This window comes from Ictidomys tridecemlineatus, chromosome 4 (assembly GCF_052094955.1).
Source record: "Ictidomys tridecemlineatus isolate mIctTri1 chromosome 4, mIctTri1.hap1, whole genome shotgun sequence".
Taxonomy (NCBI): Eukaryota; Metazoa; Chordata; class Mammalia; order Rodentia; family Sciuridae; genus Ictidomys; species Ictidomys tridecemlineatus.
In genome coordinates, this window is record NC_135480.1 from 171,887,943 (window position 1) to 171,948,890 (window position 60,948).

General features: G+C 38.0%; 1 protein-coding gene across 3 annotated transcripts; it reads left to right on the forward strand.

Annotated features, from left to right (window-relative positions):
- Window positions 1-8,428: 8,428 nt before the first annotated feature.
- Aco1 (aconitase 1) lies at window positions 8,429-59,919 on the forward strand. 3 transcript variants are annotated; one of them, XM_013359055.4, is made up of 22 exons: window positions 8,439-8,588; window positions 10,133-10,204; window positions 25,349-25,467; window positions 26,533-26,701; window positions 27,722-27,859; window positions 33,128-33,197; window positions 33,320-33,503; window positions 34,403-34,542; window positions 36,068-36,239; window positions 38,686-38,786; window positions 38,965-39,081; window positions 40,501-40,660; window positions 41,908-42,043; window positions 42,779-42,863; window positions 43,571-43,727; window positions 45,194-45,318; window positions 46,844-46,948; window positions 47,853-47,995; window positions 49,655-49,802; window positions 53,623-53,745; window positions 56,683-56,868; window positions 57,771-59,919. In XM_013359055.4, the coding sequence occupies exons 3-22, from the start codon at window positions 25,371-25,373 to the stop codon at window positions 57,897-57,899; spliced, it is 2,685 nt and encodes an 894-aa protein (XP_013214509.1). In that variant the 5' UTR covers window positions 8,439-8,588; window positions 10,133-10,204; window positions 25,349-25,370; the 3' UTR covers window positions 57,900-59,919. The 3 variants fall into 3 exon arrangements, with proteins under 3 accessions (XP_005326228.1, XP_013214509.1, XP_013214508.1); XM_013359054.4 differs by having other exon boundaries at window positions 10,133-10,200; XM_005326171.5 differs by lacking the exon at window positions 10,133-10,204 and having other exon boundaries at window positions 8,429-8,588.
- The last annotated feature ends 1,029 nt before the right edge of the window (window positions 59,920-60,948 follow it).

The window sequence follows — 60,948 nt, forward strand, 5'->3', positions numbered from 1 at the left end:
GATGTATCTCCTAGTAATTTTCCCTAGCAGGAAGTATATCTAGATATTCAGCACGGACTCAAATTAGCTTATGCTCCCCAGACTCTCTGGCAGGGAGCCATATAAATTGGGGTCATTCTGATAAGGGGGGTTCTGAACTGGAAATCCATGATGTGGTCCTATAGGCCTCTCCCTGCTCAGTTTGGGGATTGAAACAGGCCCTGAAGGGCCATAGGCCTCCTCCTAGATGGTGTTACTAGGAGGGGATACTGAGCTAATATTTAACTTAGGGCAAAGTTGGGAAGAATGTTTTGGTTTCCTCATCTAAAAATGAGAAAAGCAATGTAGTCTAAAAAGAATATCATATTGAGGAGACTGTAGATAAATCAAGAAAAACAATTATTTAATTAGTAAAGTATAAAAAAAAATTGGCAGTACTGAAGATTGAACCCAGGGCTGCTCTACTACTGAGTTACAACCAGGGCCTTTTTAATTTTTTTTTAATTTTGAGAGACGGTCTATCTAGGTTACGCATGCTGGCCTCAAACTTGCAATCCTCCTGCCTCAACCTCTCCAGTTGAGCTACTGGATGGAATTATAGGTGTGAATCACCATGGCTATGTTTTAAAGGTAAAAAAAAATATTAAGTGACAAATTTGCTTTCATAAAAAAATGTATGAATGTCAAAAATACATATGAAATGAAAACAACCTATGGAGAATTTTCTAGGTGTTCCCTTTTATATCTATTATCTCAAAATAAGCAAATAAGAACTTTTAACAGTGAAGTTTATTTTATAGCAAAAGCTATTCTGGACTCAAATCTGAGTATAATAAACTGTAAAATTTGAAAAGATTAAAAAAAAAACAAGATTTCTCTAAGTGTTGAGAAAGCGTATTGCTTTTGCCAACAAATAGTTTAGGGCATTTTGCACAGTTACTTTATCCTTGGACACAGAATTTTTTTATTTATCTGTGTCAGTCTTGTTTCTGTGCAGTTTCAAAGTATTGCATAAGCATTATTAATACCATTATACAAGTGTGAAAAAGGGAAAACTATCATAATTTCAATATTTTTCTATACTATGAAACAGTGTATAAAACATAATAATTATCTATTACTTAGTGGAGCCATCTAATGACAAAAAATCTAAATGTTTAACAAAGCATTCTGTTGGAAAGTCCCACTGGTGTGGGAATTTTATTGTTTTGGTTTGGTTTAAAGTGTTAGGGATCAAATTCAGGGCCTCAAACATGCTAGGCAAGCTACATCCCCAGCCCCTGTTGATGAAAATGTAAATTATATAGTAATAATGGAAATAATATGTAGATTTCTCAAAAAATTAAAAATAGAACTACCTTATAATCTCTGGGACACTCTGAAGGCAGTAGTAGGAGGAAAGTTCATTGCATGGAGTTCATCCTTAAAAGAATAAGAAATCAACAAATAAATGACCTAACTTTACCTCTCAAAGCCCTAAAAAAAAGAAGAGCAAATCAGCACCAAAAGTAGTAGAAGACAGGAAATAATTAAAGTCAGAACTGACATCAATGAAATTAAAACAAAAGAAACAATTGAAAAAATTGACAAAACAAAAAGTTGGTTCTTTAAAAACTAAATACAGTTGGTAAACTCTTAGCCACCCTAACAAGAGAAGGAGAGACAAAGTTCAAATTACTAAAACTCATGATGAAAAAGTAAATATCACAACAGAAACTATTGAAATACAGAAGATAATTAGAAATTATTTTGGAAGTTTATACTCCAATAAAATAGAAAATCTTGAAGACATCAACAAATTTCTAGAGTCATATGATCTACCCAAACTAAATCAGGAGTATAAACACAATTTAAGTAGAGTAATTTCAAGCAATGAAAAAGAAGATACCATCAAAAGCCTACCACCAAGAAAAGTCCAGGATTCACAATGAGTTCTACAAGACCTTCAAAGAACTAATACCAATACTCTTCAAATTATTCCATGAAATGTAAAAGAGGGAACCCTTCCAAACTCATGCTGTGAGGCCAATATCACCCTGATACCAAAATCAGACAAAGATACATCAAAAAAAAAAAAAAACTTCAGGCCAATATCTCTAATGAACATAGATGCAAAAATTCTGTCAAACTAAATACAAAAACATATTAAAAAGATAGTGCACCACAATCAAGTGGGGCTCATCCCAGGGATGCAAGGTTGGTTTAACATATGGAAATCAATAAATGTAATTCATCACATCAATAGACTTAAAGATAAGAATCACATGATCATCTCAATAGATGCAGAAAAAGCTTTTGACAAAATACAGCACCGTTTCATGTTCAAAACACTAAAAAAAACTAGGGATAACAGGAACATATCTCAACATTGTAAAAGCTATCTATGCTGCCCAAGGCCAACATCATTCTAAGTGGAGAAAAACTGAAAGGGTTCCCCCTAAAAACTGGAACAAGACAGGGATGCTCTCTTTCACCACTTCTATTCAACGTAGTCCTGGAAACTCTAGCCAGAGCAATTGGACAGATGAAAGAAATTAAAAGGATATAAATAGGAAAAGAAGAACTCAAACTATCATTATTTGCTGACCAGTAACTTTTTGGTAATTTGTTATACCTATAATGGGAAACTACTATACAAAAAGGGAGTCATAAAATTTGCAGAGACTCAGTCTCCTTCCTTGGCCTACAGGGGCCATGTAGGGAAACTCAGCAAGCAGTGTACCCTACCAGTTGACCATTGTTTTCATATCACAAAGATTCAATAAGTCCAATGAATACCAAGCAGAAAAAAATAATAAAATATGTTTATGGAAAATTCAAACTAGTGTAAACCAAAGACTACAGAAGATTATAAAGGTAGCCAGAGAAGAAGACCTCTTACCTTCAGAGGAGTAGGTTTTAGGTGGGCAGTGTACTTCTCCATGAAAACGTATGGAAGCCAGCAGATGTGAATATTTTTTAAAAAACACTGAAAGAAAATCACTCCCAGCCTAGAATTTAATATCCAGAAAAAAATACCCTTCAGGAACAATAGTAAAAGAAACCTGAGAAAAACTGCCCTCAACAGACTCACACTTCTGAAAATATTAAGAGAATTAGTAATTAAATAGGAGAAAATAATTCCAGAAGGAAAGCCAGAGAGTAAGGAATGAAGAACAACAAAAATGGCAAGTGTGTGCTTAAATCTTGATAAATAAATCTTAACTACATAAAACAATACTAATGTCTTGAAGAGTTAGTACATATGTGTATGAAATAAAATATTAAAATGGCATAAAAATTTAAAGAAGGGTCAAAATTGAATATTATAAGAGTCTGGCATTATTCAGGAAAAAGTAAACAACATTAGATTTTGATATGCCAAGGATGAATGCTTTACTGTGTGCACACCTGTAATCCCAGAGGCTTGGAAGGCTGATGCAGGAGAATTGTGAGTTCATAACCAGCCTCAGCCACTCAGGTCCTAAGCAACTCAGTGAGACCCTGTCTCTAAATAATATACAAAAAAGTTTGGGGATGTGGCTTAGTGATTGAGTTCCCCTGAGTTCAATCCCAAGTACCCCACACCAGAAAAGCTGTAATGTCTTGGATAAATATTAAAACAATATTGAAGGAGTTCCTGGAAAATAATAACAATAAATCCTCAGGGTCCTCAGAGAAGGAATTGATTTAATCATGTTTGATTTTGCACCCTTCACACCAAGCGAAGCCAGTTTGTTGACCGAATAAGTTTCTTCTCTTTAATTTCTAGGGTGTGCAGCAACTATGAAATTAAGACACAAGTAAATTTCTTAGTCCATTAGTGTTTTCTTAACATTCACTCTCTTAACCCTAACCATCCTCTCTGCTCTTTGAAATTGGCAATGTGTTTACTGCAAATTCACACTGTATCAACAGAGGGCAGTAGCTGACCATCATCTTCTTTATTTAGTCTTTCAGATACTTTGAAGGTTTAACAGGGAATAGACATATATGTACCTTGATATTTTTTGTTGTTTCCTACCACCAAGAATGGAGGAAAATGGTGCAAAGCTAGGATTTTCCATTTTAAAAATGATTTAAACTGATATATGAAAGCAAGCTCTTCAAAAACTGGCAAAAGAAATGAGCCAAATTATGGATGAAATAGCAAAATTTTCCCCGATTCTCATATGTCAAAGTTATCAATCATTTTCTTGAAATAAAATTAAAAAATCAGTATCAGTAACCTCATAAAATTACATTTTCTGTACATAAAAAAATTAATAGATCAATCCTGCAGATTCCCCCTCTCTGGAAAAAAAAATAATATATTTGCATGCACACACACACACACACACATATACATATATATTATAAATAACACATTCAAAACTTATACAGCAATATAACATGTGAAAGATAGTGCTAGATATCTAATTTTTATGTGCAAATCCTGAAATTCATACTTTAGTTGTCTCCTGATTTCCAACATCTTCATCCCCAGAGTATTTTACCTGGGTGCTCCCAAATTATAAGGCTGCAACAGGGATGCCCTTACTATCACTAGGGAAAATAGGCCCTGAAAATAAGTGAGGAATTCTAGTCTAGACTATATGGTGACTGGTGTTCTCTCCTAGTACATTTAAGTCTTCTTTTCTACAAATTATATATATATATATATATATATACACACATACATACACACACACACACACACACACACATATTCTAAATTCCAGCTCTTTTGTTGCTTAAAAGTCAAAAGTATAGGGTGAGAGGAGTCTAAAAGTTAAAAAGTATAGGGTGAGGGTGAAATCAGCCTCCATTCAGACCCCAGGATTATAAGTCAGGAATTTTCGACCTGAAGCAAATGATGTAACTACTGTGAACCTCAATTTTATTATCTATGTATGAACAGTAATGTTCCCAGCCTCAAATGATTGTTGTGAAGATTTAGTGGGACATTTAATAAGGTTTGGGTTTTATTATTGGCTATTTGGAGAGAAATGGTGCCTAACTAGAAGCAGCTGGCCAGAAGACTCTAGGAAACCACCCAGGGATATTTTAATGCTTAAACATTAAGAAAGAGAAGGGAAATTAAGTATGTGGAAATGTGGCTGAGTTGGGGCCAAGAGGAGACTGAGACTTGCCTTTTCTTATATAAATACAGCTTTCTGGTTTTTAGAGGAACAGAAAGTATTCATTTCAAACTTTCTCTGGTATGAAAAAGATATACATTATTGAAAATGTCAGAGATCCTAGAGTCCCTTCAAGCAAGAAGTTCAGGATGACATTATACTTCTCCATTCCTTGTCAAACAAATGTCATCCCTTTGTGATCCCTGAACCACATGGAGGAACCCTGAACCACATGTAGGCCAACAGAGAGCCAAAGAATACACAAAACAAAGAAGCCCACAGTGAGTCAGAATTGATAAAACTGCATTGAGCACCTACTACGTGCCAGGCTCTGTGTTGGGGGTGATGAACAAACTGACATGATCCTCTGACCTTCATGGAGTTTATATTTTTAGGTATCAGGTCCCTGATGACAATCTACAGATATTCTAAAGCAGAATCTCCTGTAGTAAAATTTTAACTTTCTCAGAATCTGAGCATAGATCCTGCCCCTACTCTAACAAATCAGACATCCTAGGATATAAGGAATACAGGTAGCTGTATTTTTAATAAGTGTCCTCTAATGATTCTGGGAAACATCTAAAATCTGAGAAGTACCACCAGTATTTCTCATACAGTGTGTCTCTGATTGATTCCATCAAACTCAGCCTAAAGAGTAAAGTATGTATGTTTTCAGTGCACTCCAAAGTTTGAGTCATTATGCTAGATTTGTCTTTCTCTTATACCACTTCTTTTCTATTAAGTCCATGTGTATGAAAGTGTACCATCAATTGCAAATCATGATATAAAGTCAGTTGGGATATAGTTCTTCAGACCTTTTAATCAACTAAGTCCAGTTTGTAAAAGTACAGTCATGTACCACATATGTCTCAGTCAATAACAGGCTGATGGTCACAAAAGATTACATCACCTAGTGACATTTGTAGACATCTTAGTTCATGTAAATACACTCTATGATGTTTGCACAACAAAAGTGTCTAAGGATGCATTTTGAGAATGTATTCCCAATGTTTAACCACACAGGACTACAACTAAAATCAGTGTGGAATACAATGAGGCACTCCTCAGCTTAACAATCTCCAACGGAATCTTTGTTGTTTTTGTAGTTATCACGTTTGAGTGGCTTCCTCTCAGAAGGTCCATAAAGTATATGCACTCTGTTGAGCCACTAGTAGAACCTTTGATACCATGTCAGAAATACTTAGGCCCTGTGTGAGCACAGTGATGTGTTTCTCAATCCATGTATTTAGCTTTCTGAACAAACTATGGGATCCAACTCTAGATGTAGGATTCAGAATGAGGAAGAAACTGGATGGCTAGGAGAAGACGGACAGATGGTTAGAGGATAATAACTTTCCATTTTAGATGTGATGAATGACAGACGCCTTTGGAATGTCCAAGTGGTGATACTACAAATGGCTAGAAATAGAGTGTGAGGATCAGAAGAAGTAAGACCAATGAAGGACAGCAGGCTTCAGCTGGAAGTGATAGGAGTTTGCATGGTGAGAAAATAGACAAAGGAAAACTCATCAGTGTGCAGAGTGGCAGGAAAAGCAAGAGAAGATAGATAATACTGAAAGAGCCTAAAGAAAGAGGGATTAAAAAGGGAAGAGGTGAATTATAAAAATAGAGAGCTGAAAATTTAAAAGGAGTTTAAAATTTCAAGGATTAATCACTGCTGCCAAATACTACAGAGCAGAAGGAAGAACAAGAACAGAAGGGAGGCCACTGGATTCTCAACCAGCATGTCATTGATAACATGTCAAAGAGTGGAGACATGTGAAAAATATTCCCTTCATGGTTTGGCTAAGGTGCTTACTAATCTCCGTGCCTTTTATGGCCCTGTTTTAATTACTTTGGGTCAAGATTATCAGTTATATGTAAGTTGGTGTTGAACATTAAAACATTCTGCTTTCTGAAGGGCTGCCTCAGTACAAATCAAAATTTAGCTGGACATGTTCTGGCCCTACTCCACAGCCTACTATCCACTCTCACCTTCCCTATACTCTCCTTAACTTTTGAGGAGACACTAGCATTATTATTTTTCAGGTTTTATGGTAAACCTCTAGCATATGGTGAACATTTAAGGAAAATTTGTTCAATGAATATGAAAGGATGGGATTTGGGAAATGGGTGAAAGAAACTGTCTTCTCCTATTGGAAATACAGTAACACCACCCGCATCCTTTCAAAATTGAATATCACCAGGTAGGTGTGCCCTGCAGGGTAGCTTGTTTGGGGAGATGCTGCTGTGGAAGTCAGAGGACTGAATCCAGCTGTGCCACATTTCAGAGCTCTGAAGTCTTCACTTCCTAGGTGGTTGGAAGCATGAAATGAATTGAATAGACATTAGTAAAGATCCAACCACAGGGCTTTGGGCCAAGTGGAGGCAGTAAATGATTGCTGATAGTGGTTGGCATTATTAATAGTATTGGCTATTAGTTGTTCATTCAGATAGAAAACTACAATGATTTTCCCAAATAATTTGGGCAAGAAAACATCACCACCTTTCACCTACAAAGATATAATCGCTTTTCTGACTCACAGTTACCTACAGGTCACAACTCCAACCAGTACCTAAAGTATGTCTGGAGAAGGCCCAAGCTATTTCCTACAGATCTGAGAACACCATGAATTACGGAGTGAAGTGTGGTCACAAGTTGAAAAGAATACATTCATACTAGAAACGTTGCATTCCTAAACCAGAGTCCCACTTGGCATACTTTGAGCAAAGAATCAAGGCGCGGGTAGGGATGGGAGGTGAAGGATGAAATGGGGAGAAGGGCAAGGAGACAAGAAGAGCAAGATAATCAGATGCAGGAGCAGCCAGATAGTGAAGCCTCTACAGTTACGGCAAAATATTTTATTATCATTTTTTTTAAGCTGCATTTCTTTGCCAGGCGTGACGCCCAAAACCTGTAATCCCAGCGGCTCCGGAGGCTGAGGCAGGAGGAACGCAAACTCAAAGCAGCCTCAGCAATTTAGCGAGGCCCTAAGCAACCTAACGAGACTCTATTTTAAAAATAAAAACGTTAAAAGGGCAGAAGATGTGGCTCAGTGATTAAGCACCCCTGAGTTCAATCTCCAGTACAAAAAAAAAAAAAAAAACTGCATTTCTTTCCGGCCCTAGCGCGAGCTGAGCAGTCACACCCTACGAGAGCGACCAAAGAGAGCGACCGTCACCCTAGCCCCGGGACCAGGGCCGGCACGAGCGAGCCCTGCGGAAAGACGCATCTCCCCACTTTCTGCGGCCAACCTCTAGCAACCAGAGTCCCGCCCGGGGCGAAGTTCCCGGGCCGCTGGGGGGCGGGGCGGGGCCCTGTGGAAGCCCCGCCCCGTCCGCGGCCGGGCTGGTTCCGGCCGGCGTCCGCCCCGCCCCTGCTCCTCCCGGCGGCCAGCGGCCGGGGGCGGCGGGGGAGGATCGCGGAGGCGGAGGCAGGGACCGCCTGCGAGTGCGCCCGCTGCTCTGTCCCGGCTCGCTAGTCGCCGGAGCCCCGCCGTGCTGTCCCTGGTGAGTACCAATTCGTCCCGATTGACGTCCCCCCGGCGGGGACGCTGGCCACAGGGTCCTCCCGGGAGTTGGCGAGGGCCTTTCCCCGGCGCGCGAGGCAGAGCGGCCCGGGGGAGTCGGGCAGAGCTCGGGGGAGGCCGAGGGGACGTGTTCCTGGGGACGTGGTCTCTCTGCCATCCCTCAGTTTCTGTCGCGACGGAGACTGGAGTGCCTCTCCTTGCGGTCCTTAGCTTTGGCTGCGCGTGCTGCCCGGGAGCCCTCCGCGAGGCAGTGCGGGCCGCGCAGAGTCCTGACCCCAGGGTGTTTGGGCCTCACCCGGGAGTCCGTCCCGAGCCTGGACGGCGGGTCATTGTCCCTGAGCTTGTGTGGCAGGTCTGGGAATCCCCATCAAGAGGAAATGGGGTGAGGGAGGAAGACCTCTGGAAGGGGTGGGACACAAAGCCCACCCTAATGGACCCCAAATTCTAAGGAGACCGGCTGCCTTCCCTACTTGATCAGCATACCGGAATGGCACGTCTTCCTACGTGCAGAACACACAACTCTTCTTACAGGGGACAATCTCTAGGACAGAAGTTTCCAAACTTTTTTTGGACTCGATATCCTTTACCCTCTTAAAAATTAGTATCATAAGGAACCTTTGTTTATGTGGGTTGTATAGGTTGATATTTGCCATATATAATTAAAACCGAGAACCTTTTACAGTATTTAATAACATTTGAAAATAATAGATCAGTTATATCTTAACATTTTTTTATGAAAAAAAAACCCTGTATTTTCCAGAACAGAAACTTATCAAGAATAATGGCATTGTTTTACATTTCTGCAAACCTCTTTTAATGTCTGGCTTAATAAAAGAAAACTGGATTCTTGTATCTGCTTTATTCAGTCTCTTGCACTATCACATGTCATGTAACTTCTGGAGACCTCCACAGTGGACTTCTGAGAATGTGAAAATGAAAAGCAAATAACATCTTAGTGTTATTATGAAAGTGGTTTTGAACTTGCAGACCTTGCAACATTTTTAGAACCAGAGGGGAGGAAATGCTTTAAAGACTTAATTCATTGGGCCTGCTTCTTGTTTGGGGGTTCTTCTTAAATGGGAGCACAACCCACCACATGCCATGGATAGGGTTAACCTCTGATTTGTGGGATCAAGCTTGACCTCTCTTTGAAACCAAGTACTAGGTCCTCTCATTTTATGATGTATCTTGGAGGCCTCCTGAAAAACTCTGCAAGATTCACAGGTGCCTTTGGTTGCTTCCATGCTTGCAGACCTGACCTGTGTGTGCATCAGGATTACAGCTGTGTTGTGGCAAACAGGATCAGTGGGTTCAGAGAAGTGCCAATGAGGTGACCATGCCAAGTGTGTAGAGGTTAGAGTGAGAATTACCAAGTAGTTGAGAAGTTATTTCCAAAGTAATAGAGACATGCTCTTGCCTCCTTTCCTTGTGTTCATTTCTATTTGCACTTGGGTAGTTATTAATCTTGAATTTGTTGGAATATGCTTACCAATCTTGGTGTTCTTTCACTTTTCACTTTTAAAGGTGAGTCACTGTGTACGGTCCTTCCTTGGCCTCTACTGGAAAACAATTGTCCAGCATTTTGGTGTGTGGTAGGTGAGATCCTTCACTGAATTCTTTCCTTGATTTCATCCTCTGACAACACATATTTAAAATAGAAAATATATACTATATATAGTATACAGATATAATATATGTATATATACTATATACATATATGACTATATAATGTATAATCAAAGGAAAAAATTCTCTAACTCAGGTATCTTTTACCCAAAGAGCTTATACTGCTTCAATGGACACTGCAGTTTGGACACTGCAGCCAGTACTTTAGAAATGCACAGTCCTCAGATGGGAGAAAAGAATGTGATCTAAACTTGGAGCACATGTTGGGTTCTTTGAATAAGACTCCACTTTGATTGTGGAGTGTCTGTCCTTCATCCTTTCAGTAGATACTTGTTGACCACCTATTTACCACATTTCCAGTTCTGTACCAGCTAGAAAAGTAATGAGTGCAAAAGATGCAGTCTCTATCTTTCTAATAACTTAGGAAGCTGCTGGTTAATTGGGATAATCATTTGTCAGAGTATTAATAAAACATGGCCCTATGTGAAGAGCAATATTTCTATCAGAAGTGTGCTTCAAAAACATGAGCTAAAGCAACCAGAGTCCCACACTGTGAAGGTGATGATAAAAACCAACATTTATGAACTTGTACCTGGCAACAACTTCTTTGCCTTTTCCCCTTTTATTGAAGAGGTAACTCCCTTTGAGGTAGCCAGACTCTATATTATAGAGAAATTACTTCCAACTTAATGCTACTCACTGAGCCAGATTTGTGGAAGATACTTCTCTGGGCCTTAGTGCCTTTGACTTTAAAATAAGGAATTGGACCATTGATAGCAGGTGTCCCAGATAACCAGTGGTTTACTGCAGCTAGTTATTTGTGCATATTCTTCATTTTATGATGTATCTTGCTGGCCTCCTGAAAAATTCAGTGAGACTCACAGGTTGGCTTTGGTTGCTTCTAATGTTAGTTTTTTTGTTGTTTTTTTGTTTGTTTGTTTTGTTTTGTTTTTAGTTTTTTTAGCTTAAAATAAGCCACAATAGTAACACTTACATCATGGAAATAGGCCAGTGCTGCAAATCTGGGCTCTTTTCCCCTGGAGAGCAGATTGTTCAAAGTTTACCTGCACACCACTACTACTGTCAAAGCCAAGTTGCTTTTGATTTGTTTTTAATAGAAAACAGACTCTTTAGCCTGGACCAACACACTGGTTATGGTGTGGGTGATTCAAGTCCTTTGCAATTTTTGATAGAGAAAACACAGTGTGTTTTGAACTTATCTTGGAATATGGATCAGCAAACTTTTTGTGCAAAGGGGCAGATAGTAAAACTTTTAGGCTTTGTGGGATATACAGTCTCTATTGCAGTTACTCAGCTCTACTGCTGTTCTATGAAAGCAGCCATAGACAGTATGGAAACAAAGGAGCGTGACTGTGTTCCAGTTAAACTTTGTTTGCAAAAACAGGCATTAAGCTGTAGTTTGCAGATTTTTTTCCTAGAATTTGAGAACAGGAGTCATGTTTTAAGGAGGTATTTTCATAGAACAAGAATTCTTCAGGACTTTATGTATGAATACCAGGGACCTGAGTCTCCAAGATGGATTCAGCTGGCAGTCAGAACTGGAAAGTATTTGGAGTCAATCATAGAAGAATCCATAGTAGATTGTTTAAAGAAAGCCCAGGTATTTTCAAGTTTTGAGGACACAGCCATGGATAGTGAGGAAGTCTTTACTCCTAACTCCTTTTCTGGAGCCATCTCCCATATATTATGCTCAAGTGGGTGGACCTGTAGTCTGATCTAGTGTGTCACGCAAAAAACAGTATCATCTCTTAACAGTTGTCTTTATTTCACAGGCAGGGAAAAAGGAAATATTCAAAAAAAAGAAAAATCTTCCTGATATTTGTGTATCTTATACATTGTGTGTGATGTGTGTATACTGTGTTTACATGTATATACATGCACAGTTGTATATCTTTATATGTACATAAATTGTACATGTGATTATACATTTTATGTATTTTAAAGTAGCCTCACAATTGTTTGATAAACAGATGTACAACTGCTAACAATAGCCAGTTCTGAGAAGTGGAATGGAAGGAAGGCAGGGAAATTTTACTTTTATTTTTTGTAATACTAGATGTCTGGAACAAAATTCATACATAGTTTTTACAACTTAAAAACAAAACAAAAAACTAAAATCTCAACACCTATATTTTTAAAAGGAAGGTGGTATTATTTCTCTGGTAAGAATACTGCCACCACCCTTCTCCCCCAGTACGACAAACTACTTCCATTGTCACATCACATTTCCTAACTGGAGTATATAATAGTAGTATATATCGACTCAAATAGCATTGAGACTGAGCTGTCTCAAGTCAAAACAATATTAATGTTTGGCTTAAACTCCTGTGCAAAGTTGGAAGCACTAGATCAAAGCGTCTTTTAATGGGCCGTTATAACCCTTATACTGGTGTTATAAAATTGCTATTATACAGTTTTTAAACTAATAAGCAGATTACATGGGACTATTTCCCAGCAATCCTCTGTATCTGAGGAGAAAACGCATGTACATAAATATATGAGTGGGCATCTGTCTGGACATAGGCATTGGATTTGCCAAAATGTTGAGTGGTTTTCTCTTGGTGGTGGGATACAGTTGACTTTTAGATTTTCTTACAAGTTTTCCAACATGAACAAATACTAGATTTTATGTCTAAAATCAACCCCTGTGGATATTTTTACACAAGATACATTGAGATCACATTGTCTCCACTTTTCTTAGACTGACACCAACGTGCCTGGTAGTAGAATTCTGCTGCTTTCTCCCAATAGGAAGTGGAAGAACAGGTGAAGAGAGTAAGGCATTGGAAACCCAGAACAGGCACACTTGTAACTGTAATCACATTGTGCTGTTTGGACTTCTCTGTGGAGTCTATTCCAATCCTTCCCCTACAGTGGACCAGGAGGTTAGAAAGCTCTTTAGCACCATCACTTCAGAAGCCATCAGCTGACCAGCTCCCTAGATTGACTGGTCTTCATTTTTTTTTTTTTTAACTTTTTTGGGGTTAAGGGTGCTGGGGTTTGAACTGTGTGGAGCTTTACTGCTGAGCTACATTCACAGCCCTTTTTATTTTCTTTTTTTTCATTATTGGTTATTCAAAACATTACAAAGCTCTTGACATATCATATTTCATACATTAGATTCAAGTGGGTTATGAACTCCCATTTATACCCCAATTACAGATTGCAGAATCACATCTCATTCAGTTGCTGAGGTTGGCCTTGAACTTGCCATCCTCCTGCCTCAGCCTGCTCAGGTCACTGGGATTGCAAGTGTGAGTCACTGTGCCTGGCATTTAAACAAATTTTTAATGGGGGATTTCAGATATACAAGTAGGTGGAGAAGAGAGTATAAGCCCTCAGCCTTACAAGGATGACCATTAATAATTGGCCCATCTTGTTTTCACCTGTACCTTTCCTTGACTTCACTTCTTTTCCTCCTGCCAGGAGTTGGCATCTTCATTTTCAACTATTTAACAAAAAAACTATTCTTTGCTGCATCTCTTTGGTAGTGTAAATGTACCAGCACCGTAGAAGTCTTTCTAATGTCAGCCAAATTGAAATTCTGAATGGTCCTTGAGTACTTGCTCATTTTCACCCCCTTGCATGGGTTTTTAAACATTTTTATAAATGATGAAAAACATCTTTAATGAATCTACTTTTGCATTTGCTTTTCCCTCTGCCTGTGAATCTAAACCCATCTTTTCTTTTTCCCAGTTCTCTGTAAAGTCTTTCATGAATCTCAGTTGTAGTTCTCTTTCCTTTGACCTTTCTTCTGACCCTTATCTTATTGTAATTAATTATATGCTTATCTTAGTCTTCTTGTTAAATTGTAATCTTTGTATAAAAGGAGTGTTTTCCTTATCTTCCTTTCTCCTGTAGTACTTAGCAATGCTTAATTCAAAGAAGATACTCAAGAAATACATGCTAAATTAATTTGAATTGTTCAAGGTCAATGGAGTAAAATTTTGAAAATAAAAGAAATTCATCACATTAAAAGAAAAATTCTCAGGCATTACCTAGGACCAAGAACATTTTCTCCTACTTTCAAGGATTTTTAAACATTTTAAATAATGATGAAAAACATCTTTAATTTGAACCAGCATTTTAAAAAATGGCTTCTTTTTTAAAAAATTTTTTTCCCAAATATATATATATATATATATATATAATCTGGAGCCTTTAGGTGTTTTCTGATCTTTATATGCTTTGCCCCTTAGGAATAATACCTCAGAAGAGGTGCTAAATAGTATTGGATCATTTTTATTGGATAAGAGTGATTCTTGACTATATTTTAAATATTTATTGTTTTAAAGTGATTTTAAGTCTTCAGCAAAGAAATAGGCTACATTTAGAGCTCACTGAGTCCCATGAAGTAAGTCAATAGCAATCTCATAAATTACGATAGCTCACAGAGATGGAGTTCCTGGTGTACACCATGCTTCGTGTATTTGCCTCATTTAATTATCCCAGCAGCCCTTGTCATTTGGGCAGAGCAAGTGAAGATGGGCATTGTTATCTTAGAACTACAAAGAAGTAAACTGAGGTTTAACAGGCAAGAGGGAATTTTGTCCACAGCAGCTAAGTGACAGAGTCTGATATTAAGTGCAGATTAGAAACAAGATTTAAGAATTAGATATTGCAATTATGCAAAGACATGAAACCATCTTGCTAAACAGTGTGACTTTGAGACTCAGAACAGATTCTTGTGCCCCTTAATGCCTTGGAACTACTAAAATGATATCACACTATCTGTAGCCATTTCTTTCTCAGATTCCTGAAGTTCTGCTTTTAGTCTTTGTTGTCAAGAGTTAATCCACTTTCAATGAATTAGCCTCTCTGTACCTGAGTGTGGATGTGGTTCTATCCATTCTCTCTTGTCCTAAGGAGAACTCCAGGCCAGCCCATCTTTGGATAATGTGGCTTGCCTTGGGCCATTGCTCCAACAGACAGATATGGACCACTTAATTATTCATTATTTTCATAATCCTTTCTGTGAATGTTATTGTAGAATTACAAAGAAGGTACAAGTTGTGGCATGGCTCATGAAGAAGGTGCATCACTGTAAGATAAAGTGTCCTCCTACATGATTCACCAGTTTTGAATTTTTATTGAGAAGGGGAATGGTGAATTGCCAAGAATTTTTTATGCATTGAGAACTGTGCTAGGGCAGATGTATGAAAGGTGGAACTGTGTGATAAGGTGGGACCAAGTCTAGGCTGGGTAGAAGGATATCATGTTTCACTAGACCCTTATTTACTTAGGTAAGGAATCAGTCACTGTCTAAGAGCCCATGATGCCTTTATTATTTATATAAATACATCCTTTCAAAATTATTTATCGTACAAATTTTGCCAAAATTAAGGACATTTTAGGGAGCTTGATGTTGACTATTTAGTCCTTACTAGGTACTTTAGAGTTTGAAGATTATTTTAAAGTAGTTTTAATTATTTAATTCACTTAATTTGGATCTTCCTATGTGAATTGACCTTAAAAAGATAGTTTGTGCTGCTGGTTGGGAGGCTCTGGCATCAGGACACTTGATCACTTAACAGGCACAAGACCTTGACAAGTAACCTAATCCCTCTGATGCCATCTTCACCCCCATAAGACAGGGTGTGGTGCCTTTGTCATAGAGTTGCTGTGTTAGACCTGGTGGGTGAGGGAGCTTGCACCCCAGAGGCTCTCAGTTTGTCTCCAGGCTACTGTGCTTCTGGAACCACATAGCACCTTCTGCATAATGCACCATGTTGCTGCCATTCTCCCCTACCTCTGTCTTATCCTACCTCTTGAGTGCCAGCTGTCTGCTGGCCTCTTTGCCTCAAATTCTCTGTCTAAAACCAACATCCTGGTTCCCATTTGGGTCACTGGTTCTGACAGTTTGCCCAAATGAAACAGGAGCAATCCTAGACCTCTCTTTCTGCCTCAGCTGCCCTCAGTCCACTCTGCTGTCATAACTGTCCCTGGGATCTTTGCCTTCTGCTTCTCCTCATTGCTGCTTCTCCCCCAGGCCCTTTCTGATTGGATGACTGCAATAGTACTGTAACCTGCTTTTCTGACACTAGTCTAGTCGCCTCATAGTAAGTCAGTCCATACCAATGCCAGAGTGACCTGAAAAATCAAATCAGGTCTTATCGATTACAACCTGGAATCCTTGTTTGGGGCCTCTTTATCTTCATTGTAAATCCAGATCTGTCAGTGAACATCTGATGATCTGGATCCTGCCCGCCCCTGTTCTCTTAGCCCTCCCCTGTGTGCACCCTGTACTTCATCCACATGGAACAACTTCATGATTCTCACAGTATCATTCAATTGTGCTTGACACATATCATTTTCTCCGCCAGACTATTCTTTCATCAGACTCCCACTTCATTGTTATTCTGGAAGATGTGTGGTGTTTCCTGAGCCTAGAGACCCTCCCTCTCTGGACTAAGTGCTCATCTGGCTGCTTCCTTACTGCCCTTGGTCCACCACTGCTGCAGCATGGACTGTCCAATGCTGTGATTATCTCACCAGCTTCCCTTCTCAGGCTATGAGTGAAGGAAGAGGGCACTTTGGTCCCTTCATCTTAGTGGTCCACAGATACCAAATGCATTAATGAATTCCCATCAGTTCCTTTTCTTAGAGTCCAGAGAAGCCCAGGTATCAGATAACTTAGATTTTCAGTGCCTAACTATGTTGTTATCCTGCTGTGGATAAACAATGCTTGTCAAAAACAAACAGCCCAGGAGCATGAGGTCCTCCTGGTTGCTGTCATTCTTAACAGAAAATCAGTAAGATTAGGATTTATATATTAAGCTTCTGGGAACTTCATTAGCATGAGTCATCATGCCTTAATCCAAACATGTATGAGACTGTGATGAAACCATAAAGACCTCAGAAACTTGATGAGTTCACAGAGATGAAGGTAGCTCTGGGAGACATTTGGCAGCTGGACATGTAGACTTTTGAATCCCTTTCTTTCTCATTCCTGAATTTTAAGTTAAAAGATTATCACAGTTTAGAAAATGAATTCAGGAAATTAAGGAAATCATGCAGTGTTCTTAAAGAATGAGTCTCATCTAGGCCTTCTCTGGAGTGCTTTTAAAATCTGCCTACCTTTCCTCCAAAAGATAGATACAGTAGAACATCGTTGTGTTCTTTGCAGGTGTCATTTACTAAGCTCCACTGGTGATATGGGAGTTGCAAGGCAAAGACTTGCCTTCTAGGAAGAAGCTGAGGGTGACCTCTCCAAGGAGAAAATGAGATCAGGCTGGGTCTGGACCCATCTGAAGAGTGCTGCCCCCACTTCTTCCTCTGCTTTCAGGACAAATGTTTCATGACTACGTGGCCTGGTTTTCTCAGCCTGTCTCTGGAATGTATAAAAGGCAAAGTTCACCAAGATTTTTGTGATATTCTGCTTTTATTAGCCCACAGTGAAACTAAAAAAGTAAAATTGAAGTCTCTTGAGTTGTTACAACTAATTTGAAGTGAGCTTAGAGGATATGTTGGATTAGATCTTTCTCTTTGGGGCTATGTATGACATTGCTTCCACTTGGAAAGTGAGCTCAGATTTGGGGATATTTAAGAGACAGAGGAGCTCAATCAGGCATTGCTGTGGCAGGGCCCTAGTCCCCTGATTCCCAACCATTATTTTTGGTGGTGGCTAGGCATATCTGCCAGTGACTCACTATCATTTCTGTGGCACATCCTGAGAATTTCCAGTGTTACTTAATAATGAAGTTCAGAGAAGCAAAAGGTTAGGTCAGATTTCAGGAAATAGCCACTTCTTATGGTTACTATGAGTTCATTTCTTATCAAACATTAACAAATTTTGATGTTGGGAATCTACTGTTAAATTAGGTGTGGAGCCTGGAGTGTGTAGTTTGTCTTTATCAGACTCCTTATAGTGGCCAACAAAGCCCTGTGAAGTCTGGCCTCTGCTGTCTCCCCAGTTTTTCTGTCTTTTGCACTCACTCTGGCCTCTATGCTTTTCCTTGGACCCCCTGCCCCAGCATGCCCCTGCCTCAGGGCCTTTGCATGAGATCTTATCTTCACCCAAACTGCACATAGTTTATCCCCTCACTTCCTTCAGGGCTCTGCTCAGGTGAAACTGACCCTGGACTTCACACTCCCTACGTCTTCACCCTGCCTTACCCACAGAATGGGTCACCTTCTGACATTGTTTGTGTATTTATTTATTTGTTTGTTTAGTCTGTTTCCTTCCACAAAAATGGAAGTATGATAAGAGAAGAGAAATTATCTCTTTGTTCACTCATATATCCCCAGGACCTAAAACAGACCCTGCACATATTGAACAATTAATATAAACATAGATTAAATGAGTGAATCATGAACTTTTTTCCTTAGAAAGAACTTTTTTAGATCATTAGCCAACTTTATTTTAGATCACTGACCAACTTGATTTTAGACATTGGGAAACTGAAGCACTGAAAAGTTACGGCTGATTAAAAGTGAAAATTATTTAATCACCATTATAGCTTTTTAAAAAAATCTAGAAATGTATGTGGAACATTCTGGTCAGTTATCCAGATGGGACAGAAAACAGAAAAAATAGGCTGATAATCTACAAAGTTAGCAAGAAAAGACAAATTACTGTGTGATGGCTGAGCTCTCTAACATAGAAGGCAGTGTGTTCATCTCTGTAGCACATTGTGTGCCTTGCATATAATTAGTGCTCAAGAAAGAAATATGCTTCTGGATTTGATTATTTTGTGATAGAACCATTCATTTCTGTAGGATGCTTCTTCTGCACCAGTGTTTTTTTGTATTCTCTTTCAAAATAATTCTTCCAGCTTCTTCTCCTTGGAAGTTCTTTTAGTTACAAGTATAGAGATAGCTTATGTTAGTTACAAATTAGGAGGTTTTTGTTTTATTGAAATAACTTTCATTGAATAGCTGAAAGGATCAGAGAGGTGACCTGTTGTCTGGTATAGTTCGGAGATATTTAGTGGATACAATTTCCCTCATGCATCCCCATCAATTAAAGGAAAGAATAAACGTTTCTAGCTCTCTGCTTGGGAAAGAATCAAGTTGACAAGCCATGGTGATGTTGCTGGCTTGGGAAGTGCTGACCTCAGTATTGCTTTCGCTTATATAGACATCCTTGGAATCTTTCATTTGACCAAAAAAAAAAAAAATTGTTTATAAGTAGCACAAAGTTCAGATACACAATATTCAGTTTGGGAGCAGGACCAATTAATTTCTTTTAAACAGAAAAAAAGAACATAGCTAATCTTCCTTGTGAACTGAAGTAAACCCTAAAAAATACAGTAACGTTACTTAAGAGTTGGAAGTTGTGAAAATACAGGATGAGTACATTTAGGAAAACAGGAAGAGAGAAAGGAGGTAGGGCACATCACATGAAATATAAAAGAGATCTTACTGTTGTTTACATGCATTTTGAAAACCTCCTCTTGCATATCTTTAGATATCCTAAATAAACAATGCAGAGGATATGTGTTCTATATACACCATAGAAAACAGATGATCCCCAACTGATTACCTTAATGGTTTTTAAACTACACAAGTCCCTTGGAAACTAACATTTATCCTCAAAACAAAAACCCCTCTGTCCTCCCTCTACTACTTACAGGAGCTCTGCTGCACAGGGTCACTCCTCACCTGTGCTCCTTCCTACTGGTATGTGTTTGGTTTTAGGGCCCATTAATATCCTTTCCTCTTTTTCATAAGGCAGCCTAAGAGGATTCACCTCTGACAGCAGAGGCAGTTAAATGTACTCCATAGACTGGATAGAGACCCCCAGTCAATATTTGGTACTTACCTAATGTAAGTCATCTATTTCAAACAACTCTAAAAATCCAGCTGTGACAGATAAACATCATAGCATGACACTTCTCTTGAATGCTGATGCTAATGTTGAACTGTTCGCTGTTGGCTGATGTGGTCCAATGTGATTTTCTTTTCCAACATGATTTTCTTAATGAGTGATAGCATAGCATTCATCCATATGTTGTACTCAAAAAAACCCATTTGCTAGATTGCTTACCCTGCTTGGAAGTTTAGTCTGGGGTCACACATAGCAAAACTCACTGACCTAAATGGGGATTTTTGCCTGTTATTTTAACTAATCACCTTTGTATCTTGCTGTAACTAGTTAGTCTCGCATGTATACAAGCATAAAGTCAAGTTATACAAATATTTTAGGGCTGCTGTTCATGTAAGGGGAAGTCTTGTGGATTGTAAGTCTTGAGTCTAGGTAGAGGCCAAGGATAGTATCAAGCTCTCCAGGTTACAGAACTGAGTCTCATCCAGGTTAGTATGTCAGTAAAATCTCTTGGAGATGAGAACATTTGGTCACTAAAGGCCATGATAGTGCCTCTCAGTTTGATCAGTCTTGACAGACAGTTGATATATAAATGAAGAAATTCAGATGTCTAACATAGGTGGGAAATCATTTAATTTAGCTATTAAAGAGATGCCAAGATTAGCCTTTTAATCACTTGTTTGGGCAGAAGATAAAAATGAATTGTGTTGCCTGGTTTGGGCACCTGCATTCACTATTTCAGAAAAGGGTCATTAAATTAAGACAGCCTTTCCTGGGTATCTTGGTGCTTTGTAACAAGATGAAGAAATGTAAATCCTTTAACCCTGCTGCCCTACTTCTAGAAACTAAAAGCTAGGAATTTATTTAACTTAATGGATTAAGGACATTCCAACATTTGTATGCAAGAGTTGCAGCATTGTTTGAATGGTAATACTTGAAAATAACCTAAGTATTTTAATGAAAAGGATTGAAGCAAATTATTATCTTATTAAGATTTTTATGGTGTAGTTAAAAAAGATGTGAAATATCATGACTGCCATATTAAGATATTTGTTGTCTACTGATAAGTGGAAAAAAATAATTTTCTAAACAATTGTAAGGTCTGAAATTTTTTTTAAGAAAACTCAAATGCATTAAAAGGTCATTGTAAGGGAGTTTAAGGGGGTCATTTTAAGGTTATCAAGGGGGTTTCTCAGGGGGTTACTAACCCATAGAGACCTCCAGATTTGCCACAAGGGTGATAGTATAGATGGAACCTTAGAGTAGTTCTGAATTCCTGTGTCCTGCCAACTTCTGTGGAGGGGCTTTTCCCCAGCTTCCAAGCAAAGCCTTTTTTTTTTTTTTTTTTTTTTTTTGCTGCCTTAATATAGCTGTTACTGTTTCCTATTGACCTATAGCTCAGTAAAAAGTGGAAGGGACAAGTGACAATTCCTGGTCTGACTAGGTGCCAGGGGACCAGTGGAGAGAAGTAAAGACAGCACCAGCTTTCAAACCTGAATCTCTAGAAGATTTCTTGTGGCTATCTTCAGCTCTAGGGGCCTGGTAGTGACCTTCAGAGCAGGAGCTGCCACATCTATTGAGGTATAGTGGGGCAATAGAAAGAGCCAGGTTCAAAATCTAGCTCTTCCTCTTACTAGATATATTCCCATGGGCAAGTTTTTCCATCCCTTTGAGCTGCAGTTTCCACAGTTATAAAATGGGAATAATGATATGTTTTCATTTATGAAGCTGTTGCCAGGATTAGAGAAGACAGTTTAAAGAATTTGGCACATGCTCCTATTTAGCAAGTGGTAATTGCTTCCTCTTTCCCCTAACCTCTACAAGTCAAATTTTCTTCATGACTAATGAATGTAGACAGCTAGTTTTGAAAGGAAACAGGAGGCAGACAGTAGAGCTCTTCACACAAACCGCTTTCTGTAAGAGTCAATATTGGTCTTGTATCCATCTGAAATATGGGCTTTGTAGGATGGTGGGACTATCAGGAATCATGTGAGTCTTCCAGTGTTAATAACGTCAAGGCTGTTTGTAAGCTACCAAGAAAGTAAATAGACACATCTGGTCCCCAGTGTATGGCGGCAAATATGGGTATAGCTTAGCAACTGGTTTAGCCGTAGAATCGTAGCAGACTTTGGGCCCTTGACCCTTTAGAATCTAACACAGAGATTGCACGTTTCAGAACCCTAAGTTCTGGACAGAGGAATGACCTATCTTGATCTGTTCCCCAAGGGTTTCCCACCACTTTGTCTAGCTTCAGAAACACTAAAAAGCCCCACAGCCTTTGTAGAGATGTTCTTCTATTGATCCTTTTCTCCAGTCAGGTAAAAACTAGTTTTACTATTGAAGTTACTGCTGTTTGGAGTAAGAAAGTTAAGTTGGGGTTGTGGCATGGATAACAGAGAGAGTAGCAGTATGGTCTTTTTAAATGTATGCTTTCATAATTCCAGTCATTGGAATGATTAGTCTCATTTCTGAGCCCACAGATTTGTAAACTTCTGCAGGCAGGTAAGTAGTATGTTTCTTATTAAACAGAGTATTGGGCTGGGGTTGTGTCTCAATGGTAGAGTGCTTGCACTAGCATGTATGAGGCACTGGGTTTGATTCTCAGCACTGCATATAAATAAACAAATAAAATAAAGATTCATTAAAAACTAATAAAAAAATAAAAAAAAACAGTATTGACAGGTTTTGTTGTTTTTTTTTCCCCTCCTGGCTAGCTTCTAACTTAGTGGCAGTTACTAACAAATCTTTTGCCTTTGTGTGGCACTTTATCTTATATGCACTGTCACCTCCAAAACTAAGGCCACCATGCCAGTGCAGCCTGCTTTACTTGCACAGATTCCTTGGCTGTGCCCTGAAGGCATTTTGGTTGTGACTCTAGGAATTCCCACTCCCTGTGCTACCTACTGCTTCCTGAATTGGGTGTAAATTCTCACCTGGCATCCCTCAGCTTCCAGTAGCGATTCTCAAACTGACCACTTGGGAAGCTAAAATGGTGATACCTGCCCTTTCATCTGTCTGTTCTGGTCAGAGGGAAGGGAAGTACTCAGGCATTTTTATTTTTAACGGGAAAGATGCCCAGGTAATTATCATACAGATGGACTAGGATAAGTACTTTTATAAGCATTAGGGATGTTCCATCCTCCCTAGCTGGATTTTTTTTTTATTTAGTCTTCATTTCATAATTCCTGGAGAAGGAAGTTGGCCTAGATGAAGTCAAATACCTTCTCTCACTACTGCCAAGTGGCAGCTGCTGCCAAAATCATGTGAGATGAGGTTAAACAAGGAGTTCCAAGAAAAGGGGCTTTGCAAAGAACCTCCCTTTCTTGAACTCGGCATTGTCTGATACCTGTGCCATGTCCTGTTGCCTGCTGCACTGGTAACTCCAGGAAGACAGAATCCATGTCTCAACCAATTGCTTCTTCCCAAAACCACTTAGTACAGGCTGCATACTGTTTATTGAAATGCTTAAGACCAGAAGAGTTTCAAATTTCAGATTATTTTGGATTTTGGAATATTTGCATGTGCACAATGAGATGTCATTGGAATAAGACCCAAGTCTCAAAATTAATTTCACTTATGCTTCATATGTATCTTATACAGGTAGCCTAAAGGTAATTTTAGACAGTACTTTTAGCGTAACAGTGTTTTCATGTGAGGTCAGGTGTGGAATTTTCCACTTATGGCTCTATGTCAGTACTCAAAAAGTTTGCTTTTTTCTTCATTTTGGATTTCAGATTCTTGGAATCGAGATATTCAACGTGTACTAGGCCTGTACAGAAGAGAAGTACAAATTTTATTTTAAAATTTTAACTAGTTTTTTTACTTTTTGTTGTTATTCGTATTCATAGCTTTAAAAAAAAGGCAAAAACTAAAAACTATGTCTTCATCCCAGTCTTAACTTCCAGGTCTGTGTTCCTCTTAAGGGAATCAGTCCCTGTTATGTTCTTAATGAAGGTAAACAGGATCCTGTCTATAGAGACAAGGCACACTTGTAACATTTTATCCTCACAAACAGTCCTTTATATTACATGGTGTTTTTTCATTTTATAATAATATATTGATCCCTTCCATATAGGTCATTCCATAAATATTTTGAATATGTGAGTAATATTTACTCATATAAACTTTGGGAAAGCAGGACAGTGTTAACTATTCTTACCTTAAATGAGACTCAGGCAGGAGGATTGTAAGTTTAGGGCCAGCCTTAAAAACTGATGAGGCCCTAGGCAACTGAGAGAGACCTTATCTCAAAAAAAAAAAAAAAAAAAAAAAAATGGGAAATGGATTGACTAACAGGTTTTTTGCTCAAGAGGTAAGACCAGAAAAGCAAGTCCTCTGACTCCCACCCCACTTCATTTTGCTCTGAGTTATGTAATTATTTAAAATTGTTCTTTATCTCTGTAGTAAGGGTCAGGAACATTGTCTTCCACTGTTCACTGCTTGTAATTTGTAAAGAGATATCTGAGAAGTTCTGGGGTAGAGGGTCCTCTGTAAACATATCTGGGGAGTTTAGACCTTTATGCTATCACAGAATACTTTAAAGATGGTCTGATGTTCACGAGGCCTTGAGTTCAATCCTCAGTGCTTAAAACAAAAAGATTGCCGATGTCAACATACTAATGCCACCATATGCCAAAGCAAATCAGGAAGATTTCTAACTATGGTGTTCAGGTTTAATAAAAGTGCTGCAAAGACTGATTGTGTGCCTGTAATCCAAGCAAATGTGGGAGGCTGAGGCATTCAAGGCCAGCCAGCCTCAGGAACTTGGCATGACCCTTTCTCAGAATAAAAAATAAAAAGGGCTATGGATGTAGCTCAGTAGTAAAGCACCCCGGGTTTAAGTCCCAATACCAAAAATAAATTAAGTAAAAATTAAAATGTTGCAAAAATAGTTATAATAGAAAATATATAAGTACCAAAAATGACTTCTGTCAAGTCTTCATTTATGTTCAGATTTTATGTAATTGCATGTTTAATTATATAAAATTATGAGTCCATCTCAGAAGTCTGTTCACATTCTCATGGTCTTCTGTGAGACACATCCTTCATTTCCCTTTTGCCCAACTCTTAACAGAGGAAGAATATTGGGAAGTTGTAGAAATAGGACAAAAGAAGTTTATGGTTTTGTGCTATCTAGAGAGATAAATGCTTTCACATTAGCTATACAGAAGCCCATTACATTTGCTAAGAGTGTCGTTCTTGTCTTCATTTAATTCCCCTCATCCCTGAATTTTGAGAAAATAACAAGTATAGAATCTGTAAGTGACTGTGTGCTGTAATCGTTAAAAGAAGGCCCAACTTCGAAAGTAACAAGTTCTTTTTCTTAGGGACACGTGACTATCAGTAATCATGAAGAACCCATTTTCACACCTTTCTGAGCCTTTGGATCCTGCACAACCAGGAAAGAAATTCTTCAATTTGAATAAATTGGAGGATTCAAGATATGGTAGGTACATGGCTCTATAATGTATTTTCTCAGATAGCAATTGGGATTCATTTGCATAATAATTAAGCTATATTATTAATTAACTTTGAGGAGCATTGAAAGAGGGAATAACAGAATGGCTGAATGTTCTTGGATTAAGCACACACACGCACACACACACACACACACACACACACACCTTTCTTACATTGGTTATTTTTAGTTACATGTAACTTTATCACATCATAATATATAGTGTTTGTAGATAAATAGCCTATGATTTTATGTGAGTAATAACCACATGGGGTCATGTTTATAAAATGCAAAAAGTCCTGAGTGAGCTGAGGCCCAGAGTGAGTCAATGATGTGTGCTCAGATAACAAGTGTGGGCAGCAGAAGAGGACAAGAACACAAGTTATTTTTATTCCAAATCCTGGAATAAAAAGCTTTATTCCAAAGCTTTTTCCTCTCTTTCACTGTCTTTTTCAGATAGTATTGGTAAATAATTTTCATATATCAAGATTTAACTTCTGTTTTGTAAATAAACAAAATATGTTTTCTTATGAATTACCATTGTTTTGTCCTAGAAACTCCAGTTACCAATGATAGTGCTATGTAATGTTTAGGGTTTTATTTCATATCAAAGATTCTATGGACTCAATTATAGTAATTGTAAAAGGATTATTTTTTTCTCATTTTTTGAGCATTACTTTTCATAAATGTTTTTCTGTGCAAGTATATGAACATATGTAATACTTGCCAACATAATACAGTGAAAATCTAGACTGATAGTGAGATGTGATGACTCTGTGTTACTGAATCCAAGGCAACCTTTAATAGGAGAGAAAAAATAAACTGTAATATTTGGGTTTTGACTAATCTGAGCATTTTCTTCTACTGAATGTCTCTTAAATTTACTCATTATCTTGAACTATCAGCTAATTTACCCTCTTAACCTGTTGGAAGAATGATCTGATGCCTCATCTCAAGTTTGCATAATGATAGGTTTTAAAGAGCGTTCTTATGGTATCTCATGTTTTTGTTGTTGTTGTTGTTGTTTTCTAATGCTTCCTCCTTTATTCCCAGTACGCTTACCATTTTCAATCAGAGTTCTCCTGGAGGCAGCTGTTCGGAACTGTGATGAGTTTTTGGTGAAGAAAAATGACATTGAAAATATCCTAAATTGGAATATCATGCAGCATAAGAACATAGAAGTACCATTTAAGCCTGCCCGTGTCATCCTACAGGACTTTACGTGAGCCTAATGTCACTTCTTTCTTTACTGCTCCTTTGTCAGCCTTTCAAGAAAATTTTTATTATTTTTATTTTTAATCCAACCAAAAAATCTCTGTAGTGATTGTTTAATTTATCACCTAATATCCAGACACTTTCAAAAGAAAAAGGGGGTTCTTGTTCCTGGCAGCAAGAATAAACTGGGATTGTCTCAGGCGATCCCAGAAGTGCTGTCTACCCACTTTTCCAGTGGCAGTTGTCATCATCCTTGGTTTTGAAGATCTAGTCCTGAGTATCCCAGGGAAAGGTAAAAGAAAGTGTGTGGAGCAGAGCTGTCCTGGAAACTTTTGCCCAGGGAGCCAGGTTCCTGACAGCTATACTTGAACATTCTGGTTCTGTCTGTGAGGGACAATATGTACTTCACAGGCCTGACTATTAGTCCACATCCTGCTGTTCCTAGGAATCCTTGCTTCCTATCACATTCCCTTTTCTGAGGCAGTCTTTCCATTTTTAAATGATACCATTTTTTTCCAAACAGCCTAATTTCATTTTTCTGGAGGAAAATCACCAAATTTTATACTTTTAAGATAATAGAAGGATTCACTTAACATAAATTTGATTCACAGCCTACTTTTCTAAATTACATCCATTTTTTTAAATTTGGCTGAAGTTGAAGGTATGATCTGTCTGTCTTCTCCAGGTCTTTATATACCCACCATGAAAGTGGGAAATGGTCACAGCAGTAAAAGCTCGTGAGTGTATGTGCCAGCTTTCCCAGTTTCTTTGTTTAGACCTAATTGTCATTAAACTTAGTATAGTGGTAAAATTGGATGAAGACCCTTAAGTCATAGCTATGTGACTATGTTAGCTATGTGACTTCTATTGGAGGAAATATACTTAGAAACTTTCACTTTTCTAAGTTACCTGTTGTTATCAACTCTGACAAGGTAGTCCCTCATCAGTATCTTCAATGGTGGCAAAAATTGCAAAATCTGATTATACCTCTTTAAAGCTATTTTCTGCTTAATTCTCTCTTTCTTAGGGGTGTGCCAGCTGTGGTTGACTTTGCTGCAATGCGTGATGCTGTGAAAAAGTTGGGAGGAGATCCAGAGAAAATAAACCCTGTCTGTCCTGCTGATCTTGTAATTGACCATTCTATCCAGGTTGACTTCAACAGAAGGTAAGGAAGGATTAAAATGAACACCTGGGGCTGGGTGTGGTGGCACACACCTGTAATCCCAGTGGCTCAGGAGGCTGAGACAGGAGGATGGAAAGTTCAAAGCCAGCCTCAGCAAAAGCAAGGATTTTTTTTCATCCATTGGAGTTTTATTCCTTTTTGAGCCCAAGTAAATTTCATACCTGGTTGCCTGTGCCTCTCCATGTGGGTTTTCATAGTGTCTATCCTCCCCCCCCCCCCCGCTTGTTTTTCTTCTGTTTGGGGGGATATCCTCTCGTGTCTTGCCCAAACCCTACATGTCTTTCCTGGCCAGCTTAAATCCTCTTCTTGTTAATCTCATAGACTTAGTTATTTCTTCAGTGGGCCAGGATTAATAGTGCTACATGTTGTTTGCTTAAGTAGTAAAATTTATTTACCCTTAAAGTTTATTAAGAGGCCAGGCCTAAGTTGCTAGTTCACAAAAGTATACTTGCATATTAAATTTTCTTCTTTGAAAAAAGTGGTTTTTTTAATTTAATTTTTCCCTTTTTATTGTTGATTATTATATATAACAGTGGAATTTGTTGTTACACATGCACACAATATAATACTATAATTTGGTCAATTTCATTCCTTAGTAAAGGGTTTTTTTACTAGGACCTTCTAATACCAATATCTTTTGGTGCCAATGGTGAGAAGACAGATAAAAGAGAATCCCAATGTCTTGGGGAATTTAGTTTCTCCCTTTCTAAAGGAATTATAACTACTTTAACTTAGCCATCAAGATTCTCATTTAATCCAAGGATAACTTCAAGGTCACCTGGCTTAGTATGTTAAGTACCTATTACACTCTCAGCTCTCATATTTGGAGAGCAAACACTTACCAAGGCAACAATCGAGTAGTAATGGTCAATTTTCCTGATTCTATTTATTTTAATGAATTTGTATCCCTCAATCTCATTCTCCCAAAGACTTCTTTGAATGGCAGGTGTTCATAGTGAATCTTTGGCTTAAAATAGCATCAGGACATTAAACATCATGCATTCCTAGTTTCCTTTAGTATACACACCAAAAAAATCATTTAAAAATAAATGACACAAACAGCTGGGTGCAGTGGCTCATGCCTATAATCTCAGCAGCTCAGGAGGCTGAGGCAGGAGGATTGAAAGTTCAAAACTAGCCTCAGCAACTTAGTAAGACCCTGTCTCAAAATTTAAAAAAATAAAATAAAAAGGGATAGGGATGTGGCTCAGTGGTCAAGTGCTCCTGAGTTCAGTCCCAGTACCAAAAAAAAAAAAAAAAAAAAAGTACCATAGCAAAATCCAAGTGAAGCATTTAGTGATTTGATAGAATCCAAAAGAGCACTTGATGACATTGATCTGAAGGAAAGAACAATCGCCTTTGCCCTTGGAGTCAAGATAGTATAGACAGGAGTGAGATGAGAGGAAATTCTGCCATTTGTCCTTTGCTCTAAAAGGCAGAGTTTCTACCACCAAACCATGAAATCTCAATATGAAGATATAAAATCAGCTATTGCTATGTAACAAAGTAGCTCCAGAATCTCAGTCAGTGGTAGTCAATGACAAGAATTTATTTCTAACACATTCACAAGTTGGTTGGGAAGTAAGCTGATCGGGTTGAGGTCAACTGGGCAACCCTACTTTCCCACTGCAGTGGCTGGTTTTCCTGCTTATCCTGCACCACCACTTGCAGGATAGCTGGGACAGCTCTGCTTCTTTGTTTCTTTTGGGACCCAGGCTAAAGGGGAAAACTGTTACCTGGTGATCCCAGAGGCTCAGTAGGGCAATCAGAAAAGCGCAATACCTCTTAAGGACTAGCACAGATCACATCTGTTCCTGATGCCACTGATCAGAGCAAGTTTCATGGGCAAGCCAAGAATTGCAGTATGGAAATATGGTGCATCTTTTGTAGGAATAACTACAGTATTACAGAACTAGGACTTGGATTTCAGGTACTGTTAAGAGGCTGGTATCTTAATTATGACTACATAAAGTTGTTCAATAGAGAAAGAAAGAATTTCCACATAATGCTGAGGAAATCAGGCATTTAGTGAAAGCTGTTAATAAGAATGAAAATGTTAATGTTTAAAAAAATAAGAAGGAAATGTAATTATACATGTGCCAAATGTCTTTATGAGAAAGGCCTTTCTAAATTTAGAATCAATAAATAAAACAAGGAAAAAGAACTATAGATTTAATGACTTAAAAGTTAAGAGAAAGTAACTTGGAAATATTCACAACAAATATAAAAAAATGGTTAATATCCTTAATTTATTAATAGTGTATACAACTCATTTAGAAAAATAGTAAGACTCAGCAGATAAACAGGCAAAGGAAAGTGTATATTCATACTAAAAGGTATTCCAAGTGGTAAACAGTATTGCAGCCTAAGTCTTATGGGTAATAAAGTATAATATTTGAGATAGCATTTTCTTTTATCAATGTAGGTAAGATTAGAAAATAAACATTAATTATAAAAAGTGTCATGAAGGAGGCACTTTTACAATCTAATAGCACTGTAAATTAGAAATGATGAAAGCAGTATATAGTAAGGTCTTACAAATTTCGATATCCTTTGTCCTAGAATTTCTGCTTCCAAGCATATCTTTAATAGGTAGCTAAAATTGAAAAAAAAAAAAGCTTACTGGCCAATAAAGTTCATTAAAGAATTATTTATAAATGAAAGCCTAGAAATAATCTAAATATTCACCAAAGTGAATGATTTATTAACTTATGGTACATGCCCAAAGTGAATTATTAGGTAACCTCTCAGTTATATTTATAAGGTGCTTAATCATTTGGAACATGTTCCTGTTGTAGTCCAGTGTGCCAGATACTAAATTTCATATATAGAGTGATCTCAGCTATACTAAAAGTTATGTAGGAATTAAAAGATTGGAAAGAGGTACCAGATAGCTGTTATCTCTAGGATTGTAACTGATTTTTATAGTAAGAAGCTATTACTTTGATAATTTTAAAAAGTTATTTAAGAATATAAAATAAACCAGGCATGGTGGCACAGTGACTTGGGAGGCTAAGGCAGGAAGATCCCACAAGTTCAAGGCCAGCCTCAGCAACTTTGTGAGGCCCTAAGCAATTTAGTGAGGCCCCATCTAAAAATAAAAAATAAATAAGACTGGGGATGTGGCTCAGAGTTATAAAATGACCATTCCCCAGTTAATATTGCAAATATCCAAACAAGATAAATTCAAAAAAATGTGCTTTGTCCCAAAATTGACAGTTCTTGGGACAAAGAGATTGAAGTTGACAAATGTCAACTTTCTCTTTCAACCCTGAAACCATCCGTAGGCAACATCTCTCTTTCTCTGTCTTTTGTTGTCTTTTAAATTACATGAGCTCAATTCAATATTTTGGTTTCAAAAGGAAGAGTTAAAAATATAGGCATAAAATGTTATTCTATTTGAAAGTAAGGTTGTTTCCTAAAGTCCCACTTCAAAAGTTATAAAAGTAGACTCACAAATAATAGCCATCTTTCTTAGAGACTCATTTTGATGTTCCTAGGTTTTCTTTCATTTCACTCGTCTGGAAGGTGAAAGTACCAGTGGAAACAGAATTGTAATTGATTTCATGTCTGAAGTCTGCTGACTCAAAATTTAAAGTATTCATGGTTATTAATGCACTGGGTCATTACCAAGCACCTTCTGATTTTTTTTTTTCCTTTTAAATTGAAACTCTAGTTTCAATTTTTTAATAGACTTTTTCATTTATACTGTAGTACTGAAAACCTTATTGTGAAAGCAGGGGTGAACTTTGATTCAGATATTCAAATCTAGTGAAAATATGTAATTAGAACATTTTTGTTAGAAACATTTTCATTGGTGGCGTTTTGTTGTTTCTTGAGTTTTGGTTTTGCAATTCCACTTCCTGGTTTCTTTTCTCATTTTGTCATTTTTTAAAAGAATTAAATGTGATATGTCTCAACTCTTTTGGAACTGTGTGCTTTGAGCTTATTTTCATCTCTGTTCCAGAAATGAGCCAGAAAAACTGGATAAGGGTAGTAGGGTGAGACATTTTTTAGTTAAATATTTCTGAAAATAATTTTTGGTCTAATTTGAATAATACTATTTGGCCTCACATCATCTGGGAATTGAGGATCTAACTAACACATTATTATACTGTTTTATACAGTTACCTTGGAAATACCCTTTTTAAAAATTCCAGCAAAAATTTCACAATTTCTGACCAGATTTTATGAGTATGAAAACTGTCTTGTCTATAAAATATTACTTGGGAACTGCTAAAGCACCATTCAGTGTAATTCTCAGGAACTATGAACTATGTCCAAATGTGAATTCAAATTATATAACTAAGAAGAAATTTTCCCTTTAGTCTATGAGGTCATTCACATTCAGAGACCTTATTAAAAGATTACTACATTGGGCTAATTTATTAAAGTTCTGAGTGATTAAAAAAAAATTGAACTCTGTTTATTCATTCTAGTAACTAGAATTAGGCTAATTGAGCCAACTTTAACATAATAGTTGTTTTGTTTTCATGAGGTTTAGTACCTGGAAATACCATGTTATAGAATAGCCTAAGTGTTTCTGGCCTCTGCTCATCCTGTGAATATGTTGCATCGATCAGATAGATGCACCCAACATTTCCTCAGGTAGATGTTTCCCTTTCAGCCCTGTTTATGCTATGAGAAGCTCTCATATCTTCCTGGTGCTGCAGGGAAGAGGAAAAAGTGACGAGAATCCAGAAGTGCACAAAGTACAGGCACAGGGGCAGGACCATATTTTCTCACCTGTACTAGTAGAAATATGGTTGGAGGTGCTTTCTTGGGGTTTAGGGGGTTGGGGTTGTGGGGTTTTTAAATTAAATCAACTTAATGGACATACTATGAGCACTATTTATTCAGAAAACAGGTTAGTTTAAGAAGAAAGAGGATAAGTGAACACACACCTTTAATATAGTAGTCACCAGAGAGAAGGGGCAAATCATCCTGACTGAGGAGTCATTGTTGTCCAAAGGAGTGTCACTTTATCTGGATCCTGAAACATGTAATATTAGTAAACGTTTAATTATGTTAACTTATAAAGTCTGATTTCGGTCTTTGATTACTGTGTTTCTTCAATCTGTGATAATCAAATTATGAGTACTGTCTCTGTGCTAAAATTGGAGTTGTGAAATAACTCAAAACAATGCAGTTTGATTATAAAATTGCCATTTTGTTTATTCATCACTAATAAATTTCACCCATAATACATTAAGCATTGAAGTTTATACATTTAGTTTTTCTTTCTCACAGGGCTGACAGTTTACAGAAGAATCAGGACCTAGAATTTGAAAGAAATAAAGAACGATTTGAATTTTTAAAGGTATGGGCAGAGTTTGGTTTTGTTATTTGGTTTTCTGTTTGTGGGGTACAAGAGAGAGGTGTTCAGACTGGGCAGAGTGGAATTATGTTGGTATTCATGATGTTCTTTCTGTTCAATCCCAGTGGGGTTCTCAGGCTTTTCGCAACATGAGGATTATTCCCCCTGGTTCAGGAATCATCCACCAGGTGAATCTGGAGTACTTGGCAAGAGTGGTGTTTGATCAGGATGGATATTATTACCCAGATAGCCTTGTGGGCACAGATTCACACACTACCATGATTGATGGTTTGGGTGTTCTTGGTTGGGGTAAGTGTACTTCCACGTTCCTTTTCCATATATGCTCTTCTGGAGTATGTACCTTAATTCACTTTGCTGCAATTAAATCTCAGTAGCTGTATTTGCATAATCACATGAATAGGAGAATTGTTTTTGTCTGTTCACTGTTGTATTTCCAGTGCCCAGGAAAGTGCCTTGCATCTAATAGAAATTCAGATTTTGTTTGGAAAAATAAACTGCAATAATAGGTTAGGGACACTTTGCATAAATAAAAATCAACTGAGATGTTTGTTAAAAATGGAGATTCCTGGGGCTGAGGTTGTGGTTCATTGGTAGAGTGCTCATCTAGCACATGTGAGGCACTGGGTTCGATCCTCAGTACCACATAAAATCCTTAGTACCACATAAATAAATAAAATATACATACATGGAGTATAACTTATTTAAAAAAAAAAAAATGGAGACTCCTGCCAGGCACAGTGACACAAACTTGTAATCACAGCATCTTTGGGAGGCTGAAGTATGAGGATCCAAGCTTGAGACTAGCCTGAACAACATAGTAATACCTTGTCTCAAAATAAAAAATAGAAAAAGGGCTAGAAATGTAGCTCAGTGGTAGAGGGCTTGCCTGGCATTGAAGCCCTGGGTTCAGTCTCTTAGTAACTCCCTCACACACACAAAAAAACACAGACTCCTAAACCCTACCCACCCCACTGGATGTAGCTTTGGGGAATGTTGATGACAAATACTGGTAGGGACATACTTTAAGAAACACTTGTAAAAGATTGTATAGAGGAAAATAGAATAACTGCTTCTTATAGAACTACAGCTCTACCAGTTAAACATTATAATTGTGTTTATTGAATTGATAGTTGAGGGATACAATGAGAAATAATGAAGCATTATTCTGGCCATCCTGTTTGTTGCAGGTGTGGGTGGTATTGAAGCAGAAGCTGTCATGCTTGGTCAACCGATCAGCATGGTGCTTCCCCAGGTGATTGGCTACAGGTTGATGGGAAAGCCCCAAGCTCTGGTAACATCCACTGACATTGTGCTCACCATTACCAAGGTAACTCAGTGACAAACAGGGAAGAGATAGATAGTTGGGTCTCTGTAAATGCTAGGAAACAATACATTGATAGTTTTAAAAAGAGATGAGATAATGGGAATATTCTGTGGTTTAGATGATTATGTGCATTTTACTCTTCTTTAGCTACCCAGATCTTTTTCTTAATTTTAAAAATTGTGACATGGTTTAAATATGCAGCAATTAAAATGATATTTGTATGCCCACTTCTTAGATTTAACAGATGATAATATTTTGTCATATTTGCATCGTGACTGTTTTTAAAGAAGTAAATATATAGTGTTATGGCTAAACCCTGCTTCCCATTCCTAGAAATAATCACTATCCTGTAGTTGTAAGAATCATTTCCATGCATATCTTAATACTTTGGCTACATTTTTCCACATGGTTTCTCTTTATTTGTAAATAACAAATTAGTTCCCTGTGATGTTTTGAGTTTTTAAATTTACTTATTTGTATTATAAATTACATCATTATAAGAGATGGTTTTCCAGGTTGGGAAATATTAGGGTATTTTTTCTTAAAATTTTGTAAGAAACCATCTGTTTTTGGAGTGTCTGATTTGCTTCTTTTATATAGGCACCACACTGTAAAAGGCCAAAAAGACATTTTAAAAGTTTCTCTTTGATTTAATTTTGTGTAATTTGGAATTGGATTTGTTTGAACACCATAGCTTATCACTTATCACAAATATTTATACACTGTTTTTCAAACACGGAATAATATAGAACTTTCCCACAAAATTTTTCAGAATCCACATAATCAAAAGAGCTTTTCTGTGTAATTGTCTGTGTTCTGTGAAACTGGCTTTTTACAAAGTGCCAGCAGTCCCAGAGCCTTGGCAGGCTGATGGCTTGTGTGGAAAGATGGGGTTAGAAAATATTTTTGTTATTGATGTTACATTTGACTTGTTACATGAATTTTATGCATTATACTTTTGAAAATATGTCATTTACTTATTCAACTAGTATGACTGCATAATAATTTAGATTTATTTAGATTGGAAAAATTCAATTTTTTAACACTTGGCACTTCTAGTGATCCAAAGAGTGCTTCTCATTAAGAAAAGTTCCTAAATGTTATTGTAATTTTGGCCCTAACTATTTTGATATAATCTTAGATTTACAGGAAAAAAAAAATAGAGAGAGTCCCTGTTACCTTTATCCCAGCTTCTCCTATTTTTAACAGTTTACATAGCCATGATATATTTTTCAAAGCCAAGAAGTTAACATTGGTATGGCACTTTTAGCCACAGACTTCTCCAGGTTTTTCACTAATGTCCCTTTGCTGTTCTAGGATCCAGTCCAGGATGTCATGTTGCATTCAGATGGCATTGCGTTTTAAGTTTTGTTTTTTAAAATAATCTGAAGTGTGTTGGGCTAATTTATTACTTATGTTTACATGTAATAAGGGAATGTAAAGAATTATAAGAATTACAAGATGACAGTTCTTCATTTTAAATCTAGGCTGTCAAGTCTCAAATGTTTCTGTTGTTTCTGCTGGTTAGCACCTCCGCCAGGTTGGGGTTGTGGGCAAATTTGTCGAGTTCTTTGGGCCAGGAGTAGCCCAATTGTCCATTGCTGATCGAGCTACAATTGCAAACATGTGTCCAGAATATGGAGCAACAGCTGCCTTTTTCCCAGTTGATGAAGTTAGTATCAAGTACCTGGTGCAGACAGGTAAGTGAAGGACTGAAAGCAGAGAGTTCCTTGTTAAAGTTTCATGGAACACTGAGAATCTGAGCCCTGCCTTCTTTCTCTGTCCCTCACAATGCTCTTAGCATAGAGTTACATGGCTTTTTTTTTCACTCTGTGAAGTCAAGATGAGTTGTTGGGATTTAAGGAGGTATAAGTCAGAGGTAGTACTGCCCATAGGAAGAGCTGTGGTGCTACAGAAACCTGGGTACTTGTACTGGGTTTTCTGCAACTAGTTTCTGACATGAACAAGTTAGGTTAGTAATGTAGCTGTAGTAGACCAGGCACTTGGCATGCATTTGCTGTCTTCCTCTTCACATATCCACAGGGGAGATGGATTAGTTAGTTAAATAGTAGGAGAGAAAACTGATGATCAGAGAAATGTTACTACCTAAGGCTAATAAGTAACAGTTGGAATCCTAGCCTGCAGCTGTTTGGCTCCAAATAGGGCCCTCACTCTGCAGTGCCCATCTCATGTTGTCCAATAACTGAAATGAGAGACATAAGAAGGTATTTTATATCAATGGATCTTTAACTTGGTATAAATTTGCTTAGACATTTGACTTTTTCTTTGAGAAATCCTTTTTAAAAATAAATTCTCAGCAGGCACAATGGCTTACACCTGTAATCCCAGAGGCTTGGGACACTGAAATAGAAGATCACAAGTTCAGTCAAGCCTCAGCGATTTAGCAAGGCCCTAAGCAACTTAGCTAGACCCTGTCTCAAAATTTAAAAATTCAAAACATGACTGGGGATGTAGCTCAGGGGTAAAGTACCCCTGAATTCAATCTTCAGTACAAAAAAAAAAATATTCAATGTTCATTCTGTTACTCATTTTCTACAGTCAGTATCAAGCCTAGATCCCAGACAGGAAGCAGTAGATAAGATAAATAAAGACCCTGCCCTCATATAGCTTATGTTCCTATGAGGGAGGAAGAAGGAATACCATTGAACAGACACAAAAGTGTGACAATGAAGAAGAAAGCCAGGAAGTGGTCAGAGTGCTTAAGAGTACTTTTTCTATAGAAAAGTCAGCAAGGGGCTGATGGAACTTTAAATTGGACAGATGTCTGAGTGAAGGGAGGGGGCAAGCTATGGGAAGGGATTTGTAGAATCCTAATAAATCCAAGTCTTCTCCCTATGAGGAAATTCTTCTGGAAACAGTAAAAATTATGATGAATAACATTTATTTTTTAAAAAGTGTTTTACCAAATATAACTGAATTGGAATTAATATGTTCCCACAAGTCCTTTGTTGCCTTCAAAGGATTTGAAGTGAAAAAGATAGTAATAAAGGAACAGAATAAATAATAGAGAGCATTAACCTGAAAAAAGAAAAGGAGAGGGACAATGAATGGGAAAGGGAGAAGAGCTGCAGAGTCTGTTCAGAGGTTGGGCTCATTTCTGCAGTACTGGTGGTGACCCAGTGCCAAATTTGTATACTGTTAAATTGAAGTAAGCATACTTCTTCAAAAGAATGAGATCTTTTCTCTTTATAAACGCTAAGAGAAATTTCTCTTGTTCATGTTCATGAAGAAGATGGCATGGGGTATAATGAACAGTGGGTTTGCCACAGGCCATGATAGATTGTTAATAAAGCTCATATAGCCATCTTTTATGAGGTCTGTGCTGAAAGCTGATGATCTTTACAATTCAGTTAATACAAACAGACAAATTCTGATCTATGGGTCAGAATTTCAGTCTCATTTAACTATCAGAGAAATGGGTCAATAGTGTGTCTACTGAGCATACTTCATGAATACTATTATCTCCTATACCAAGATCTTGAAAAGAGCAGAAGGTTCAGGGTTGTATTCCTGATGACAGCACTGTAAGTTAAGACTTTGGACTTTGAAAGCAAACTCAGATTCAAATTCTGATTCTACCATTTATTAGCTGTGTTCTACAGGATGGTTACCTAATCTTGAGCTACTGTTTCCTCATCTTTAAAGTATTTGTCTCATAAGGTCAGGATAAAGGATTAGAGTATGGAATAATGTAGTTAGCCCATTTAACACACAGTATTAAGCACACAGAAAGTACTGAATATCAGAAGGCTTGGTGTTGGGATGGGTTGGATAATGATTTTAACAAGAGTAATATAGTGTGCCAAGAGTCTTCTTGGCCAATTGAAGATAGATATATATAGGTGCACTTTGACAATTAGCTCAGACTTACAATTCTCTTAATTAAGGGCCAAAAAGAGGAGTATCTATGGGTAGAACCAATACCTTTCCAGAAAATAGTCACTTTGGTAGGAAACAGAACAGTTAATAGTCCCTAATAAAACGCAGCATCAGCCAGAGGGTCACAGTGTAAAGCCTGGAAGCTGAAAGATAACAAAGGTATGAGTACATAAAACATTTAATTATGTGACTGCTTCTGGGAATATTATTATTAACATGTTTCTTGGTACTCCTGATGCCATTTAGGTCGGGATGAAAACAAAGTCAAGCACATTAAAAAGTATCTTCAGGCTGTAGGAATGTTTCGAGATTTTAGTGACTGCTCTCAAGACCCAGACTTCACCCAGGTATAAGAGCACCTTCCACCAAACATGTTTCCTCTTTCCTTTATTTGGAATGTGGCAGATTTGCTTCTTTATTTGCTTATTTTTATTGTTGTAAGATTTTAAATTTTCTGTCATGGCTATGTTTCTTATCTGTGGGTATAGTGTGAATTCTATAATTCCTTTTTGCTTGGGTGAACAGGTTGTGGAATTAGATTTGAAAACAGTTGTACCTTGCTGCAGTGGACCCAAGAGGCCTCAGGACAAAGTCGCTGTGTCTGACATGAAAAAGGACTTTGAGACCTGCCTTGGAGCAAAGGTAGGGGCCTCCCAATTCTGCCTTGTGCCCTGGGCTTTCACTCCACTGGATGATGAATCTCCTTCAGCCCAGTGCTGAGGATGTTTCTTCTTTATCCTAAAATCCTTAATGAGTCCCCCATTAGCTGTGGGCCACACAGCTTCCAAAGAGTATGTGCCTATCTGTAAACACAGCACAACTCTCATTTTTAAGCATATTTATTCTTTACTGGATTCACCACATTCTTCATTATTCAGCCATGCTTTAGGACTATCTACTTTTGTTCATGCCACTCCCTGCCTACCTGTCTTCAATTCATCACATCCTATTCTGTCAGCATCTCATGGCTGGGTTGGTCTGAATCCTTTTGATGAGACTCTATATTCTTCAACTCACACTGTTGGTGTTTTGTTTGCATGTGTGATTTCCCTTACTAGACTGCCAGTTGTTTTGGTATCCCACAGAATACCAGCAACATCTTGGACATGGATTTTCAATGAATACTTCCAAATGAATAAGATGTGTGATGGATTTTTATCCATGGGACATTAGCTTTATATAAGATTTTCAGTTGTTTTATCTATTATTGATCATAGTGAACTGAACCTGGTCAAAATGACAACTTTCTCTAAATTTCCTTAAGGTTAGAGTTAGTAGCTTCGGGCTGGGGATGTGGCTCAAGCGGTAGCGCACTCGCCTGGCATGCGTGCGGCCCGGGTTTGATCCTCAGCACCACATACCAACAAAGATGTTGTGTCCGCTGAGAACTAAAAAATAAATATTAAAAAAAAAATTCTCTCTCTCTCTCCTCTCTCACTCTCTCTTTAAAAAAAAAAAAAAAAAAACAGAATTAGTAGCTTTAGTCAGTCCATGTTCATTAAACCATACAGTAATGTCTTGGAGTTCTATGTAGATCAACTTTGAACTAAACTTGTAATTTTATCTATCTATCTATCTATCTGCAGTATGGGTATTGAACCCAGGGGTTCTCTACCACTGAGCTACCTCCCCAGCCCTTTTTATTGTTTCATTTGACAGGGGGTCTTTCCAAATTGCTCAGACTGGCCTCAAACTTGTGATCCTCCTGCCTCAGCCTCTCAAGTTGTTGAGATTGCAGGTGGGCCCCACTGCACCTGTCTAGCATTCTCATTTTTTAAGAGAGAAGAGAATAATCATTATTGATTTTAATGCAGAGTAAGATTCAGGAATTAAGGCTGCCTTTTGTAAATATTTTAAAAGAATGTAGAGAAACTTTATGTGGAATTTCATAGATTACTGGCAGAGATTTTTTGTTGTTAATAACTGGCCTTTAAAATTGTGGTTACCAATTCCTTCTTCCAAAGTGAGAACTTTTTGACAATATATATATTTTCCTCCTATATTAAAAACCATATCTCTTACATTTTTTTCTTCCTAAATTGTGTTTTTTTCTTTCTATAGCAAGGATTTAAAGGATTCCAAGTTGCTGCAGACCATCACAATGACCAGAAGACATTTATCTACAATAATAATGAATTCACCCTTGCTCATGGTTCTGTGGTAATTGCTGCCATTACTAGCTGCACAAATACCAGTAATCCATCTGTGATGTTAGGAGCAGGTAAGTGCATTAGAGTCCATCCCCACTACCATGTGGACATGCTTGTGGAAATTCCCAAGATATGACCCAGGGTCATAACAGTTGCACACATAGTTCCCTGAACTTTGTCTTTGTAGATAAAGATATTTTTTTGGCCCAGAAATATCTATACAACAATAGCATCCAAAGCAAAGTATTTAACAAAGATGCATAATAGTCTCTCTCTTTAGAGAAAATAAGTAGAGGAAACCAAATAAATAATTTTTTCAAAGCTAGAATCTTTTCAGACTTTAGAAGACAAAAAAAAAAAAAAAAGAACCTATTGTCTTGTCACAGACTTTGTTCTCTGTAAAACTCCTGACCAGTGAAATTTAGTATTGTTTAGGTGCATTGGCAAGTGCATCAGAACTAGGACATAAGGCACTGGTTGATAAAACTCAGTGCACCTGTCTTGTTACACAGTTCTGGTTAAATATTTAAAATGTTTACATGCAGTGTTTCTCTAATATAATATATCTTTAGTTTCCAAATGTTTAATCATCCCCACGAATTTCCTTTGTGTCCACAGACCAATGTCAGTGTAGTTTGTTTATGGGTATAAGGAAAACCTTTGTCAGAAAGTTCATCTTTTGGGTTTAAGCTTTCCTTGTCTGGAGCAAACCAGTTTTTCTTAAGACACATCACCAACTTATCTGTAGCTCTTTGTCCCTTTACACCCTCACCCCTATTCCATTCTTTTCTACTTTTGTGATACTTAACTAAGTGAGAGCACCCAGTGTTCCAGTAACAGTTCCTGTATTTGCTCAAAGTCCAAAGGCCCAGGAGCTCTTGAGAAATATCTGTAGTCTAAATTTTTACTTCTAGGCTCACTATATTTCTCACCAACCAGTATACAATTCATAGAAAGAGGCCTTCCAATTATAATTTTCACACAGATCAAACTCAATTTAAAAAATTGCACTTCCTCCAAAAATTAAAAACTCACTTTGTAACATATTTTTAAGTTTTGCATTTATTCTTTAAAAAAGAAAAGTAAACACGTCTCTTTCTTTATTTTCGTGACTAGTTCTGACTTTATTACAAATGTGTAAACAACTTTGAGCCATTGAACTTTGATTTCTGATAGTCAGCAGAAATGGCACAGAATGCCAGCACCAAGGAAGCCTTGACAGTGGCAGGGAGTATGACTGAAAATTCAGGCTCTTTCCTGAAGTGCCCTTAACTGGGGCAGGTAGTCACCACACACTGTTTGTGCTTACATTTTATAGGATTATTAGCAAAGAAGGCTGTGGATGCTGGCCTGAATGTGAAGCCATACATCAAAACCAGCTTGTCTCCTGGCAGTGGAGTGGTCACTTACTATCTGCGAGAAAGTGGAGTCATGCCTTATCTGTCTCAGCTTGGGTGAGGAGGAGTATTTTGTTTCACACTGTTGCTTTTGTTGTAGCTTTTCCTCATATGTTTTGCTGTGTCACCATGTGGTAGCTATGAGTTTATCTGATGCTGTTCAACAGTATAGTCTTTTATCAGTTGGTAGGTAGATTTAAACCCAGACATTTCAACTGAATATGGCCCACCTGTGCTGGTTGTTCATCATATAAGGATGATCCTAAAGACAAAGCAGGGGCTGAAACTGAGACCACCTAATGTGAGGCTGCACCCTCCTGGAAGAAGGGTGCATCTTTTTCTTACTTGCATTGAGGTATGCCATGGGCTAGCAGAGGCTCTGCAACTGAGAGTATGCCTTTGGGCATGAAAATAAGTATTTACTGTGGCTAAAAACATTGTAATTTCTTGAGACAAATCAGTTGCCAAATATAGTTTCTCCAATGTCCATATAATTCCTGGTTTAGATGACATTTTTTCCTGTACACTTCATAAAATTCAAAAATCCTTGAGTTTATACAATAGCAGTAGTAAATGGAAATATTAAATACCATATCTGATTTGAATTTTTTAAAATGGTGAATCATTTATCTCCTTGTTATAAGTTAGAAGGAAAGCTTTAGAAAACAACACTGTCCTGAACTTAACCTCAGGCGCTCCTATTCCTTTGTGATCCATGGTCTCTCAGAAGTACTGCCTGCAAAGGGTTCACAAAAAGTCATTATTTTTCTTGTGCTTCCCTTTGATTCATAGGTTTGATGTGGTGGGCTATGGCTGCATGACCTGCATTGGCAACAGTGGACCCTTACCTGAACCTGTGGTAGAAGCCATCACTCAGGTAATTACAGAGGAACCTGTAGGTATTCAGAGCTTTTTTTCCCCCCCCCCATATAAGATATGACAAAAATGCTGGTAATTTCAAGATACACGGTAAAAACAGGGGATGTGGTTAAGAATATGGTCTTTAAAATATCTGGCTCTGTTACCCTGGTTAAGTTAATTAACCTGTTTGTTCCTCCGTTTCCACAACTGTAAATTAGAGATGATGATAGTTTCTATTTTATAGAGTTGTGAGAATTAAAATGACAGTCAACATAAAACATTTAGCCCAGTGCCTGGCACTTAAGTAAGTGCTCAGTACATGCTAGTTCTGGCTACAATTTTGTTGAAAATTGGTTCCAAGTCAAACTGGTCTCCACCTAAATAATCTAAATTGCATTGGCTTTTGTCCCCAGTACTGTTGAGTTTACATAGGTCACCATAGCTCCCTTTAGCTATCAGCTTATGTTCCCCACCTGTTCTTTAGCTCAGGCAGCAGTATCTGGGAGATTGTGCTTTGACCTACTTGGAGTTTTCTCATGAGAAGAGATCATTGAGCACAACTCTGGTCCCAAAGACCCTTCTCTCTGTAGCCCGAGAGGACCAGGTGAAAATGAAAGGGCCACACCCACATTATGTGAACTGTTGTGAGTGATCTATGATAAGAAGTCTAGGCAGTCTCTTCCTCTTTATGACTTGATTTTTTTCCATCTTGTCCTTATACAGGGAGACCTAGTAGCTGTTGGAGTACTATCTGGGAACAGGAACTTTGAGGGTCGAGTCCACCCTAACACCCGGGCCAACTATTTAGCGTCTCCTCCCTTAGTTATAGCATACGCAATTGCTGGGACCATCAGGATTGACTTTGAGAAAGAACCACTGGGTAAGATTTTGTTTGTGTGTCTATAATTTTTTTTCCAGTGAATTAAAAAACAGTATTGGAAGAAAATTGCTATTTTTCTTGATTAAAAATGAAGCACAGAACCTTTAGAGATAAGACAAAGAGGAGAATATTTTCAACATTCTCCATACACAGGGAAGACACATACTGAACTAAACATGAATGTGGGCAAGAGTAGCAAAGGGAAATAAATGCCAAAAGTAGTAGAGATTTGCTTTCCTGGCTTCTACAGTTCCTCCCTTTCTCACTCTTGCTTTACTCTAATGATAGGCATTGTTTTAACATGTTTTTTGTTAAACGTGTTAAGATATTTCAACTTCTCAAAATTTAGAACTGATGCTTTGACTCCTTTCCTGTGGGCCTCTCGCTTGCTGTACCCTCTCAGTCCATTCCAAGAAGTTTAGATGATACACAAACATTGTCCCTTAGATTTACTTTTAGGAAATTATAACTTCAGAAGTACAGTTGATCCTCATTGTTTGTGGATTCCATATTTGCAATTTTGCCCACCCACTAAAATGTGTTTTAACCTTCAGTCAGTATTTCTGATGCTTTAGTGCCACTCACATACATGCACAGGAGTGAAAACTTCTCAAGTCACTCAACACACCTTCCATGCTAAGGTCCATGAAGGCTGCACTTTATCTTCTTGTATCAGCTCCCACACTCTGAACAAGTATACTTTCCACAGTCTACTTAGTGCCATTTTTTCCTCATTTTTATGCTTTTTTGTGGTGGTTCCACTTTTAAATTGGTCCTAGAGCATAGTGTGAAGTACTGTGATATTTTGTGCACAAGAAGACCATGGTGGTGTACCTTATGTTGAGGTAGGCTTTATTGAGGCATGAGTTATAGTGCTTTTCAATTATAAGTCCAAGGCTATATATATACCCACCACTCAGTATCCATGAGCATTGGTTTCAAGACCCCTGGGGATACCAAAATCAGGAGGCACTCAAGTGCCTCATATGAATGGATGTAGTATTTGCATATAACCTACACAAATCATATCTAGATTGCTTATTATGCCTAATGCAATGTTAATGCTATATAAAATAGATTTATAAATATTGTACTGTTTAGAGAATAATGATAAAAATATCTATACATGCACAGTATGATGCAGTTTTTTTTCCTGAGCATTTTCAATCCATTGTTGGTTCAGCAGATGCAGAACTCACAGATACAGAGGCCCAACTGTATAGTAAGTAAGATGTCTTTAAACAGGAGGACACCTAAAACAAGTTTATGTATGGATGAAAGTGTAGTCAGAAGCACCTAGGGCCTTGACCTGTATCTCTCCTAGGAGCAATGGTTCACTGACTGACTCTTCACACATACTTTTCAGAACAAACATAACCATTGAGAGAAAAGAGACCTGACTGTATTAATAATGCAAAGAGGATATTAGAGGAGGCTTTTCTCATTGGTAAACATATTTTCCTCAGGGACAAATGCAAAGGGACAACAAGTATTTCTGAAAGATATCTGGCCCACTCGAGATGAGATCCAGGCGGTGGAGCGACAGTATGTCATCCCTGGGATGTTTAAGGAGGTCTATCAGAAAATAGAGGTGAGGCCCTTTGCAGCCCCTCAGTGATATATGAGAAAGCCTCTCGTGTCATTTCTGCAGACCTTGAAGTTAATGGGAGTATCTATTGAAATTAACCCTTATTTCTTCAGATAACTAAGGAGGTGATTCTCAGGCAGTTTTCTCCCCTGATTTCATGTTTCTATGAATCTCACACTCCCCAGTTGTTCTCAGATATGGACAAGTGTGTGAGAGCCTCAAGAAGAAAGGCCTCAGGTTCACCCTTTTCTCAGATACCCTGGGATGTGTGTCATCTGTGGTGAGGACCCTGATGGTCACTGTGTTGTGTCATTGAGGTGGAATCAGTGGGTTGAATGTACCTCTTAATGCATTATTTGGGTGTTTAAAAAAAGAAAGAAAACCTCAGGAGGAATTAGCCACAAACTGCTGAAATAAGAAAAGTAAAGTGCATTTTATAAATCTGAATCATTTTTGGAGATTCTTGGTTGTTATTCCTTTCCTTGGAGGCTTGTGAAGGCTCAAACATCCTGTTATCATTGGATATTGTTCCTTTTGTTGCTTTTTGTGTTAAGCTGGCCAAGGCTTCTGACTGGTTTGAAATGAAAGCAGGACTGTCTGGGGACAGAGTGAAATGGTTAGTTGTATTGAGGCATCCTGTACCCTTCCACAAGCTGCTCACTGGATTTTAGGAGGCTTGGTAGCCATCTGGTTAAACGCATTTCTCCAAAGGCCAAGTTAATGGATCTGTGAAGAGAATTCAGTTCATTTTTAAAACATTGCAATGGTTACTTGCTATCCAGTGTCCATGTGACCTGGAAGTCTACTTCCTAAAAATATCCAGAGTAGTTTCCCCTTTGGTACAATCTGGATTGTTATTTTAAATATTATCTTTAATTATATGTATTCATTATCTATTGCTATATAGCAAATTACCCCAAAACTGAGAAAATCAAAACAAAAAAATATTTATTATCTCAGTTCCTCTGAGTTAGGAATACAGATGCAGCATCACTGGGTGCCAGTACTTTCAGGACCCGAAGCAAAATATCATTGGGGCTGTGGTCTCTGGAGGAGTATCCACTTAGGCTCACTCATGTAACATGAGACTAAGATCCTCAATTCTCCACTGGCTGTCAGCTAGGGATCTCCTAAAACATCTTATGCATGCGTCTCTTCACAGTTCACAATATGGGAGCTGGCTTCCATCAGAGCCAGTAAATAAGAGAAGCAGAAGGCAAAGTGTCTTTATAACCTAATCTTGGAAATAAGTCATAGGATCAGCCAATGCTGGACGGGAGGGGGGTTACCTAAGGGTATAAATCCTGGGGATAGGACCATTCCTGCCATTAATATAGCCCTCTTATATCAGAGCTTATTTATTTTTAAGTTAGCGTGACATTGTCTTAGTATAAAGGAACTCTTGTATGTGACTATTTACAATAAAAATGGTTGTTATTGTACCTCTTAGCTTGAATGTTTTGTGTTTGCATATTTAAATTTTCCCTGGAATAGATTATGATTAGATTATTTATTTTTTTTTTTAAAGACTGTGAATGAAAGCTGGAATGCTTTAGGAGCTCCATCAGATAAGCTGTACTTCTGGAATCCCAAATCTACATATATTAAATCACCACCATTCTTTGAAAATCTGGTATGACTTTTTATTTTTTAACAAAACAAGTTCTTTAAGAGGTTTCTATCCTTATAAAATCCACTTTATTATCCTTATAAAATCCACTTTATTATTCCATACCTTTGCTTTGACTATCCATTTCATTAAAACCTTTGTACATTCATGCTGTACACAGTGGCACATGCCTGTAATCTCAGTGGCTGGGAGGCTGAGACAGGAGGATTGTAAGTTCAAAGCCTCAGCAATTAACAAAGCCCTAAGCAATTTAGTAAGACCCTGCCTCAAAATAAAAAATGAAAAGGGCCAGGAATATGGCTCAGTTGTTGAGTGCCCCTGGGTTCAATCCTTGGCACCAAAAAAAGAAAAAAAAAAAAAAAAACACCTTTGTATATTCAAGCAGATAATGCTGGGGAATGTTTTAGGAGTCAGCTACTTAGCTGTAGTAATAGTTCTCTGTGTGGCTCTGCAGAGGCATCATGATGATAGCTGCCACTAGGATAAGGGCCTGCAAAGTCTGAGGGACTGACATCCCCAGGACCTACCACGTTTAAAATTTTACCCCCACCCCACCCCGCTCCTCAATGGTCACTGTGGAAGGGGAAGGGAGAAATCGGGATTCTAGTTATCCTTGGTAATTGAGTTCTATGGAGAAGAATGAATGTCATTTGCAGCTGCATTCATGTCTCTTTTGGCCAGACATGCCAATACTTGGCCTTCTCTTGAGGTTGAGATATGAATGTTTTTAGTAAGTTCACATTACTTTTTCTAAGCACCCTTGCTTAAACCCAGAAAACTAAGCTATTCTATCCATTTATATAGCACTGTCATCTGGTCCAGTTTCATGGACTCCTACTATTGAGTCTCACCTAGTGACTTTTTGAGAAAACCTGGGTAAATATGGACTTGTTCTATTCTTTACTAGACTTTGGATCTTCAGCCCCCTAAATCTATAGTGGATGCCTACGTTCTATTAAATTTGGGAGATTCAGTAACAACTGACCACATCTCTCCAGCTGGAAATATTGCAAGAAATAGCCCTGCTGCTCGTTACTTAACTAATAGAGGGTAAGTATGAGTGAGGTGGAAAAGACTAAAGGCCAAAGTAGAATAAATGAAATGGAGAGGGCCAGTATTTCTCGTTACATGGTCTCTGTGGAACCAGAGTCTGGAATTCAAAAGTCAGTCACTTTTTCTGTTTGTTCATAGCTCAGGAGTCCCAGCAATGGGAGGGGAAAACAGTCTTCTTTTTGAGCAAGTGTGTAAGTTAGGCTCATCTGTTATCTAGTGGTGGATGTAGCTTATGCTTCAGGTCCACAGTGATATAACCCAAAATGCTTTTGCTATGTCTTTATAGCAGTGGTTCTTTGTAAACACAGAACTGCTTCAGGAATTTGCTGTTCATTCATCCATTCATCAGTTCTTTAGACATATACTGATATTCACGGGGAGTATATCAGTATTGCCTATTATCTAATATACTGATATTAACTGAAGTCAGTGGTTCCCAAATCTGACTATGAGAGTTATAAGGGGAAATAAGAATTACTGGTTCTTGTCCCTTCTTCCAGAATCAACTCTTTTAGGAATGGGGCCCAGAGCAAATTTGAGTAATAGAATCCACTCACTTTTTCTCTAGTGGTGATTCTTGACCTCGTTTGACATATGGAATCCTTGGTGAGCTAAAAGGAAGCAAGCATTTTGAATAGGATTTCAAGGATTCATAGGCATGTTTATCTGCTCTTGACACCCAGTCATCAAATGAATCTGTAATAAATCTATAAATCAAGTTAATACTCACACCCATCCCCTTGGTTGGTTGTTTTTTGTTTTTGTTTTTGTGTTTTGTTTTGGTACTGAGGATTGAACCCAGGGACACTTAACCACTGAGCCACATCCTTAGCCCTTCTCATTTTTTACTTTGAGACAGGGTCTTGCTAAATTTTTTAGGGCCTTGCTACATTGCTAAGGCTGGCTTTGAATTTGTGACCCTCTTGCCTCAGTCTCCAGAACCACTGGGATTACAGGTTTGCTTCACCATGCCCAGCCACCCCCTTGTATTTTAAAGAACAAGCTGGTGAACTGTTCACTGTATTAATTGTAAGATAATGTTCTTGACATCACAGTTTCCTTTTGTTGATTCCCAGAAATAGGATATTTCTCTGGTTCTGGGACCAGAAATAGATGTTCTGCCTCTTTGGCACTGCTTTTATTTTTATATTATGAAAGTTGTAAATTACGTTGCCAATGTGTGGCTTCTTTTTGCATTGAGTTCCTCATAATGTGGGTATGCATTTGAATTTACTTCTGGTTGGTTTGTGGAATGTATTTTGTTGTCTCCCATCTTTGACTCCATCAGACTGATCTACGCTGATTATTCTCTTATTTCTATTTTCTTAATTTTAAGTTACCTGTTTTATGTTATGTGAAACTTCATAAGCTACCCAACTGAGTAATAAATACTCTTTTTAGAATTCCTCCTGATTTTTCTATCCAAATATAAAATGCACCGAGTTGACCCAAGGTGAATATTGATTCCTGCTCTTCTCCACCTGACTTGTCACTCTGCCCCTAGTTGAAGCTATAACAACAGCTCTTCTGCCTTGGAGTACACCTTAGTAGACTTAGAGAAATGGCATGTTTATGGTATTTTTCTTTTCTGGTGTAAGCTCAGTTTAATCCTGGCTAACTTCACTAAACTAGCTCCTGTTCTGCTTGCATTATTAGCCTAACTCCTCGAGACTTCAACTCCTATGGCTCCCGCCGAGGAAATGATGCCATCATGGCACGGGGAACCTTTGCCAACATTCGCTTGTTAAACAAATTTTTGAACAAGCAGGCACCGCAGACTATACATCTTCCTTCTGGAGAAACTGTGAGTATTCTCTCTTCTGCTTCCTTCAGAAACCTGTGTTTTTTGGGCTCTTGGAGGCTGGTTATTTACAGTGACTTTTCTTTAGGTTTCATTTTTGTTTTCCAACTCTAGTCTACCTCTGGCTTCCTACAGTTCCTCTTTCCATGTGCTCATATGTGTGGAGTTCATCACTGATAGAAATTTTTACCTAAGAGATTCTGCACTGTGGTTTAACCAAGTCTTACTTCCAGGGAGTTGAAAGTTTGAGTGAAATTTCATCCAATTATATATTGGGAAAATTTCAGGTTAGAGAATATTTTTCTCAAGAAGGGTTACAGTATGACTTATTAGCATTTAATGCACTATATCTACTAGAACAAGGAATACAGAGACCCTTATAGGCCTTAGTTATCAGGGAAGCCATTTGAAGTTGGTATATTCCAGCTAGGCTTGTGTTACAATGTGGGTTCTGTGAGCATCTGGGAAACCTGTACCTTGAACCATGTGAAGCTGGCTTAAGTCCTGCACTACCTCATATGAGATGTGGATCCTTTGGTGGGTGGTTTCCTTCTCTGAGTTTCTCTTTTCTTACCTGTGAAGTAGAAATCATACCTGTTTCATACGATTTTGAGGCTTAAAATGAAATGGAATGATGTGTAAAACCTGGCATAATGTCTGCCACAGGATGTAGGTCCTCAGTGTCATTCCCCTTCCTAGGGAATGCTGAGAAACTGCTTGTAAACTGTTTAGCCTGCTTGAGAAATAACCTTGCCAACTTATTTAAAAATAATAGCAGCCAAGATTTCTACAGAACTTGCTATATTACGGGTATTCTTATAAGCCTTTCCATATATGGACTTATTTAGCTCTTAAGGCAGATGTAATAATTATCTGTACTTAAGTTGAGAACCTGAGCATAGAGAGGTCAAATAACTCTCTAAGGTTGCAGTGAAAAAAAAAAAAATTAGAGATTAAAACCCAAGGATTGGCTCTAAAGTCAGTGCCCTTGACTTCCTCACATGCTTCTATACTCACAACTGACTATATTTTTGTCAGGCAGGTGCTTTATTTTGAGATAATTGGGTCCTCACCAGGACAAGCCAGCAGATGCTTGTTTAATGAGTGGCAGGGATCGTAAACTATCACGTGGAAAAGGTAGATACAAATGATGGAATACCCAAGAAACTAAGGGGAAAGATGGGAGCAGGGACAATAAAATATGTCAGAGTAACTCTGTCATGATGTAGGACTGACTTCTAGTTAGATGCTTAGTGCCTCATTTCAAATAAGGACATATAATCAGGGAAGAGCAGACATTTGAACCAAGATTTGAACTTGAAAAACCAACCTATACAAAGAAGGGTGCTGTAGGGGGACAGAGACCTTGCAAAAGATAGAAAACTTTAAGAAAAAGAATCTCCTCTTCAGAGAAATGAATTAAAAACAAAACAGTCACTCAAAAAAATCAGAGGAAAAGATAATTAATTTAGAAAGTCTCCTGGAATATAGAACAGAATGACAAAGAGAAAATTAGAAGATGGAAGAAAATTAAGAACTGAACTCTGGAGGCCCAAGATTTGACTAACTATAGGTACTAAAAAGAAAACAAACAAGATAGAAGGAAATTATCAGAGTAACAACAATAAAGAACTTTCCCCAACTAAAGTATCTGAGGATCCAGATTGAAAAATTCACTGAATACCTAACCAGTGCTTTACAGAGACCCACTCTAATTCACATCATTGTGAAATCAAGAAAACGGAGATAAAGAAAAGTCTAGAAACTTCTGGAAAGGGAAAAACAGCTTACATGCAATGATGGGATCAGAAGTGCTCTAGGCTGCTAAATAGCAATACTGGAAGCTTAGATGGAGGAAAATGATTATTGCCAGCCAAGTGCATTTGAAGGCAGTAACATTCAGAGATCCAAAAGCTTAAAAGATATCCCTCAGTCCTTCTCTCTTGAAGCTGCCTGGTGAATGTGTTCCACCAAAATGGCGGGGGGCGGGGGGGATGCAAGATCCAAGAAAAAGGGCTGAAGAGAATCCGCTGGATGGTGGGGAAAGAAGCTTATCTGTCACAGGAATGCACTGAGCATCCAGAGCAGTCAGTCCAGATTAATACAGACCAAGGGCTCCAGGAGTGGTGCCACTGTGACATTTTAAAATGATAGATTGCCTGATATATTTCAATATATTAAAGATGGTTTGTGCTGTAGGCTGAGTGTTTAAGGATTAGTTAATGGGTAGGAGTATAGACACAGGTTGAGCACACCAAAAAAGGAAAATGACTAATTGCAGTAGAAATGTTGTCAAAATTGCCAAGAAGAAATCATAATACATTACATGGCTCGGCTGCAAACAGAATTTGTATAATCGTAATAATGTACACAACAAATATTTGCTTATCAAAATTTATGGCATAACTATAGTGAGAGGTTGTGTATTGGCAAGGGCAGTGGTAAAGAGAACTAAATCCTCTTGAGCAAAGTAGGGAACTGATGACAGATGGAGAAACAAGAACTAGCAGTTTAAACAGTAAGCAGAGACAGCACAGTAACAGAAGAAATGGCATATTACTTGTTTAGACAAGAAGGGAGAGTACATGGAAGATGGAGCATCAGGGTACCCAAATTCCAGACCTGCATAATCCCTCTGCTCTTGGGTAACACGAACTGCTTTGCCATGGAATCCTCAGTTTTGCTATAGGTGTTTTCTGGGGATTTGTTTTTGTTTTTTAAATGTAGTGATAGGTTTGAACCCTTAATCCTCATGCATGCTAGGCAAGTGTTATAGTACTGAGCTATCTCCCTGCCCATTTTCTCTAGTTTCAAAAGCACTTTTTAAACAGACATTTCTTAAAACACATTCTTAATATGCAAAACTAATATCTCTGAAAATAGTAGGTTGTTTCTTCCTGGTCTCTGAAAGGATTCTGACCAAACAGAAGAAGGCATTTAGTGCTTTTGTAACAGGTTTTATGTTCATGCATTCTCTTCAGCTGATGATATATAGAATCTTCCCAGATTTAAAATTAACTCTTATCAGTCCACCAAGTTAATTTGTGGAAAGCCTATTCAGAGTTTTAAATGCTTGTCTTGAGCTCCTTTGAAATGATATACATTCCATTTTAAGGGATTTTATTTTCTGACTTACATAGCTAGGAAAAATAATTGTTTCATTACTTGGTTACCAATAGTAATACCAAATGTCTTGGTGAAGTCTCATCTTAGCAGAATATTCAGATTGCTGTGAGAAACAAATCTGTTTAAGATATTTTTCATGTATGAATGCTAATCCTTCCCTGATCTTTATTGATTCATGCTTTCATCCATATTTATGCTATCTCTACCCATGGCCTACAAGTAGAAAATAACAAAAATTGGCATTTTATGTGATTTATAGAGCCTGTTACCTACTGTTTTCTCCCCTTCATAACTAATTAGTTCTGGGTCTGATACTGAGTCAAAACTGAGGCATAGGGGGTATTCTCTAGTTTTTGAGTTTTTAGATAGTTTAGTCAATGGAAAAAGGGGAAGAAAAGCTGATCTAGTTTTCTTCCCCCCCACCCCATGCCCTAGGATTTGAATTTTTTTTTTTTTAAGAAAACTGGACAACATGTAGGCATTTAAGTCAAAAATATAAAATTCAGTGTGATAGAAATAAATAGGTTGAGTTCATTGGGGGCTATAGTCCACACAGCCAGTTGTTTGAGTTCTGCACTGGCTTTATGACCTGGCTCTCTCAGACCCCTCTGACCCTGTGACTCCAGGGCTTACTAGGCCTGTAACCATGCTTTTTTCCTCTTTTGCATCTGTAAAACTTTCCTTTTCTCTCTTTCAGCTTGATGTATTTGATGCTGCTGAGCGGTATCAACAAGCAGGCCTTCCCCTAATTGTTCTGGCTGGCAAAGAGTATGGCTCAGGTAGCTCCCGAGACTGGGCTGCCAAGGGCCCTTTCCTGCTGGTGAGTATAAAGCAGAGACATTCAAGGAAGTAGCTGCCCCTCCAAACTGGAAGAGAAGCTGGGAAGGTGCCCAAGCATAAATTCTGTTGCTTTGCTTTCCAAGATGGCATGGAAGAGTAACTCTGAAAACATGTAATGGTTATTTACCTTCTGCTTTTGGTGTATCTAGATTTATTTTGCTCAGTGAAAAGTAATATTACAAAGTTGAACTGGTTTCCTTAAGTCAGACATTCATTGTCTACAGATCAATGGGAGGAGGTTTGTTAAGTCTCCGACATTATATCCAGATTGTATTTTTTAGGGAAAAGTTCTATGGTTTTCATAACATTCTCAGAGCTTGGGGACCTAAAATCTATTTAAGGCCACTGTCCCAGATGAATGTAAGGAAAAGCCACAGTTATTGTAAGGTTCACAGAAGGGAAATGTTAAGGAACCTGGGCTTTTTCAGAAGTTGGTTTGACAAGAACTGGCTCCAGGTCTCTTGGAAAAACTAGGAGTGTGTACATTTTAGAGTTTTTTTTCACTGCCTATGAAAGTCTGCTTCTCATCTCAGTGAGAGAAGAGCTCTCTAGAGCCTTCTGCAAATTCAGGGTTCACCCTGTTTGAGGTGTCCCCATAGGGTGGGCCAAGCAGAGAGCTTTTCCCTCTTGAGTATTTTCTTGATCTGAAATCAGGGGAAAACCGTGTTGCTGGCTTTAATCCTAAGGATCAAGTAAAAATGTCTTAGCTCACCTTAATATAAATAATTTATAGCTCAAGAAAATCAATGCACTTGGGAAATACAAGTCAATATCTACAGTACACTAAAAAGCTCTGGCTGCCTAGCAGCCCTCTAGCTAGCCTGGCCTCTGCAAATGTCTTCCAACATCACACATATTATTTTATTGATCATTTTGCTCTAAGGGGAAAAAAATGTTTTCTGATTAGTTGGTAATAGGTCAGAGGCCTGACTTTGCTGGAAACTGCTAAAATGAACCAGATAAATTTTATAAAAAGAAAAAGACTTTAGGGAGGGAGTTGAGAGCTGATGGCAGAAATGAGAACTGGGCAGTGAAGACAAGTGGGGAAGAGGGATAAAAAGAGAATAAAAGCATCAAAGGGACACCAAAGTCTCTACTTCTCTGAGTCCTTGCTGTCCGAACTGGGCCACTCATATGGCTGCCAACTCTGTGCCTGCTGCACAGCCATTTACACAGAGCTAGGGACATGACTCCTTGTATTTAGAAGGCTTTCCTCTTCCCCAGAATAAATACAAATGTACAAAAATCTCTACAAAATAACTACTGCCCCAAAGAATCTTCCCTTCCTCTGTGGTAGTGATTCTCAAATTGGAGACATCTGTAACCTTTTTTTTTTTTAAAAAAAAAAAAAAAAACAGGGACTGGGGTTGTGTGTGGCTCAGTAGTAGAGCTCTTGCCTAACGAATGTGTGGGGCCCGGAGTTTAATTCTCAGCACCACGTGTAAATAAATAAATAAAATGAAGATCCTTCAACAACTAAAGAAAATATTAAAAAAAGAAAAAGAAAAAAAAAAACACCTGGTCTTACGTTTCATCCCCAGAAATTCTAGTTTAATTGGTAAGAACAAAGTCCTGGACACTAGATTTTAAAAGTCTTCCCTGGAGATTGATATACAACAGAGTTTGAGAATCACTGTTTTTGGAGAAAAAAAATTAAATGGAGATTTCTGAATCATGCTTCTGACTATATCAGATTATTAAGATGTCCCTGGATTTTTCACGAATGGGGAAGAAATCAAATGGAGAACTACTGTTCTATGGCCATGGTTCTCCAGCACATAAAAGTCACTGGTTCCTCCCACCATACACAAGACATTCTGATTCAGTAGACCTGGTTAAATATTCAAGAATATTTAATTTTTTATACTAAAAATTTTTAATAAACTCCCTAAGTATGATATATTTGATTGAAGCCCTAATCCCCCGTGGTAGTATGGAAATAACAACTCTTAAGAAAATGTTTAAACTTAATTAATATTAAATTGAAGTCTTAAGGATGAGACTGTTATCCTGTACAATTACAACAGAAAGACAATCCTCTCCCTCTCCTTCTTCTGGTGCATATCAAGGAAACTTCACCTGTAAGTCTTGACGTACAAGGTCAAGAAAGTGCTCACCACAAACTGAAGGAGCTAGAACCTTGACTTCCCAGGATTCAGAACTGTAAGAATATCAATTTCTGCTGATTGTCACTCAGTCTGTGGTGTCTCAAAGGTGTGCGCTAAATACCAAGGTACCTTTTAGAGTACCTCAATAGTATAATTAACATCAACTATTAATAATTAATGGAGAATTCTAGGTAGTCAGGTACCCTGTTTTGTTGACTATTGCTATATACGTACGACCAATTACACTTTATCAAAAAAAATGTCCTTTATAGGAAGCTTAATATCAAGACTGTATTCAATCAGTTTCATCCTTGAAACAGGAAGTATACAAGTAGTAATCATTTATTTCATAATATATTCAGAAAGTTTCTTTTTTGGTTAAACCTTCTGTATTTGCTGATAAACCTATAATAATAGAAAAATTCAGGGTATGAGTTCTGGATATAATGGAAGTTTGCTAAGAGATCTTGGATCTCAGAGTGGCTAAGTGCAGAGTCCGACCACATAGGTTCAAATACCAGATCCTAACACTGAATACCTGGTAAAGGGGCAGAATGGTAGCATCTGCTGTGCCCCATTTGGTGGAGGGTGGAATGAGAGAATTCATGTCAGTGCTTACACTATAGGTAATCTGGTAAGACTTGCTACTATATTTCTAATTAATGTTAGGATATTTTAAGTGAAATATTATCAAGTATTTAGAGAGACTTTAGCTGTGAGAACAGTTTGACTTAAGCGTTTTGAAAAGTTTCTGTATGCCTAAAAAAAAAAATTGGGACTGTGTCCAACTTATTCTCTTTGTTCATCAGGGAATCAAAGCTGTTTTAGCTGAAAGTTATGAGCGCATTCACCGCAGTAACTTGGTTGGAATGGGAGTGATCCCCCTTGAATATCTCCCTGGTGAGAATGCAGACACCCTGGGACTCACAGGACGGGAACGATACACTATTGTCATTCCAGAGAACCTCAAACCACAAATGAAAGTCCAGGTTAAGGTAAGCCGGACCTTCTCTACACTAGGATGCATTTTGAAGGGCCCTTTTAGACAATTTTCTTTTGCAGGGTTGGGAGGTACCCAGTATTGAACTCAGGCACTCGACCACTAAGCTACATCCCCAGCCCTATTTTGTATTTTATTTAGAGACAGGGTCTCACTGAGTTGCGTAGTGCCTTATTTTTGCTGAGGCTGGCTTTGAACTTGCCATCGTCCTGCCTGCACTTCCCAAGCTGATGGGATTACAGGCATGTGCCACCACACCCAGTGAAGGAAATGAATGGGGTTTGAGAGGGAAAAATAAAAGTCACTCAGGACTACATTAGACTCAGAGTCCAGCTGACACCTTTCCCACCTGCCTTCACAGCATACCAAGGATAATACCTGTTGATATATTGTTTATTTCTGTTTATAGAATGATTCATCAATTCCAGTCCTACCTCTTTAGATAAGGGTGAATTGCCAGCACTAACATCCCAGGGTGACTTAGCACCCTGGTAGGAGAGAGGTAATAAAGGACAACCTCAGTGAAACCTCTGATGCTGAGACACTTCTGTCCACAAGAAGACCCCAAAGAAGGTTTAGAAAATACCATTCCATTGTCACTAGTGGCTACAGCCCTTAGAAGCTGTTCTAGTTCTCAGTTGCCTCTCACTTCCATCATTTATACTCTTCAGTGCAGTGCTTCTCAAAGTTTAGTGGACAGAGCAATCTCCCAGGGTCTTGTCAAAATACAGGTTCTGATCACTGTCCAGGATGGGGGAAGAGACCATCTGTTCCTAAATGCACCGGAATGTGAACCACACCTTAAGTGGGAGACTAAGGGGAGACTGGACAGAATCCCTAAGACAGGTGTCTCACCTTCTTCCTCAGCGATTCTTCTCTGCTTCTTTTTCATTATAGCTGGATACTGGAAAGACCTTCCAGGCTGTCATGAGGTTCGACACTGATGTGGAGCTTACTTATTTCCACAACGGAGGCATCCTCAACTACATGATACGCAAGATGGCCAGGCAGGCCCTTGTTTCTTAGAAGATCCACACTAGGTGCTGCACCCCATGGGATCCCAGCCAGCTGGGGCCCTAGTGGAGAAACTTCTTTGCAGACAGCAAGTAAACACTGCATTTTGGGTGCCATTCCTGGAGGCACAAAGCCAAGTTTCTACATTCTCTGTTATTGTTAATCTTTGAATCTTTTTCTAGAATTTGGAAGCTGTAATCATGGGAAGATCAGTAATGCAGAAAGAGAACCAGCCTGTCTTTAAATCAGTGACATTGATTTGTTTTCACTCTTCCCTATTAATTTTCAGCTAAGCACTAGCAAGTCTTCTCGGAAGGTGTCTCCTACCCTGTTTTCCCTCCTACCCTTCCCTTGCTTTTCTGTTTTCCTCTGCTCAGTGAAACCCTTCTTTTAAGGGTTCTGTTCCTTTGCAATTTATACCAGTGTTAATTGGCATAGGTAGGTAAGAACTTTTTCACCCTTCAAATCATGGTAGTGATTGTGATCCCCCTTCAGAGTGAGTAATCCAGATGCCTCATGGTCAGGTCAAACGTTGAATTTTTTGATGATGTACCTTTTGATGGATCCACATAACAGTAAAAATTTTTCTTTATTATGTTGAGAAATTTTCCCCAGGAAACATTTTATCTGTCAAGGAGACCTTTGTTTGGAGATGGATTGGGAGACATAGAACACTTCTGATTTGAATAAGATTAAATATATTTTCATGGAAAATTTGTTGACTTTGAAATCCAGTTTTACAATATTTAAAGCACTTTCATCCTGAAGTCTGAATGACTTTCATGTTCTCCTATTTCTAAACATACCTCTGGACTGTGCAGATACAGAAGAAGTATTGAGGAACTACTACATTGCCTGCCCTGTTTGGGAGCAGCAGATGAAGGAAGAGTAGCCTAGTACCTGGTAGCAGTAGCAAGGATGTTGAGAATAGTGGGCAGATTAGCTTTAGAGTTTATTTGCTCACTTGTATCACTAAATCCATTTCAGGGCATGTCTTAGTCTGCATGGGCAGCCATAACAAAATGCTACAGACTGAGTGACAATCAGCAGAAATTGATATTCTTGCAGTTCTGAAACCTGGGAAATCAAGATTGTAGCTCCTTCAATTTGTGGTGAGCATTCTCTTGACCTTGTAGGTCAAGACTTATAGGTGACTTTTCCTTGATATGCACAAAAAGGAAAGGGAGAGGATTGTCTTTCTGGTGTTTTAGAAGAACACTAATTATATAAGATAACAGTCCCATCCTTATGACCTCATTTAATATTAATTAAGTTTAAATTATTTTTCTTAAGAGTTGCTATTTCCACACTACCATTGGGGTTAGGGCACAAACATTCAGTTCATGACAAGGTATCTTATAGTTAATCTTGTAATAAGTTCACATTTTAATATATGTTAGCAATATAGGAAAAGTATTAGTGGTTCCACTGTAGTTATCAGGGAGGCTAAATAATAATTTACAAGTCTAATATATAGAAGTGCCAAGATTTCAAAGCTGATTTTCTAAACGGCTGACAGTTAACATCTGGAATGTATGGGACTTCCAAATCTTAGCAATTTGTAGATCAGGTGTAAATTTCTTTAATTCCCTCCCTGTCTGTTCTCTTTCTCTCTCCCCCCTCTGGAAGCCAGCCTGCTGCCTCTTACCCTCTCATGTTGTGGGCCTGCTCACCTGTGCCTTTGGGGTTCCCTATCTCGTGAGAACCAGAGAGCTAAAGAGCCGAGCCTTGGCTCCAATCCAGCCAGTGCTTCTGTTATTGATTAAAGTGGAATGTGTTTTGAATTTTTTTCTTTGTATCTTAAAAAATTTTAATTGACAAGTGAAAATTATGTGTTTACTATATATAAGTTTTAAAAATGCATAAACATTGTAGAATGGCTAAATAGAGCTTATTAACCTATGTATTGCCTTGCATATTTTTTGTAGTGAGAATACTTAGTGATTTCCAAGAATATATTAACTATGATCACCATGTTGTACAATGGAGCTTTTGAACTTATTCCTCCCAAATGAAATTTTGTATCTTTTGACATCTGACTACCCTTGTTAATTACCTTTCTATTCTTTACTTCTTTGAATTTAACATTAGATTCCATACATAAGAAAGATCATGTGGTACTTATCTTGCTGTACTGACTTATTTAACTTAACATAGTGTCCTCCAGGTCCATCCATATTGTTGCAAGTTATAAGACTTTATTTTTTCAAGTTGAATAGCATTCATTATGTATGTATATGAATACATATCACATTTTCTTTCTCCATTCATCCATTGATGGGTACTTTGACTGATTCCATATTGTGGCTAATGTGAATAATGCTGCAGTAAACACAGGAGCATAGATATCTCTTGAACATACTGATTTAATTTTCTTTGGATATATTCCCAGAAATGGGATTGCTGGATCATATAGTGATCATTTTAGCTTTTTGAGGTCTCCATAAAGTTTCCCATAATGGCTATGCTAATTTACATTCCTATCAACAGTGTGCAGTGTTCCCTTTCCTCCACATCCTCACCAACACTTAACTTTCATGATGAAAGGTAAGTGTTGATGACCATTGTAACAGGTCTGGAGTGGCCATCTTGTAGTTTTGATTTTAAGTTCCCTGATAATATTGTTAAGCATTTTTTCTTTTCCACAATGGCCATGTATGTGCTGCTTTTGAGAAATGCTTATTCAGGTCCTTTGCTCATTTTTTAATTACTTGGTTTTTTGTTATTGAGTTTTAATTCTTTATATATTCTGGTTATTAACCACTTATCAAATGTATGGTTTGCACATATTTCCTCTTGTTCTGTAGGTTGTCTTTTTACTGTTTGCCTGGCTACAGAAGCTTTTTAATTTTGATGCAGTCCTGTTTGTCTCTTTTAAATTTTGTTGCTTTTGCTTTGGGGTCATATAAAAAAAAAATCATTGCCTAGACCAATGTCATGGAGTTTTTCCTCTGTGTTTTCATCTATTATGATCTACAATGTCAGGTCTTATGTTGAAGTTTTTAATCCATCTCAAGTTGATTTTTATACGTGGTATGAAATAAGGGTTTAATGTCATTCT

Coding starts and splice junctions, on each gene's coding strand:
- Aco1 (XM_005326171.5), top strand. CDS start 25,371: ATGAAGAACCCATTTTCACACCTTTCTGAGCCTTTGGATCCTGCACAA. Junction 27,860..33,127: donor CAGGTTGACTTCAACAGAAG/GTAAGGAAGGAT, acceptor TCTTTCTCACAG/GGCTGACAGTTTACAGAAGA. Junction 33,504..34,402: donor TTTGGGTGTTCTTGGTTGGG/GTAAGTGTACTT, acceptor TGTTTGTTGCAG/GTGTGGGTGGTATTGAAGCA.